Source organism: Lemur catta, chromosome 23 (genome assembly GCF_020740605.2).
Source record: "Lemur catta isolate mLemCat1 chromosome 23, mLemCat1.pri, whole genome shotgun sequence".
Taxonomy (NCBI): domain Eukaryota; kingdom Metazoa; phylum Chordata; class Mammalia; order Primates; family Lemuridae; genus Lemur; species Lemur catta.
Genome location: NC_059150.1, coordinates 30,079,219 through 30,151,307, shown reverse-complemented (window position 1 = coordinate 30,151,307; position 72,089 = coordinate 30,079,219). Strand labels below are relative to the sequence as shown.

Here is a 72,089-nt window from a genome sequence, read left to right as displayed (position 1 = left end):
CTGCATCTAAAAGGGAAGCAGACGGTACCCGAGCAGTTACCCCACGGTGCCACAGTCTGGGCAAACACAGGAACCGTGGGGAGGGCACATAACCTGGTGTCGGAGGCTCAGGTGTGCACAAGGCACAGCGGTGGCTCAAGCAGGGTCAGCCCTACCCGGGGTGTGTGAGGTGGAGGCTGGAGCTGATCCTCGGAGGATGGCGGGGAACGGCGGTGCAGGGCGAGGCGTGGGGAGGCGGCGGAGCCGCGTTTGGGTGGGCGCGGTGGGGGAGGGACCGGAGGGAGAGGAAGGTGTCACACTGTGGCGAGCCCGGCCTGCCGTGCCAGGATTTCACTGGATTCAGGAGACGCGGAGAGGTTTGAAGCCTGAGAGTAACACAATCGAATCGCGCTGCGACTGCGTGGAGGACGGCCTGGCGGGTCGCAGGAGGGGCTGGCGCGGGAGGAGCCATGCGACATTGTCTGCGGCGTGTGCTGGGGGTGTCTGCGGTGACGCTGCGACGTTTACACTGGGGCTGTTGTGTGACAGCGAGGAGGACGGCAGAGGGGACACTCAGGGTCACCGTGCTGAGGTGTAACCCCGTGGAGGAAGCAGCTCACCATTGAGAGCGCCACATGTTTCAGCAGAATTCAATGGAACTTTCTAGAGAACATTTATTTATTCAATAACCCCCCCCCACCCCACCCCCGCTCTATTTTCCTTTTAACTCCAGAGGCCCAGGGTTGAATTACTCAGTCTTCAGACTTTGACGGTTCACAACCCGGGAAGACCCACTTTAATTCCCGGCTCCTGTCCACCCCCCTCCTCCCGTGGGCCGCCACGTCTCACCCTGCATGTGTGTGTCCCATGGGCCGCCACGTCTCACCCTGCATGTGTGTGTCCCGTGGGCCGCCATGCCTCACCCTGCATGTGTGTGTCCCGTGGGCCGCCACGTCTCACCCTGCATGTGTGTGTCCCGTGGGCCGCCACGTCTCACCCTGCATGTGTGTGTCCCGTGGGCCGCCACGTCTCACCCTGCATGTGTGTGTCCCGTGGGCCGCCACGTCTCATCCTGCATGTGTGTGTCCCGTGGGCCGCCATGCCTCACCCTGCATGTGTGTGTCCCGTGGGCTGCCACGTCTCACCCTGCATGTGTGTGTCCCGTGGGCCGCCACGTCTCACCCTGCATGTGTGTGTCCCGTGGGCCGCCACGTCTCATCCTGCATGTGTGTGTCCCATGGGCCGCCACGCCTCATCCTGCATGTGTGTGTCCCATGGGCCGCCACGTCTCACCCTGCATGTGTGTCCTGTGAAATACGCTGGGTTTGCAGGCATTTAAAACTGGCCTGGGCAGTGTCCTGTCGGGGAACTCATCCCCTCCTTGCCTGTGGCGACGCCGGTCCAGGTTGCTTGGTGCCGCCTTGTCTGCTGTTCTGAGTGGCTGTGCGGGTCCCAGGCGGTTGTCCTGGTCACTCCCCTGGGGCTGGCAAAGGAGCGCCTTGCCCCTCCCCCAGGGCCAGGACCGGGCCAGGTGCCGAGGTGCCCCAGGACGGCGCTCGGGCAGACTCCCCGCTGGCGGGGGTCTCATCCTCCCGTGCAGGGGGGGCTTGGCTGCCACCGCCGCCCGCACCTGCCAGCCCAGCCCCTCCCGCCTGCGTGGCAGGTGCGCGGCGGACCCGCGTCGCTGGGAGTCTGTCTGCGCCAGCAACCGGTGATCTCAACACCTGCCACGTGTGGGTTGTATTTCTGAGAATTCTTTTACCTGTTTTGGGGGGGTTCCTGTTTCTTTTTGTTTTTTTGAATTTATAGGAGCTTTTGCATGTTGAAGACATTAGTCTCTCCTCGTTAATTTTAGCCATTAGAAGAAAAATAATGTCCCCATTTGTCATCAGTGTCTTAGCTTTGTCCATAGTGCCCTTTGCTGAACAGAAGTTTTTACTTTTCCCCTAAGTAATTAAATCTCTCTGTCTCTCCCTCTTTTACCTTATGGTTTGTGCTTTTTAACTTTGATTTCAGAAGTCCTTCCTCATTCCTAGGTAACAAGGCTATATATAGTTTTCCTGTTAACTTTATGGTTTTACTGTTTACCTGAAGGCCTTTAATCCACTGGAAATTCAATTGTCATCATTGTTCTCATCATCAATTATACAGCGTTTACCATGTTTCATGCATTGTTTTAAATGCTTTTAACTATTATCTGTTTAAAATTTCACAACCATGATGAGGGACAGACCATTTGTATCATCATGTCTACTGCAGAAGGGGAACGAAACGCAGAGATGCCAAGTGTCCTCACGCCCTCCCCTCCCGGGACCCACGACCGGGAACACACACTCGTAAGCACCGTCAGCCCCCGAGGGCCCCTGCGAACTGGACACCACCAGGGTCCCTGCCACTTGGGGATCACTGGGGCTGAGGCAGGTGTCGACCAGGTGAGCAGTGAAATCCAGGTTAGGGCTACGATGATGTACCACTGTGGAGAACTACAAGGTATCCACCGAGGTCTGGCCTAGCCTGGGGGTTGGAGAAATCTTCCTTAAATGAAGCTGAACTGAAATCTGGAAGATCAGGGAAGTTGACTGTGGGGGAGCAGGGAGGTAAAGAACCTTCCAGAAGGAGGAAGGAGCATATACAAAAGTCCTGATGTGGGAACAATATGAGCCCTGAAAGGCAGCGTTGTTGTGGAGCAAATTCTGCGAGGGCCGCAGGCCTTGCAGGCTCATATTCTAGAAGTAATGAAGGTCTTTCTGGCTACAGTGAAGGGCACAGACTGCACAGTAGCTAGAGGGTGTGGGGAGGCCCATTGGGGCCATTGCAAAGGTTCGGGGAGGAAGATTGTGGCTTGGGCCCAGGGTGAGCCCCCCGGAGCTCACGGCACCCTGGTGGGGCTGATCCACCGGGTGGGCCACAGCAGTAGCTGCGTTCCTAGCAGGGGGAGCTCTTGCCACAGGGGATCACACACGTGCTCCGCAGCTGAGCTCAGGACCGTACACTCAGGTCGGCCTAACGGGGGAGGCTGTCCCTCGGGAAGGCACACGTGGAAGGGTCGTGCCAGAATGTCTTCCAAGCCTGCGGGTGCAGACGGCTGGGCAGCCGTGCTTTTCTGCAAACAAAGGAGGAAAGTGGCTGATAGAACCAGGTCCTGGTAGGGCAGGGACAGGGTTCCTATATCCTGCCCCTCAGGGTGACCTTAAGTTCAGGGAGGTTTCCTTCTCCCCTGTGGCTGTCACTGTCCACTTCAGCACAGCCTCCTGCAGGAGCCCAGTGTGGCCCTGGGTCCGTCCCCCTCAGCCACCCCTCCCGACTCAGCCACCAGCAGGATTGACAGACTCTCATTGGATTGTTTTCTTTTTTCAGATACCAAGTACTGCTGGAACCATGAAAAACTAAAGGTGTTTCACAGAAAGTAGCATTTCTACTTGAAAAAAAAAGACTACAACAGTTGACATGGATATAATTCAGAATAAATATTTTTATTTACCTATTTATTTCTATACAGTACCTTTTCCCATATTTTACCCTATATTTATCATAAAGAGAAAGCATAATATTTTATGTTAAAACATTTTCTTTGGCCTAAAATAAAGTTATTTAAAATAAATTACAATGTGCCTGTGAGCCTACCGTGCCCGTCCCTGTGGCCCCGTCCTAGCTCATTCCGGCTGCTGTGACAAAACCCCATGAACCGGGGGCTCATGACCAACAGAAATTCGTTCTCTCCCAGGTCGGACGCTGACAGGTACAAGGGGGACCAGCAGGCTCGTTCTCTGGCGAGGACCCCTTTCCTGATTAGTCCATGGCCCTTTCTCTCTGTGTCCCCATGTGCTAGAAGGCAGCTCTCTGGGGTCTTCTATGTGGGCCCTCGTCCCATTCAAGAGGGCTCTGCCCTTAGGAACGAATCATTTCCCAAAGGTCCCATCTTCTATTGATATTACCATGACACTGCAGGTTAGGATTTCAACATAAGATTGGGGGGATCTGGGCCTTCAGACCATAGCACCCCCGTGTGGCATCCTGAGATGGAGGGGGAGCCAGAGGGGGATGGGCAGGGAGGGTTTGGGCATAGGAGGGGGAGAGGAGGAGGAGGAAGGGGAATGTGAGCTGAACAACAGGTGATTCTCTTCCCTGGCCCCTGCATGGCGGCCCCTCTCTCTAGGTCACCCCTGGATCCCACTCTCTGCTCACAGCTCACCCTGGCCCCTCCCCCTGCAGCCTCTGTCTTCCCACAAGAGCAGCATCTCACCACTCCTCCTTTCCCTGATTCTGGGGACTCTTCCACTGGGACTCCCCAGGCTTAGGGCACATTCTGCATGATGCACAGAGCTGTCCCCTTTACCACCCACCTCCCCAGACCCGCACTGGCCACACCCTCACCTTGTGGTTCTGGAGAGTCCAAAGCACAAGAATCTCCCCCATGAAAGGGACATGCAGCCTGGACCCCATGAGGTCACGCTGTCCCACTGCTGAGCCTGACTCCAGCCGCCGGGGTCAGGGTGTGCAGCAAGAATGGAGCGGGGGAAACACAGTGCTCAGGACTCTGACCCACAGCCCTGAATCGAAACTTCCAGTGCTTTCTGCACATTCATTTTTGTTTTGTTATCTTCATGTGACTTCTGTCATCTGCGTGGTTGGCTTTTCAATTTTTTTAACCTCCAAAAGGCTTGTATTGGCATAACACAGGACTCTGGAATCCCATTCCTTCCTGTGTCACCAGAGGCAGGTGTGTCGCGCCCGCCTCGCCAGCAAGGAAGACGCGGCAACAGGAGTTCTTCTACAGTGCTTTATTGGGGATCCCTCTAAGCTTCAAGATGCGGAAGACCCTGAGCACAAGCTCTCACACAGTAATATACCCTCAGGGAAACAGGAAGTAACAGAGATAGGTCAAAGTCAATCACAAGCGGTCACCAATAGGCCGAGTCAGAAAACCTCATATGCATACTTATGTAACAGACCTACAGATGTACTACGCATGCGCCACACTTGTTTACCTCAGCCAAGCCACCGGAAATCGGCGCCATCTTGCAATGGCGTCCGCGCTCCCCACATCTCCCCCTGCTTTATTAATTAAGAAGGCCTGCCAGACTTGAAACCACCTCGCCTCGTGCAATGAGCGAACTCGGAGGCGTGCAGAGGCTGGTTATAAAGGCGGCCGTGGGTAAGGCCTCTGTCTTAGGCTATGCGGGCTGCCTCCCGGCCTGGCACCAACTGGTGTGCCTCCAGGCGCGGGACCCACGCATTCCCGTCATGGAGGTACCTTACAGCCGAGAGAGGGGGGAGAGCAGGCAAGTCGCGGAACGCCTATAACCTGGCCATCCACACGTGGGGGTCCTGGCCGAGTTGCAGTGCGGCAAAGGCTTGTTGCAGCAACATTTGGTTGCGCCGATTGCGACGCGCCATACGGGTAAGGGCCACAAATCCTATCAGGGCCACAGCCGCGAGCAAGGCTAACAAACAGCCCATTCCCGCCCACTCTTTCACATGGTTAGCCACTTGCCACACCCAATCCGACAGTCCTTGGGCAAAGTCCACGTCGACTCGCGTAGAGTTGATGTGAACTATACTAGCCTGCAGCTGTTCCAGCAGAGTCTCAAACTCACTGGACCATGTACCCAACAACTGCTGCGACAGGGTTCGTGATAGGTTAGCTGCCCGGGAAGCGTTCTGAAAAGGGATAGAGGTGACACACATGCCGGGCAGGCGCCATTCACATCCGAGCTGCACAACCTGCATCAGCAAGTCCACTTGTTCTTGAACCAAGTCCACTCTTTGATTGAGGATCATGATGCCCCCTTTCAGCTGAGCGTTGACGTTGGATTGGGTCGCCAGGGCGGTCGCCACCCCCGACGATAAGTTGTTCAAGGTGGTGGCCGTATGCACCGAAGTGGTGAGCGCAACTGCAGCCGTCGCCGCGGCAGCCACCGCGGCCGCTATGGCGGCAACTATGGCTGCGGTGACGCCAAAGTCGCGTCACTGCCGATACAGCGTCATGGCCGAGGGCGCCTTCACAGGGATGTCAAACGGGAGGAAAGGTAGGTCTAGGGTCTCGTTGGTGGTAAAGAAGCGGGGAAACACTGTGGCGTCATGCCGGACGGGCATCGGCAGAGGGAAGACATCCATCAGGGCCCAGCGCGCTTCCGGTACCGCCGTCGCCGTCGTTAGGACTCCCGCCAGCATCAGCATCTGCAGTGACGCCATCCTGGCCTGCCGGACGCTCGTCCTCCTCAGCCGTGGTGTGCACCGAGCGGGTCAAGCGCGTCGGAACTCAAATAGGGTCCTCGTGATCCTGCGGGAAAACACAAACAGCTCCCCTGGACCTGGCTATAACCGGATCCGGGCCTCTCCACTGGCTCGTTAAGACGTCCTTCCATTTTACCGCCTCGCGGTGAGCCACCGGGGGGGACGTGTGTCTCTCTGCCGCAGAGCGGCCGGACACATCCAAAGTCAAAAAATTTAAGGTAAAAAGGGCAAGGGAAATGGTGCCTTTAGGGGACCTCTGTATGGCCTCCAGGGCATCTCCCCCTTTCTGTTTTTGTAGATAAGCCTTGAGCGTGCCATGGGCATGCTCCACAATGCCTTGTGCCTGAGGATTGTAGGGGAGGCCAGTGAGGTGTTTGACTCCGAGGCGAGCACAAAATTGTTGGAAAACTCTGGAGGTATAAGCGGGGCCATTGTCTGTTTTAATAGTACTTGGCTTGCCCCAGGCAGCCCAAGCCTCCAAGCAATGGATGATGACATGACTGGCTTTTTCCCCCGTTAGTGGCGTGGCGTGGAGGACACCAGAACAGGTATCTATGGAGACATGAACAAACTGAGTTTTTCCCAGAGAGGGAATATGAGTGACGTCCATTTGCCACAATTGTAATGGTCGCAGACCCCTGGGATTTACTCCCGTATGCGCGACATTGCGAAAAGGAGCACAAGCGTGGCACTGCAAGACAATCTCACGCGCCTCGGCACGCGAGATGTGAAATCGGAGACGCAAGGTCTCAGCTGGCACATGGTAAAGTGTATGAAAATCTTTGGCGGCAGCAAGGTTATCAGCCACCCAAAGAGTGCGGGTGGCCTGGTCTGCCATTGCATTTCCCGCCGCCATGGGTCCAGGCAGGAGGGAGTGTGCTCTGATATGCTGAATAGAGAATGGGTTGGTCCTACTCAGGATGATGCTTCTGAGGTCCGTGAATAAGGAGAAAACTGTACTTTTAGGAAGGATATAAGGGGAAGTTTCCAAAACTTTCACTGCGTTAACCACGTAGCAAGAGTCTGAGATGATATTAATGGGATCGGTGATGGTGCTGAGAACCAGGCCAACTATTGCACACTCCACCAGCTGAGGGGAGGCGTAATGGAATTGCTTAGTAAACACCTGGTCCCGGACAACATAACTCCCAATGCCTGTTTTAGAGCCATCAGTATAGACATCCAGGGCATTAGGCAGTGGGTGTGCCGAAGTCACCTTCGGGAAAATGAGGTCATTTCTCATAGCAAATTGTAATAGGGGATGTTTGGGGTAATGATTGTCAATGCCTCCTGGGAAAGTGCACCGCAGCACTGCCCATGCATCAAGAGTGGCACATAAGGTGTCTATCTGGTTAGAAGTGTATGGACAGATGAGGCTCTCTGGGTAGCGCCCGAAGTGGGAGAGAGCCATGTGAAGGCCCTTTAATGCGAGGTCAGCTACACAGGTCGGGTAGTGACCAATCACCTTTCCCGGAGAGGCTTGAGGATGTACCCAGAGAAGGGGACCATCCTGCCAAAGCACTGCTGTAGGAAGTGTAGGAGAGGGGAGCAGGCAGAGAAGAAAAGGGTCCTGGTGACGAATGCGTACCAGATGCGCACTCTTAATGGCTTCCTCAACCCTATGCAAGACCTTTAGGGCTTCCGGAGTCAAGGTTCTAGGGGATGTGATATGAGGGTCTCCCTCAAGAATCTGAAATAAAGGCTTTAGTTCAGCGGTGGTAAGACCCAGAAAAGGCCGAAGCCAATTGATGTCTCCTAATAATCGCTGGAAATCATTTAAAGTTCTCAAAGCATCTCTTCGAATGGACAGCCTTTGAGGTACAATTTTATCGGGAAGGATGCTACTGCCAAGAAATGAGCCCACCGCCCCTTCCTGCACTTTATCGGGAGCTATGGACAGCCCCCTTTCCTTTAACTGAGCGTGAAGGAAGGCAAAGACCTGAAGCAACAACTGGGCATCCCGATGGCATAGTAGAATGTCATCCATGTAATGGATGATTCTTACCTTAGGGTACCTCTGTCGAACAGGCTGGACAGCCGCGCTCACGTAAATCTGGCATAGAGTGGGACTGTTAGCCATGCCCTGAGGCAGGACCCGCCAGTGGTACCTTTCATCAGGCTGCTCATGGTTCATGGAAGGGAGTGTAAATGCAAATCTAATTTTGTCAGATGAGTGAAGGGGAATAGAGAAAAAACAGTCTTTAATATCCAAAATGATCAGATTCCAATGCTTGGGCAAGGCAGAAAGAAGGGGCAACCCTCGCTGGACAGGCCCCATTAGGCGCATCTGGGCGTTGACTGCCCTTAGGTCCTGCAGTAAGCGCCACTTTCCTGACCTTTTCTTAATCACAAAAATAGGGGTGTTCCAAGGCGAGTGAGAGGGTTCAAGGTGCCCAAGAGTGAGCTGTTCCTGTACCAACTCACGGGCTGCAAGCAGTTTGTCGGAGGGTAATGGCCACTGAGACACCCACACCGGGTCCTCCGAAACCCAGGGAATGGGCAAGGCAGTGTCAGCGGCCCCTAGGAAAAACCCAGCCCCTGTCTACCGGGATTGGGAGTAGGCATAAGTGGTGTTGACCTGCCTTGCAAATTCTTTCCTAAGCCCTTACCCGGGACCCATCCCATGGTACTCATCATGTCTTGGCTCTGAGCAGAATACTCATTTGTTAACTTAAGGTTTAACTGTCTCAGGACGTCTCTGCCCCAGAGATTCACTGGTAAGGGGAGAACAAAAGGCTTAAAACTACCCCTACCGCCTTCAAGATCACTCCAAGACAGAGTTCGGGCACTCACGGCTGGGGCCGAAGCGTAACCCAGGCCTTGTAAAGTAGTCTCTGAGCGGGTGAGCGGCCAGCCTTTAGGCCACCATCGCTCAGATATGATGCTAGTGTCTGCTCCCGTATCCAGCAAACCCTCAAATTTTATTCCCTGAACAGTCAATACAAGGGTCGGACGGGTGTTTAAATCCAAAGACAGAAAGGTACAAGTGCCTCCGGACGACCCGAACGCCTTACTACCACGTGGCTCCTGCTTGCTGGGGAACCAAGCGTGAAGGCTAGGGAGGAGCAGAAGCTGAGCAAATCGGTCTCCGGGGTGGATGGAGATAATTCCCCGAGGTGATGAGCACATGACCTTTATTGGCCCCTGGAAGTCTGAGTCTATAACCCCCGGGTGGACAATCAGCCCTTTTAAGGTAGCCGATGACCTCCCAAGCACTAATCCCACAGTATGATTGGGCAGAGGTCCTTTAAAGTCTGAAGGGATAGGTTGACATCCTAACCCAGGTGTCAAAACTGTGAGGGTGGTGGCACGGAGGTCCAATCCTGCGGAACCGGGGGTGGCCCTCCTAGGTTCCCCCCCGGTAGCGCCGGATTCAAGGAGGGACGAGTCCCCGGGGTCAGCAGAGACGGGCCCGGGGGCCCCTGGGGGCTGTCCTGCGCCAGCATCGCCCCATATGTTTGCGGGCCCTGGGGTCGTGGGCCCCGCCTCCCGTTTTTTGGCAGTGCAACCATGCTGCCGCTAGGCCCTCGGGAGATGGGCCGGCCTTCCTTGTCTTTAACGGATCGGCACTCTGCGGCCCAGTGCCGACCTTTCTGGCACACGGGGCAAACCCCCGGCTGTGAAGATGATTGCTTCACCTTACTTGGCGCTCGGCACTGTCTTTTTAAGTGACCGGGCTTGCCACAGTTGTAGCAATTGCGTTGTTGTTGGGTTTGTGTTGCTATGACCGCGGCCGCCAGGCCTTGGTTAGTCAGAGGACCCCCAATCTCCCTGCAAGCCCTCAGCCATGCATTTAATCCTTTACTTTTCCATGGCGTAATAGCATTCCGACATTCCGAAGTGGCCTGCTCAAAAACCAGTTGCTCAACCAACGGCAAGGCCGTGTCTACGTCCTCAAAAATCTTTCCTGCGGCATCCATCATGCGAGCCACAAAATCCGAAAACGGCTCTGCCGGAGCCTGGACAATTTTTGTCAGATTGCCACGCACCTCCCCCCGTTTGGGCAAACACTTCCAAGCCTTAATGGCTATCTGATTTACCTGGACATACACCTCCTCCGGGTAGGCCGTTTGATTATTGGCCCACTGTCCCTGTCCGGTGAGCATGTCAAAAGTCCACGCTGCTCTGCCGCCTCCCTGGGCTGCATTCGCACGGGCCTGCGCGGCACACCCGTCATGATACATGGATTCTAGTCTAGATATTGGCCCGTGGTTAGCGCCGCGCGCACCACCTGCTGCCAATCCGTGGGCGTTAGGGCACTAGCGGCAAGCCTCTCCAGCAGTACTAAAGTGTAGGCTGCGCTATGCCCCCAGTTGCGGACCGCCTCTGCAAATTCCTTTAATTGCTTATGGTCCACAGGTTGCCAATATCTCTGATTATTGTTGTCCACATACACAGGGAAAGCAAATCCTAGCTCTCTCCGCGCTTCTGGGGGGAGGAGAGACGCTCCACCCCCCGGTGCGGGCCCAACGAGGGGCGCTGTAGGTGGGGGCAGGGAATACGGGGGAGGCCAGGTCTCTATATCGAGCCTGGGCGGGGCCTGCCTTCTCGGCTGGACCACATCCTGTTTTTTAAGTCCCCGTATTTCCTTTCTCAACTGCTGAAAAGAGGGGGTAGCTTCTTCCCCCTCCGAGGCGGACGATTCACCTTCCGCCTCGGACAAATGCAAATCTGCAAATTCTGGCAACAGCGGGTCGTCACCCGTTCGCCGGTTCTCTACCTGACATGACTGATCGTCCTTAACCGTTGCAACTCCTTCCCCTCTCCCTCCTTCTGAGAGCTGAGACTGCACTTCCGCAAGCTGTTCTGCTGCACTCTGCGAACCCTGCGGATCGCACTTTAGGCAATCCATAACTAACCTATGAAGTATCAAGACGCCAGGCCTTAAATCTAACGCCTCGCGTAGATCATGACCCACCTTCCTCCAAGATGGTATGGTGAGTGAGCCGGAGGCTAGGAACCAAGGGGATACCCGGTCCACCTCCCTCAACAATCTCTTTAGGTCATGATCGTCAACATGAATCTTATTTTCAGCAAGCAGGGTTTTCAGAGGCCACAGAAACCTGCGTAGTGGTATGTTGCCCATGTCTCTCTTGGGGGCGGGGAAATTGGCCGTCCCACACTGTAGTTCTGAACTCACCTCACTAGAGGTCGTCTCCGCTGGTGCCCTGATGGTACAGGTTCCCGGGTTTCGGCACCACTTGTCGCGCCCGCCTCGCCAGCAAGGAAGACGCGGCAACAGGAGTTCTTCTACAGTGCTTTATTGGGGATCCCTCTAAGCTTCAAGATGCGGAAGACCCTGAGCACAAGCTCTCACACAGTAATATACCCTCAGGGAAACAGGAAGTAACAGAGATAGGTCAAAGTCAATCACAAGCGGTCACCAATAGGCCAAGTCAGAAAACCTCATATGCATACTTATGTAACAGACCTACAGATGTACTACGCATGCGCCACACTTGTTTACCTCAGCCAAGCCACCGGAAATCAGCGCCATCTTGCAATGGCGTCCGCGCTCCCCACACAGGTGGGCTCGTGTGCCCCAAGACACCTGCACAGGAGTGACCATAGCCACACTGCACCTAAGGACCACACACTGGGCACAGCCCAATGCATGCATGTCATTTTCTCAATCGGCCATGAGAGAGTAGACTGCTTATGACTAGAGCATTGCTCCAGAAGGTTTACAAATTTAACTAGGAAGCTAATGAAAATCTCACACAATAAATGTATATAAGGCAACCCACAAACCTGAAGATGCACCTTGCGGCGCATACAGACTTGTAAAACACTTGTCCAACCCCACCACCCTTCCCCCCACCTCCATCCATCCATCTATAAACACGTGTCTATATAATATTACTCCTTCTTTGTGATAAGAATCTTTTGGTCGCAAGTGGTCTGCACGTGAGACAGAAAGTAACTGAAACAGGGGAGGACATACTACAGGTGTTTGGCAGGAGGTGTCAGTGCAAATCTGTCCAAGTGGGAGGTCTCGTGATTAGCATAGCCAAGGTCAGGTACACATTATCTTCTATCCCCAAAGCACTGGGTGGTTTTTTCCTCTGGGGAACTTTGCTAAAATCCTTTATATCCTAAAAGAGCATCAAGTCAGCATAATGGCAAGCAGTTGTAACAATACTGAGGGAAAGATAAGGTTATCCTTAGAATTACATAGTAGTCTGCTTACTACACACTCTATTATAATCCTTAGTCCCCCACGTAAGACAGTCAGCAAGCCGAGGGCAGAGTGTCCCCTTGGTTCTGACTGTGTCACAGGCCCCAGCCCAGCACCGGGCACAGCAGAGGTGCCAAATACTGCTCAGTGAATGAATGCACCTGGGATGAGAGAGCTGACAGGGTGTTGAACACTATATGAAGTTGGGACTGTCTTGGAACAGCCCAGATATGAGGTCACCATAAGCACGCTCCTTGTTAACCTGTCAGGCTCTTCATTTTTAAAATATTATAATCCTTTTATTTATTATTTTAGAGACAGGGTCTTGTTCTGTAGACCAGGCTGCAGTGCAGTGGCAAGATCATAACTCACTGCAGCCTGGAACTCCTGGGCTCAAGTGATCCTCCTGCCTTAGCCTCCCGAGTAGTTAGGACCATAGGTGTGTACCACCACACCTCGCTAATTTTTCTTATTTTCTTGTAGAGATGAGGTCTCACTCTGTTGCCCAGGCTGGTTGTGAATTCCTGGCCTCAAGCGATTCCCTCACCTCAGCTTCCCGAGGTGCTGGGATCCCAGGTGGGAGCCAACACACCTGTTGCTGGGCTCTTTAAACCTGATTGGCTTCCCATGGTGTCCCCCAGCCCAGGTGTACCTGGTCCCAGGTATCTCCCAGAATCCCTGCACTGCTTTAACTTCTCTTGCTTACTTTGGCTTCTCTGGTCATGCTCTTGTGTGTGTCTTCACGCTAGGGCTCAGGGGACACCTATGAACCCCTTGGGCAGCCCACTGGATCTCCCTGCTCTGGCCCACCTGCCATCACCCACTCCTGGTTCTGCACTCGACCTTGACTGCAGCATCACCCCAACTCCAGTTAGGAGACACCCCCAGTGTGCTGGCCATGGGGGCCCACGCTAGCCAGGGTAACCCCTCTCCACCCACCTCTTCCAGCATCCTCACCTGGGGATAGGGGCTCTGATGTCTATAAACGTGTAAGGAAGAAAAGTAATCTTATGGTGGTTTTGCTAGAAAATAATTTCCAATATCTGAAAAATTACTTCGAAATTGTATGATTTAATTGCCCTGCTTCTTGGAATAAGAAAACTCAATGACAAAAGCAGAGACTGCAATATTCTAATACCAATGGAAATAAAATAATTTAAACATTGTGGCCATATATATGCCTTTCTTTTATGTTTATGACACTATCATTTAAAAACATATGGAACTTAAGGTAAAACCTATTCTGCATTCTAAGGATGCCTAGATTAAGAAAATTCTGTAATTTATTTCCTTGTAAACATCCCTTTTGACACAAATCGAAGTTAAGAATTCAACTGCTCACATCTTTGCTTTTCCCAGGTGGGGCAGTGAGGGCCCAGAGACAGGGTGTGGTTCGCCCAGTGTCACCAACCCCTTCAGCAACCGACCCTGAGAGAATAGACAAGCTCTTTTTCCGCTTAGTGTCTTCAGATTCCAGCCAATGGTTTTTAAATAGTAGGTTCTCTGTGAATCCAATCAGAACTGAACTGAAGTGATCAGAATGGAGCAATTCCATAAGGTTTGAGAGTTCCTTTCAGCTAGTGGCAGGTTCAGCTTTGTTTCTGGTGAACCATGTCAAAATAAAATGTCTTGAGCCCCATAATTTGATACAAACAAGTCTTCTTTTCTGACACTGAGCAGAGAGGAATTACGCTGACAGTTCTGATTAGCCTCCTGCTTCCTCTCTGAGAAGCGGTGCTCTGACACCACCTGGGCTGGGCTCAGAGCAGCCCACGCTGTGATGTTATTTACCAATTACTGAAAGCGGGAGGCCAGCTCTGCTGCCCCGCCCAGACACCAGCAGGGACTTCAGAGGACCTTCATCCCCCGCCAGAATGGCTGCACCCAGACGGTCTCTGAGGCTCACTTCCCTCTTGGTCAATTGCGAGTATGAGACTTATGAGTATTAAAGAGCTTCACCGTTAGAAGGTAGGCCTTTCAGAATATTAGATTCTACGGAACTAAAGCTTAATGACAGGATTTTATTCATAAAGCAATAATGGCACGGACAAATAAAGCTTGATATAGCTCTAAATTAGTAGTGGTGTTTTCATTGAACAATTAATTTTAAGGTGAGAGTGCCTAAAAAATATATGTTTCTAGGAAATGAGCATGCCTGGTGAATTCTACCCTGTCTCTGATGATGCTTGAAAGGTCTGCTCTTCTGGATGAAGAACAGAAATAAATTATGGCAATGTATCATGAAATATACAATTGCATGATAATTCTGTTGTATCTTTCCATTTATTTGTATCTTTAACTTTGTTGTTAATGTTTTATAATATTCAGTGTACAGATATTTCACCTCCTTTGTAAAATTTATTCTTCAGTATTTTATTCTTTATGGTGCCACTGTAAATGAGATAGTTTTATTAGTTCATTTTTCAGATAATTCATTGTTAGTGTATAGAAACTCAACTGATTTTTATATTTTGATTTTGTATCCTGCAAATTTACTAATTTTTTTCATGATTTCTAATCATTCTTTGGTGGATTCTTTAGGGTTTTCTTTTTTTTTTAAGTTGCATTTTTTTTCTTATTTAATCTAAATTCTTTTTTTTCTTTTTTATTTCAGCATATTATGGGGGTACAAATGTTTAGGTTACATATATTGCCCTTGCCCCACCTGAGTCAGAGCTTCAAGCGCGTCCATCCCCCAGATGGTGCTCACTGCACCCATTAGGTGTGTATATACCCCCCCTCCTGCCCCCTCCAATTTGCCCAACACCTGATGAGTGCTATGACTATATGTGTATTTATGTGTTGATCAGTTAAAACTAATTTGATGATTAGTACATGTGGTGCTTGTTTTTCCATTCTTGGGATACTTCACTTAGTAGCATGGGTTCCAGCTCTATCTAGGATAATACAGGAGGTGCTATATCACCATTGTTTTTTGTGGCTGAGTAGAACTCCATGGTATATATATACTACATTTTATTAATCCACTTATGTATTGATGGGCACTTGGGTTGTTTCCACATATTTGCAATTGTGAATTGCGCTGCTGTAAACATTCTAGTGCAGATGTCTTTTTTATAGAATGTCTTTTGTTCTTTTGGGTAGATGCCCAGTACTTGTATCTCTTTGAGGTATCTCCATATTGCTTTCCACAGAGGTTGTACTAGTTTATTTAAATAAGCCACAATTTTTGGATGTTAATGTTATTTCCAACTTGTCTATACCATAATGATCTTTCATGGCTATCACTTCACATACATCTTTGAATAATTTTCTGATTTTCTTGGGATAAACTCCTAGAAATGAATTTGTATAACAAATTACTCCAAAATTTAGGACTTAATACAATAGACATGTGTTATCTCACCGTTTCTGTGGGGCAGTGATCTGAATGCATCTTAGCTGGGCGCCTCTGGCTCAAGATCTCTTAGGAGGTTGCAGTCACGCTCTCAGCCTGGGCTGTGATCTCATCTAAGGCTTGATGGAACAGCTACAGTAAACTGGATAGAGAGATGATATTGAACTGAGCATTATTTCTGAATCACAAATCAAAATTTGGCCTGTTAACTTTGGAAAGCTGTTACATTTACTGGGTCTTTGTTCCTTCATTCAAAATATGACAGATTTCTGTCCCCTCTTTGCTTATGATTCTAATAATCTGTGATTTATTTAAAGAACTTTTATTTCCCAATTCTTGTAATTAGCTGGCCTTCTCCCTAACATCTAATTTTCTTTGTGTTGCCATCTCTTTTTCTTCTTTAGACTACTTTTTTTCATATCTTTTATGTTTCATTTAAATACTGCTTTTTTATGTCTTACACATCTAATTGTTTTCCTTTTATTTTTAATTGGCATATAATAAGTGTACATATTTATAAGACAGAGAGTGATATTTCGATACATGCATACAATCTGTAGTGATCAAATCAGGGAAATTAGGATATCCATCACCTCAAACACTTATCATTACTTTGTGCTATGAACATTCAAAATCCTCTCTTCTAGTTTTTTGAAAATATGCACTAAATTATAATTAGCCGTACTCACCCTACATTGCTGCAGAACACTGGAACTCATTCCTTCTAACTGGCCATAATTTTGTATCTGTTAACCAACCTCTCCCTATCTTCCCCTCTCCCTACCCTTTCCAGTCTCTAATACCCACAATTCTATTCTCTACGTCCATAAGATCAATTTTTTTAGCTCTTACATATAAATAAGAATGTGTGATATTTATCTTTCTGTGCCTGACTTATTTCGCTTAACATAATGTCCTCCAATCTCATCCATGTTGCCATGAATGATAGGATTTCTTTCTTTTTTTTTTAAAGAAGGGGTTTTTGGTGTTTTTATTTATTTATTTATTATAGAGACAAGGTCTCGCTATGTTGTCCAGTCAAGTGTCTAACTCTTGGCCTCAAGCAATTCTCTCCCCTCTGGCTCCTAATACACTAGGATTGCAGGCATGAGCCACCATGCCTGGCCTCATTCATTTTTGTGGCGAATAATGGTTCATCTTACATGTACCAATTTTTTCTTTATTCATTCATCTGTTAATGTATATGTAGGTTCATTCCATACCTAAGCTGTTGTGAATAGTGCTGCAATAAACATGAGGGTGTGGAGGTTTCACTTTGGTATCCTGATTTCCTTTTTTTTTTTTTTTGGATAAATATCCAGTAGTGGGATTCCTGGATCATATGGTAGTTCTAGTTTTAATTTTTTGAGAAACCTGTGTGCTGTTTTCCATAATGGCTATACAAATTTACATTCCCATTAACAGTGTATAAGAATTCCTTTTTCTCTGCATCCTCACCAGCATTTGTTATCTTTTGTCTTTTTAATAATAGTCATTTTAACTAGGGTGAGATGATACCTCATTGTGGTTTTGATTTGCATTTCCCTGATTGCGGGGAGTTAGCTACGCTCCCCGCAAAGGGGGTTTTGTCTCTTTCTTCGGATCAGGTCTCTAAGTTGACCACGCCAGTTTGCGGGGAGTCGGCTGCGCTCCCAGCAAAGAGGTTTTTCCTTCCGATCAGGTCTCTCAGGCGGGGGTCATCGCAAAGGATGAAAAAATAGTAGGAAACAGAAATAGTAGTAATAATACACAGAGCCAAAGATATAGTTTATAAAGCAAAGGTTTATGAAAATAGATAAAGGAGGGTATCCGGATGGGGATATTTCCTCCTGCCAGAAATATCTCCCAAACTGGAAATCCACACAGGTGTTATATAGGGTAGATACAAACTCCCGTTGCCAAGGGCAACAGGATTTACATACTAACAGGCAGTTTGCTTTAGGGTCAAAGTCTTCTAAAAGGCTACTACAGATCCTTCAACTAACTCTAACTAGGGGAACAATGAGTTGTAAAATCTTCTTGGGGCAAACTTCTAAGTTTTCTGATAAGGCTATTACTTTAGAAAAAAACAGAGACATCTTGGCTCCGGTGATTGTGTTCTTGGAGACAGAGATGATCTCAGAAGTCAACATGAGCTGTGCTTTGTGTTAATTACTTTAACCGCATGGCTCCTTCTGGGCCCGGCGTGGGCATTAGCATATCTCTCTGATCAGCTCTCATCTCCGGGGGTCCTTGCCAGCTCCGGCAACCCATGGCTCTAGGAAGAGGCCTGCCTTGTCTTTCAAAACAGGTGAGAACCATAGGCCCAGTTTACAGCTGTCTCTTTGAAGTGCAGCTTTTACTGACCAAGGAGACGCCCTCCTGAGACGAGGCAGCTTTTGAACTAACACATTTCTTTTTTCTTTAAGGCAAAGCCTTATTTGACTTCTGAAATCAAATCTTGTCTCCAGAAATACAGGGGGCATTTCTATGACTCAGTATTCTTAGGCTCAACACCTGATTATTATTGATGTGGAGCATTTTTTCATTTATTTGTTGGCCATTTGAATGTCTTCTTTGGAAAAATGTCTATTCAGGTCCTTTGCCCTTTTTAATGGGATTATTTGGATTTTTTTACTGTTGAGTTGTTTGATTTCCTTGTATATTCTGGCTACTAGTCCCTTATCAGATGAATTGTTTGCAAATATTTTCTTCCATTCTCTTCACTCTGTTGATCATTTCCTTTGCTGTGCAGAAGCATTTTCTTTAATATAATCCCATTTGTCTATTTTTGTTTTTCTTGCTGTGCTTTGAAGTCTTAGTGTAATTTTTTAATTTAAAAATTTGAATTTTTTAGGAAGTTTCTGGGAAAGATAAAATTAAGAAAAATATTCAAGGCTGCTCTTCATAGTCACTCTACACAAAATTCTTAATTTCTGAATGTTGTCAACTAATATAAAACCAAAGTTTTCAAAACTCCAACAGTCTGTCGGCCAAATAACACATTTCTACAGGCTGGATTTGTCTGAGATCTGAAGGCTTCTAGGTTTTTACTTGGCACTAAACAATGCTGCAAAATAAATTGTGTGTGTGTGTGTGTGGTGTGATCCCATTTTTCTGGTATTGTTAGAACCGGTTCCCCGTTCCGCCCCAGGAACAGAATGGCAGAGTCCAAGGCTGCAAAAGGCAAAGGAGTTTATTGGCTGGCTCGAGCCAGGGTCCAAGTCCCAGAGCACCAACGCAGTGGTCTCTTTACGAACTAGGACCCCGCTCAGTGGGACATATGCCCTTTTATACTTTTGCTATAGCTTGTTACAAAAGATTGTCCAATATTGATTGCCCAAACCCACACACACACCCCCTGCACAAGCCGTCTACGTGCGATTAGGAATCGTTGTCCTGGCTGTTAGGCTGTTTACGTGCTGATCATGCCTCGGCCCCTTTATCAGTAAGTTGTTTGTAGTCACCCCCCCCAGGGCCTGGGCCTTGTTTACCAAGCATTTGAGTAAGCAAGCACCGCTTCTAGTCACCCCCCAGGGCCTGGGCCTTGTTTACCAAGCATTTGAGTAAGCAAGCACCGTTCACAGAAGCGGAATTTGGCCGTTAGCTATAAGCAAATTATTTTACTTTTCAACACACTTAGTTCAATGAAATAGCATAACACACTTGAAATAGCACAACACACTTGTAGGGGCTGCACATTATTTCTGCTCTTCATTCCCCCCTTTTTCTTGTTCATACGAGCACTGCTGCTCGTATTTGGCTTATGGGCCTCTTATGTCTCTCATTTCTAAGCTCTGGTACTGCTGTCGCAAAACCATTAATTGTACAGTGTTAACCCGTTCTTTTACAAAGGCAACCAGCCTATTTAGGATACATGGCCCGAGAGTGAGAATGAGCAGGATTACAATTAGGGGTCCTAGTATAGTGGAAAGCAAAGTAGTTAGCCAAGGGGAGCTATTGAACCATGACTCAAACCATCCTTTTCTTTGTTCACGCTCACGCTTTCGCTTTGCTAGTCCCTCTCTGACTTTAGCCATAGTATCTCTAACTACTCCAGTGTGGTCAGCGTAAAAGCAGCACTCTTCTCCAAGGGCCGCACATAGCCCTCCCTGTTGGAGGAATACAAGGTCCAGTCCCCTCCGGTTTTGCAGCACCACCTCAGACAGTGAGCTTAGGGACTTTTCTAAAATAGAGATGGATTTTTCAATTCTGGTTATGTCTTCATCTACGGCAGCCCTTAGATGGTCAAATCCTCTATGTTGCATGGCTAAGGCTGAGATGCCTGTCCCTGCTCCTATTATAAACTTCATGGGTTTCCAAGTTAGTGATTTCCCAGGTGAGGTTATAAGGCACGTGGGGATTTGGATCAGTCACTAGCGTTCCCACAAGAGTCACAATTATAACAGTCACCACAAGCATCTTTGTTCCAGGCAATTCTATCACTGGGCCACACGAGTCAGTCTGGTCTTCAGAGGATTTCTTGGGTCCACCGAGGCCTTCCACTGGTCACGCTGTTGTTCCTGGTCACTCTCGCTGGCAGGTTTCACGTGAGAGTGGTGTATCCAGGTCGCCACACCATCAACCTTTAGGGCAGTGGGGGTGACAAGAATAATCTGAAAAGGTCCCTTCCACCTGGGCTCCAAGGTTTTGTTATTATGCCTTTTTACCCACACCCAATCTCCCAGCTGGTAAAGGTGTCCGGTAACTTCTCTCTCCCCCTGTTGGTAAAAAGCTCGGAGTGCAGGCCAAATCTGGCCCTGAACTCGCTGTAGAGCCTGTACAGCCTGTAGCACCTCTCTTGGGGCTTCAGGCGCAGCCCCAAAAGTTATTTTTGGCACTACTGGTGGAGGAGCACCATACACAATCTCAAAGGGGGTTAGGCCTAAATGATAGGGGGTGTTCCGTGCTCGGAACAGGGCGAAGGGAAGGAGGGTCACCCAGTCTCCGCCAGTCTCTAGGACCAATTTAGTCAAAGTCTCCTTCAGGGTTCTGTTCATTCTTTCTACCTGCCCTGAGCTCTGGGGATTATATGCACAATGTAATTTCCAATCTGTCCCCAGCGCCCGGGCTAATCCCTGACTAACTTGACTTGTGAAGGCTGGTCCATTGTCAGACCCTATGCTCTCTGGCAGCCTATACCTGGGAACTATTTCCTCTAATATTTTCTTTGCCACTATTAAAGCAGTTTCTCCTTTAGTAGGAAAGGCTTCTACCCACCCTGAGAAGGTATCTACCATGACCAGTAAGTATTTGTACCCATATTTCCCTGGTCTTACCTCTGTAAAATCTATTTCCCAAAACAACCCAGGTTGCCTCCCCCGTTCCCTGGTACCTGTATGGGTCCCTCTGACCTTCCCCGGCTGCATAACCTGGCAGACACGGCAGTTTTTGACAATGTCCTCTGCCCTCTTCTCTTGTGATTTGAATCTGAGTCGTGCCGTGGCCAGCAGCTGTAACATCTTCTTTTTGCCAAGATGCGTTGTCTGGTGCAAGTGCCCTAGTAGGTGATTCCCTAAGGCCTCAGGGACTATCAGGCGATGTTCTCCGTCTTGGAACCAGCCGTCCTTGTTCGGCATCGCCTGCAGCTTTTCTGTGGCCCACCTTATGTCCGTGCTGGAATAGTCCGGTTGGGGGGGCATCTTTCCCATCCCGGGGGGGGGGGGGCAAGCTCAGATGCAAAACATCGGTTAGTACCGGCCCTTCCGCAGCCCTTTTTGCCTCAATGTCCGTGGCCCGGTTGCCCCTGGTCTCAAGGGAGTCCCTCCTCTGGTGCCCCGGGGTATGGACTACAGCCACTGCCTTGGGTAGCAGGATGGCTTCCAGTAATTGGAGTATCTCCGATTTGTGCTTAATTTCCTTGCCTTCAGCTGTAATGAAGCCCCTTTCCCTATAGAGGGCTCCGTGTATATGTACTGTCCCGAAGGCATAGCGGCTGTCAGTATACACCGTCAGCCTCTTCCCCTGGGCCCGGCGAAGGGCTTCTGTCAATGCAACCAGTTCAGCCTTCTGGGCCGAGGTCCCCTGTGGAAGGCGTGTGGCCCAGATAAGCCTGCCTTGCTCATCTACTATGGCCGCCCCTGCGTACCTGTGTCCGTCCCGGACGAAGCTGCTCCCATCCGTGAACCAGGTCAGGTCGCTGTTTGCGAGGGGGCGGTCTCGCAGATCACTCCGGGCCATCTGGGTCTCAGCCAGGATCTCAAGGCAGCTGTGTTCAGGCATTGTTGGCACCGGATCTGGCAGAAGCGTGGCTGGGTTCAGGATGGCAGGAGTCCGGAATCCGATGCGAGGGGCGTCTAACAGAAGCCCCTGGTAGTGAGTCAGCCTCGCGTTTGTGATCCATCGTCCTGGCGGCTGCTTCAAGATCCCCTCTATGGCGTGAGGGGTGGTGATGTGCAGACGCTGGCCCAGGGTGAGCTTGTCGGCGTCTTTGACCAGCAAAGCGGTAGCTGCAATGATTCGCAGGCACGCAGGCCACCCTGCTGCCACCGGGTCTAGCTTTTTGGACAGGTACGCTACTGGCCGTTTCCAAGGTCCTAATGTCTGTGTAAGCACCCCCTTGGCTATTCCCTTTCTCTCATCTATAAACAGGTGGAACTCCTTTGTGAGGTCAGGGAGCGCCAAGGCCGGGGCCTCTAACATAGCTTTTTTTAGGGCCCGGAAGGCGTCTTCCATCTGCATAGTCCATTCCCATTTCTGGCTCACTTTACAGCCTTCATATAAGGGCCGAGCTTTTTCTGCAAAACCTGGGATCCAGAGACGGCAGTACCCTACTGACCCCAGGAATTCTCGCACTTCTTGACATGAAGTTGGGGTGGGAATCCCTAACACAGTCTGTTTCATTGCCTCAGTCAGCCATCGCTCACCTCCTTTTATTTTATATCCTAGATAAGTGACTTCTTCTTTGCAGATCTGGGCCTTTTTAGCACTGGCCCGATATCCCCGTTCACTTAGCACCCTAAGCAGGTCCTTAGTGCCTTTCAAGCAGGTCTGTGGGGTTGGGGCAGCTAGTAGCAGATCATCTACATACTGCAGCAAAGTCACTTTTGGGTGGTTGGCACGGTATTCACCCAAGTCGTCATGAAGGGCCTCATTGAACAAGGTGGGTGAGTTCTTAAACCCTTGAGGCAGCCTTGTCCAGGTCAGTTGCCCCTGTGTCCACCAGGAAGCTAACTGGGTTCCCCTCCACTTGCAAAGTTACCCTGGGCTTGGGGAGGGGCACCGAACCCTGTCTTCCCTATTCACTATCTTCTTCTTGCCCCACTAGTAAGACTCTCTTAGGCGATGCTCTCCTCCCTGGGCCCCCCTTTTTCTTGGGACATTCTCTAGCCCAATGTCCATGCTCCTTGCAGTGGGCGCACTGATCCTTGCCTAGTCTTTCCCTCCGGGGTCGTTCTTTGCCATCTGCCCCTGACTGTCCCCTTTCCATGGCTGCAAGTAGGATCTTAGCCATCTCCTTATTTGCCTTACGTGCCTCACCCGCCTGGAACTTCCTATCTTCCTGTCTCATTCTTTCTAACTTCTCTTCCGGCGTCTCCCTATTATTATAGACTTTTTCTGCCACTTCCAGCAGTTCTTTCAAAGTTTTCTCACTCAGCCTTTCTATTTTTTGCACTTTACGCCTAATGTCCGGGGCTGCCTGGTTAACAAAAGCCATCATTACTGCCGCCTTGCTCTCTTCTGCAGTGGGATCTATGGGAGTGTACTGTCTGAAAGCCTCCATAATCCTTTCTAGATAAGCCGCTGGACTCTCCTCGGGCCCCTGCCGAACATCCCCTACCTTAGCCAAATTGGTCGGCTTCCGTGCCGCCGCCCGGAGACCGGCCATCAGAGTCTGGCGGTAGACCCGGAGACGCTCCCTACCTTCAGCCTCATTGTAGTCCCATGGCGGCCGTTCAAGGGGAAAGGTCTGGTCGATGACCCGAGGGTTGACAGTAGGCCTGCCGTCCTCTCCAGGAACTAACTTTCGAGCCTCCCCCTGGATTCGCTCCCTCTCCTCCGTGGTAAAGAGAACCTTAAGTAACTGTTGGCAGTCGTCCCATGTGGGCTGATGAGTGAAAAGGACAGAATCTAAAAGGTTAATTAGATCTCTCGGATTATCAGAGAAATTTGCATTTTGAGATTTCCAATTATAAAGATCACTGGTGGAGAAGGGCCAGTACTGATGTGCCTGCTCCCCATCCACTCCCGGGGGTCCCACGGCCCTCAAGGGAAGCGCCCTCACTGGTTCAAGATTTGGAGTTTGTCCAGTCCGTTGTCTAGTGCCGTACGCCGGCCCCCCCCGTCGGAGGCCCCATCTTCCCCTGGGCCGCAGGAGCCGCAGGAGCCGCCTGGGCCCCCTGGGCCACCCTGGGATCATAAGGTGGGGGTGTATGCCACTCTAGGTCTATTAAATCTGGATATAGATTAGAGTCTGGCAGCACAGGTGACCCTGTGGGCTGAGGATCCTGCACCCCACTCTTCTTTATCTCTTTGGTAACTAGGGCTTGTGTCTTCTTCCTTGATGCTGGCAGGAGGGCCCTTAGCCAAGGTGGCGGATCCTGGACCAAGTCTTGCCAGACTATAATATAGGGGGCTTGGTCCAGATGACCGTGATAACCAAAGACTATCCCTTTTATTTTTTCAATAAGCTCAGCATCAAATGTTCCTTCCTGTGGCCATCCTACCCCGAAGGCTGGCCACTCTGCCTCACACAAAGTGATAAATTTATTTTTCTTTATATCCAAGGAAAGACTGTGTGCCCTTTCCTTAACAATTTTGAAATGATCAATGAGGATAGATAGAGGCGTTGTCTGAGTCTGACCCATGCTCACAAGGGTATCAGGGGAGGGAGTTCTTTCAGGTGTCCGCCTGGCTGCGTCCCTCGCGGGAACTTAGGCGCGTCTTGGCTAAGGTGTACCCGTGTAGAGCCCGGGCCCGGTCACTCCTTTTTAGGGGAGTGAATCACCGTTATGCCGTACGACGTCGCCACAGAAACGCAGGTTAGGACCCACTCAGATTCCGTAGCCGTGGCCGTGGAACCTCATACAGTCACACTTCATTCACTCAGTCAGACAGACAGACTTTACCTCTTAGAAGGGAGGGTCGATCCGGAGCCACGCTGGGACTCCCACTACGACCCAGTAGAAGAATGTAAATGCACACTTCTGTGGAGTACTCCAAGCCTGGGGTGTTACAGTGTATAGACCGACACCAAACACCAGGGCTAGTGAACAGAGGAGGAAGAGCTGCACCCAGAACACTGCACCTTCCAAGACCAGGCGCGTCATAGAAGCGAAAAACACAGAGGAGACGACAAAGTAACAACAACGGGGAACAAAGACAAAATGACAGACAGCGGCCCCAGACTTATCCCCGCTTGGGGAGCCTCCCGCTAGTGACAGACAAAAGACAAACAAGGAAACAACAGACAACTTAGCCGGCTACCGTTTGGATTCCTCGTCAAACGGATCCACCTGGTTTCGCCTTTCCAAACACTGTTTCCACCTAGTGGCCCCGGACTTATCTCCCCTCTCGGGAGTGCCTCCCACTGACTGCCGAGTGGCCCCGGACTCATCTCCCCTCTCGGGAGTGCCTCCCACTGACTGCCGAGTGGCCCCGGACTTATCTCCCTCTCGGGAGTGCCTCCCACTGACTGCCGAGTGGCCCCGGACTTATCTCCCCTCTCGGGAGTGCCTCCCACTGACTGCCGAGTGGCCCCGGACTTATCCCCCTCTCGGGAGTGCCTCCCACTGACTGCCGAGTGGCCCCGGACTTATCTCCTCTCTCGGGAGTGCCTCCCACTAACTGCCGAGTGGCCCCGGACTCATCTCCCCTCTCGGGAGTGCCTCCCACTGACTGCCGAGTGGCCCCGGACTTATCCCCCTCTCGGGAGTGCCTCCCACTGACTGCCGAGTGGCCCCGGACTTATCTCCTCTCTCGGGAGTGCCTCCCACTGACTGCCGAGTGGCCCCGGACTCATCTCCCCTCTCGGGAGTGCCTCCCACTGACTGCCGAGTGGCCCCGGACTCATCTCCCCTCTCGGGAGTGCCTCCCACTGACTGCCGAGTGGCCCCGGACTCATCTCCCCTCTCGGGAGTGCCTCCCACTGACTGCCGAGTGGCCCCGGACTCATCTCCCCTCTCGGGAGTGCCTCCCACTGACTGCCGAGTGGCCCCGGACTCATCTCCCCTCTCGGGAGTGCCTCCCACTGACTGCCGAGTGGCCCCGGACTCATCTCCCCTCTCGGGAGTGCCTCCCACTGACTGCCGAGTGGCCCCGGACTTATCTCCCTCTCGGGAGTGCCTCCCACTGACTGCCGAGTGGCCCCGGACTTATCTCCCCTCTCGGGAGTGCCTCCCACTGACTGCCGAGTGGCCCCGGACTTATCCCCCTCTCGGGAGTGCCTCCCACTGACTGCCGAGTGGCCCCGGACTTATCTCCTCTCTCGGGAGTGCCTCCCACTAACTGCCGAGTGGCCCCGGACTCATCTCCCCTCTCGGGAGTGCCTCCCACTGACTGCCGAGTGGCCCCGGACTTATCCCCCTCTCGGGAGTGCCTCCCACTGACTGCCGAGTGGCCCCGGACTCATCTCCCCTCTCGGGAGTGCCTTCCACTGACTGCCGAGTGGCCCCGGACTCATCTCCCTCTCGGGAGTGCCTCCCACTGACTGCCGAGTGGCCCCGGACTTATCCCCCTCTCGGGAGTGCCTTCCACTGACTGCCGAGTGGCCCCGGACTCATCTCCCCTCTCGGGAGTGCCTCCCACTGACTGCCGAGTGGCCCCGGACTCATCTCCCCTCTCGGGAGTGCCTTCCACTGACTGCCGAGTGGCCCCGGACTCATCTCCCTCTCGGGAGTGCCTCCCACTGACTGCCGAGTGGCCCCGGACTTATCCCCCTCTCGGGAGTGCCTCCCACTGACTGCCGAGTGGCCCCGGACTCATCTCCCCTCTCGGGAGTGCCTCCCACTGACTGCCAAGTGGCCCCGGACTTATCCCCCTCTCGGGAGTGCCTCCCACTGACTGCCGAGTGGCCCCGGACTCATCTCCCCTCTCGGGAGTGCCTTCCACTGACTGCCGAGTGGCCCCGGACTCATCTCCCTCTCGGGAGTGCCTCCCACTGACTGCCGAGTGGCCCCGGACTTATCCCCCTCTCGGGAGTGCCTCCCACTGACTGCCGAGTGGCCCCGGACTCATCTCCCCTCTCGGGAGTGCCTCCCACTGACTGCCGAGTGGCCCCGGACTTATCCCCCTCTCGGGAGTGCCTCCCACTGACTGCCGAGTGGCCCCGGACTCATCTCCCTCTCGGGAGTGCCTCCCACTGACTGCCGAGTGGCCCCGGACTTATCCCCCTCTCGGGAGTGCCTCCCACTGACTGCCGAGTGGCCCCGGACTCATCTCCCCTCTCGGGAGTGCCTCCCACTGACTGCCAAGTGGCCCCGGACTTATCCCCCTCTCGGGAGTGCCTCCCACTGACTGCCGAGTGGCCCCGGACTCATCTCCCTCTCGGGAGTGCCTCCCACTGACTGCCGAGTGGCCCCGGACTTATCCCCCTCTCGGGAGTGCCTCCCACTGACTGCCGAGTGGCCCCGGACTCATCTCCCCTCTCGGGAGTGCCTCCCACTGACTGCCAAGTGGCCCCGGACTTATCCCCCTCTCGGGAGTGCCTCCCACTGACTGCCGAGTGGCCCCGGACTCATCTCCCCTCTCGGGAGTGCCTCCCACTGACTGCCGAGTGGCCCCGGACTTATCCCCCTCTCGGGAGTGCCTCCCACTGACTGCCGAGTGGCCCCGGACTTATCCCCCTCTCGGGAGTGCCTTCCACTGACTGCCGAGTGGCCCCGGACTTATCCCCCTCTCGGGAGTGCCTCCCACTGACTGCCGAGTGGCCCCGGACTTATCCCCCTCTCGGGAGTGCCTCCCACTGACTGCCGAGTGGCCCCGGACTCATCTCCCCTCTCGGGAGTGCCTCCCACTGACTGCCGAGTGGCCCCGGACTCATCTCCCTCTCGGGAGTGCCTCCCACTGACTGCCGAGTGGCCCCGGACTCATCTCCCCTCTCGGGAGTGCCTCCCACTGACTGCCGAGTGGCCCCGGACTCATCTCCCCTCTCGGGAGTGCCTCCCACTGACTGCCGAGTGGCCCCGGACTCATCTCCCTCTCGGGAGTGCCTCCCACTGACTGCCGAGTGGCCCCGGACTTACCTCCCCTCTCGGGAGTGCCTCCCACTGACTGCCGAGTGGCCCCGGACTCATCTCCCCTCTCGGGAGTGCCTCCCACTGACTGCCGAGTGGCCCCGGACTCATCTCCCCTCTCGGGAGTGCCTCCCACTGACTGCCGAGTGGCCCCGGACTCATCTCCCCTCTCGGGAGTGCCTCCCACTGACTGCCGAGTGGCCCCGGACTCATCTCCCCTCTCGGGAGTGCCTCCCACTGACTGCCGAGTGGCCCCGGACTCATCTCCCCTCTCGGGAGTGCCTCCCACTGACTGCCGAGTGGCCCCGGACTCATCTCCCCTCTCGGGAGTGCCTCCCACTGACTGCCGAGTGGCCCCGGACTCATCTCCCCTCTCGGGAGTGCCTCCCACTGACTACCGAGTGGCCCCGGACTCATCTCCCTCTCGGGAGTGCCTCCCACTGACTGCCGAGTGGCCCCGGACTCATCTCCCCTCTCGGGAGTGCCTCCCACTGACTGCCGAGTGGCCCCGGACTCATCTCCCCTCTCGGGAGTGCCTCCCACTGACTGCCGAGTGGCCCCGGACTCATCTCCCCTCTCGGGAGTGCCTCCCACTGACTGCCGAGTGGCCCCGGACTCATCTCCCCTCTCGGGAGTGCCTCCCACTGACTGCCGAGTGGCCCCGGACTCATCTCCCCTCACGGGAGTGCCTTCCACTGACTGGAAACAAAAAGAAGCGAAACCAACCGTGGGGGTGACGGACGTCTCCTGTCACTCCCGACCGGCGACCCACCAGCGCGTCCGCCTAAGTCTTCTGCCGGTCTCTTCCCAGGGCCCAATCACCTACACCGTACGGATTTTAAGAGTTCCAACTCCTCCTTGGCTCCGGATTCTGTTCCGGGGGTTTGGGGATCCCGGACGAGCCCCCAAAATGTTAGAACCGGTTCCCCGTTCCGCCCCAGGAACAGAATGGCAGAGTCCAAGGCTGCAAAAGGCAAAGGAGTTTATTGGCTGGCTCGAGTCAGGGTCCAAATCCCAGAGCACCAACGCAGTGGTCTCTTTACGAACTAGGACCCCGCTCAATGGGACATATGCCCTTTTATACTTTTGCTATAGCTTGTTACAAAAGATTGTCCAATATTGATTGCCCAAACCCACACACACACCCCCTGCACAAGCCATCTACGTGCGATTAGGAACGTTGTCCTGGCTGTTAGGCTGTTTACGTGCTGATCATGCCTCGGCCCCTTTATCAGTAAGTTGTTTGTAGTCACCCCCCCAGGGCCTGGGCCTTGTTTACCAAGCATTTGAGTAAGCAAGCACCGCTTCTAGTCACCCCCCAGGGCCTGGGCCTTGTTTACCAAGCATTTAAGTAAGCAAGCACCGTTCACAGAAGCGGAATTTGGCCGTTAGCTATAAGCAAATTATTTTACTTTTCAACACACTTAGTTCAATGAAATAGCATAACACACTTGAAATAGCACAACACACTTGTAGGGGCTGCACATTATTTCTGCTCTTCAGTATCATCACATTAAATTTTTAAACCAGATTTGAAAACTGAAAGTATTTAAAGTGTCAATTAATGGCAACATGGCCCAGGAGACAGGCTGCATATAATGACTCTGTGGTTAGAAGTCTAGCCCTAGGACTGATTTATTCAGTGACCTTGAATAAGGTCATTAACCATGAGTTTTGCTTCAGCATTTGCATCTGTAACACAAAGATAGCAACTGCTAAGCTCCTGTGAGGAGAGCTAGCTGAAGGGACTTCAAACACTTAGCTCACTCTCAAAAAATGCATGCAAGAATTCACGTAATCTGTCTGTTATTTTAAAGTTTGTTTCATTTGAACAATTTTCACAAAATTTGCCAAAATTATGAGTACACTAGAATGCCAGAAAATGACACCTATACTCTTATCAACCGAGTGTAAGCTTTCACATCCGTTGTAAAACAAACAAACAACTTCAGATGCTTGTTTATAAATTACAACATACATTTTCCAACAAAGAATACCTCTGCGGCCAGTCAATATTTGTTTTTCAATCCCTAGGATCTTAAACTAACTTCCTTATAAAGCATGGTAGAAAAATGCAAACATATTCAATATTTTCAGTCTCATTCTGCATAGGCAAATAAATTGAGGGAAGAAACTAATATTTACTTCTCTGCTTATCCACTCAGGTAGCTGGATTTGAAATTTTGAATATGAGTTATCTGCATATGATCCTTCAGTGAAGGCTATGAAGGATGCTTGTTTATGCTGCTATGATTTATAGGAGGACACATTCAGTTACCTCTAACAGGCTCTTTTTTGTTTTGATGCCAAAATATATTTAATATTCCTCTACTATATTTGTTAAACCTAAATGTGTGCTGCACAGATATGCAAAATAATTATAATTGTAATAGTTTTGGTTTCATACATTTTATATACTCTACATTTTATATACTCTACTTTTATATACTTACTACATAGCATGTGGTACCTTGTTTCTTCTATTCATCTGTACAAAACTCTTTTTCTTTCTTGATATTCGTTATTTTCAATTGTTAGTAACTCCCTCCATCTCATCCAACCTATCAATGACATTAAAAGATAATCCTTGTGATTATCTTTTGCAAACTTTGTGATTTTTCTTCTGCATTATAAATCAGTTGACTGCTCCTCTTGCACCCCTATAGCTACTTTCTCTAAAGAATATACAGGGTTTATCTTACAAAAGCAGTGTGCACACTTCATTTGTCATGCATTGCAAGTACTGTGACATATTCCCCACTTCACTCTCACTGTTCACCTCTACCTCTTCCTCTTTAGCCAGAGATCACCTGCTCCAAAAATTTCACCCGTTTTGGGGCTACATTTTTATTTGCATTCTTTTCTTGGCATCCTGCTGCTTTATATAGATCTGATTCAGTTGGCATCTGGGTACATTCCTGACCCTCCACCCTCCCACCCGCAGCTCGCTGGCTACTCTGCCCAAGCCCATCTTCTGACTGCACCCTTTGTCTCCCTCGCCCACTCCCAAACTCCGTCCCTTGTTTTTCATTGGCCTTTAGGCTCGGAACTGCCTCCCACGAACATTCATAAACCTCCTTACTGCGCTGCCTCGAATCGTGTCCCCAGAAGAGCTTTCCAGGCTGTGAGTGTCCCTGTTTTCTGTCTGCGTGTTACACTCGGGGCTGTTCCAGCCCGTGTATGGCAATTCGCTTTCCTTCCCTGAAAGGTTTTGTTTAGTGCTTTAATTTTTTTCTGGGTACTTTTTTTTAAAAAATAGGAATAATCAGGAAATCTGCATCGATATATGTTAAATAAACATGCATAACTTTTTAGTAAATAAAGCAAACATATGAGCAGAAATGATACTATTGCCTGATAGTCATATGGAACAGTGATGATAGAATTAAAATTATTCTTCACACACGGGAAACTTACATCTTTGATGTAGTATTTTAGTAACCACTGCTGTCAGGAATTTTGAAATTTTTAATAAAAGTGCCAGGTTGACACACTAAAAGGTTTTCGAAAACTGTCTTTATGCTAGGCATAAGAATATCTCATTGTTAGAATCCTTGAGCACTTTCACTCCGTACAGTATATGACTTGAATGAAAGTGTAAGCCTTTAAACCATTTTGAAAGCAGATACTGTTATTAATATATGTTTTTCAACTAGAGCAATTACCAAACCAGCTTTTGGAGGCACTTTGTCATGTACTTGATGCAATAAGCCTTCTGTGCGGTTTTGAATATCTTGAATTCTGTATCTGTCTATATCAATTGTGATCAGATATAAACTAAGCACAAAAATAATAGTAATCAATAGAAATTATAAGCCATGGACTCATTGCAAATGAAGGTCATGGGGCAGGCGACAACTCCCTCTTTTCTTGATGGCTCCACTCTTCGGAAAGACTGACACTAAATAAATCATTCATCACCTTGCCCAAGGGCTCAAAAGTAAAGATGGTCTTTGTCCTGAACTGTAAAAATAGCAAAGAGGAAATGTGAAGGTTCAAGGTCCTCATCATTTGGTGTCCTCCAATCATTCCATCAAGTACCATGGCCCCTCTCTCTAAACTTCTGTTGCACTTTTTTTCAGGGACAGAGTCTTGCTCTATCACCCAAGCTATCATAGTCACTGCAGCCTTAAACTCCTGGGTTCAAGCGATCCTCCTACCTCAGCCTCCCGAGTAGCTAGACCTACAGGAACATGCCACCATACCCAGCTATTTTTTTTTATTTTTATAGAGATGGAGTTGCACTATGTTGCTCAGGCTGGTCTCAAGCTCTTGGGCTCAAGTGATCCTCTCACCTCGGCCTCCCAAAGTGCTGGAATTACAGGCATGAGCCACTGTGCCCAACCTAAATTTCTGTTGCATGTACACTCTGTGCCACTTATTGTCACAGTTAACCATTCCGTCTTTTCTTTCTCTCGTGTTTTTGTCTTCCTGCCACATTCTTATGTGGAATTGCTAAAGCCAGGAACCATAGAGTATATTAACCACTCTTGGCAACTTGGCATTAGTACAATGCAAATGGGAGGTACGTTAATCCATTGAAGACACACCTACTACGTGCCAGGCACTGAGTGGGGTCCTAGAGATACAATGGTAAATGAGACACTGTCTTGTTTTCAGAGGACTGAAATCTAGTGGGATAGAGACACACAAGCAAATGGACAAGTACCATAAAATATGTGTGGGGGCTAATGGGAAACTTCCCCTTTATCCTCTGAAGGTTTGCTAAAAATCAACTGATGAAAGGCAGATGAATAGGAGAAATGGCAGACACATTTATTAGCATGCACGGGGGAAATTAGAGTGATTACTCCACCATGCAATGGGGTACAGATAGCTTTATCTTAGGGAAAAAGGAGATGGGAAGTGTGGATGATTTTAGGGGAGTAATAAATTATCTTTAGGAGGATTCAATGGGCTTGAAGAACATACAATGGCCTGAGACCCACAGGGAAACAAAACTGTCCTGGAGGGTGTTGACAGACTTCAGTCTTTCTTCCTGCAATATGAGTTTGGTTCATGAAAACTCAGGAAAGGGACTAGAGCTAATTATTTTCTTCTTTGGTGGGTCTGGACTTTCAGCAGAGAAGGGAACTTCAGAGAACAACTTCATCCTGTGCTTTGGGAGAGAAGGAGGATGGAGAGACTCAGAGACAGGGGATGCAGGTGGGTGGGTAGGGGGATGTGGGGCGCAGGTGTCAGAGAGACCTTGAGGTTTATTCTTCAGTTGAGCATGTCAAAGCACCATATTTTGGAGTATTGGTTTCTGGGCCCAACATGTGGTAGGTGCAATTGAAGCCAAAATTAGGGGTCCTGAGAACACACTTGGAGGAACTTGAGCTGTTCATTAAAAGTCCAGGATGAGCTCCTGGATGAAGTGACTTCTAATCTGCAATCTGAAGAGGGATGGGACTTAGCACAGTACATAAGGGTGGAGGGGGAACAGAAAAGTTTTCCAGACCATGTTAATGGCATCCCCAGAGGTGAGAAAGACTAGAGAGCACACTAAAAGGACAATAAATATTAATAAGTCCCTCAGTATATTTGGAGTTTCTAACAGTGGTGGTGTGATTTATGTATCTGTGGATACATATTATATATTAATAAAATTAAACAAGTTTCAGCATCAACTCTATTCAAATTTTTCTTTTTATTAAAGTACTTTTTAAAAAAAAACCAAACATCTTGTTCATATAATAAGTGGAGGGAATACAGGGAGTTTTACTGAGGCAATTGTATTTAATGCTCTTAACTCCTTCTAGGATATATTCCAAAATAGCATAGAATGACCTATCTTCAAAAATGTTTAGTGATCTAGATTCCTTCCTGCAATTCTGTTGAAAGCAAAGAAGTCAAAATAACCTGACTTGCAATGGGATTTGCTACTCAGTCTTTGAAGTTATCAGAAATTTTTATGAGAGATGTAATGTACAAGCAGGCAATGGCCAGACCATATATGACAGTAGAACTCTGACCCACAACTTCTACAGCAACTAGTCCAGGATGCCAACCAAACCACCACCTCTGCAGCAATTGCTCAATGGTAAGTGACTACCAGCTTCCCTATCCCCTCTCCACGCCCCTCTACTGAGTGCTACCATCTACCTTCTCATAGCAGGCTCCTCCTTGTGTTCACATCCTACCATAAATGTCATTTCTTCAGAGGAGCTTCTTTGACCACCCTCTCTTAAGTAGCTACCTAGTCCATTATAGATTCTCAGCATGGCATGCTCTACTGTCTGACATTTCCCCTTCCTCTGCTTCCTTCCCTCTTTTCCTCATTATTTCTCTTTTGATCTCTTCCCAAATGAATGTCAACTTCATGACCACTGGAACCATTTTATCTGAAAACTTAGAACAGTGCTCAGTCCATAGTTTGACACTGAATGTATATTTGCTGAATAAATAAATAGGAGGAAAAAAGAGAATGTCAAGAAGTTGAGGACATTCTTACCTGGTGGCTTGTGAATTTCTCTGTGAAGTAGGAGGCTAAGTTACCTATTGAGACTAAAAGTAGAGTTTTGTAAGGGGTGTGAATGGAAGACAGTGATGAAAAAAAGAGCATAGATTAATTATGGAGAGCAATTAGACCCCAGCATACTAAAGATACAGTGAATGGATGAATGAGAGCATGTCATTCAGCTGTCATTATTTTGAAATGGGTTTCTGAGAAATCGAGCTATGTTTAGTCACATGGTATCTTTGGTAGATGGAATGATAGCCCTGAAAGATGTCCATAATCTAACCCCCAGAACCTGTGAGCATGTTACTTTATATGATGGACCCTTTTGTAGAAATGAGTAAAGTTTAAGGATCTTGAGATGGGAAGATTATCTTGGTTTATCTAGGCAGACTGAATGCAATCAAAAGGGTATTTATTAGTGAAAATGGAGACAGGAAAGTCAGAGTGAAAAAAGGAGATCTGAAGACAAAAGCAGTGGTCAGAATGAAGGAAGGGAGGAACCACAAGCCAAGGACTACAGGTGGCTTTTAGAATCCAGAAAAGGTAAGGACACGAATTCTTCCCTAGAGCCCCAAGAAAGAACACAGCCCTGTGACACCTTGATTTTACGACTTCTGATCTCTAGAACTGTAAGATAATACCTTTGTGCATTTTAAGGCACTAAGTTTGTGTTGACTTATTTCAGTGGCAATAAGAAATTAATACACCTTCAGTTCTATGTAGACTGTACTTCTTTCTCAAACTGTAATGTGCAATGCTGTGGGACCTTGTTAAAATGCAGCCCCTGATTCAGTAGTTTTGTGGTGGTGAGGACTGAGATTCTGCATATTTAACAATTTCCCAGGTGAGACCAGTCCTGTTGGTCCACAAACCACACTTGAAATAGGAAAGATCTAGATGGTACTGTCAAGACAAATGAGAGAAATAGTCATCATGGGGATACAGCATGTATGTCTTTTGTCTGTGTAGTTCTTGCAAGTTTATAAATTATTTTTGCATTTTATAAACATGGAAATGCAGTAAGGAAGATATTGATATTTCCTTTCCCTGCCAAGGATAAGGATATTCAGAAAGGGTAAGTGATCAGCCTAGGCTGCACAGATGGTCATTATATTAGGCTTATGACAAAATCAGGCCTTAAGCTCAAGTTTTTGTTTCCAAATTCTTTTAATTTTACAAAGTTAATGTTTGAAATCAAGATCTGGTGTCAATGAATTCGGAAGCATCAACGTTACTCAAGGATGGGAAGTACAAAGTACCTGCCATTAAAGGACCAACAGAGACAACTTCCTGTTTCCTGAGTGGACTTTGGCTCAGGGTTTGATGAAACCAAGATCTTTCTCCCCTTAGGGTGGCTGTTTCTCCTTGTTTCCTTGATGGGGAATCTTTCAAAAAGCCAGAAAGGAATCACAAAGTGGCTTACAGGTGCTGGAACATCTCATTCTCTTCTCCCTCCCCCATCCGTAGAGTTCACGTACAACGTGACCCCTCTTGGATCCAGGTCAGGATGAAAGCAATTATATTTGACAAACCGTACGCATACCCTGGTGAAGGATGCCCTGTCACCAAGGGGCTAGAGGATTCCTATGAATTTTTCTACAGCATTTATCAACATGGCATTGAAACAATTCTCCCAGGGAATATTCTGCCACGTAAAACTAACATCAAGTAGTTTTATGAACCACCTCAAACAACCAAATCAACACACCTGTGATCTGTCTTTCCCCATCCAGGTGAGTAAGGCAGGAAAAATCCAAAGAAAAGAGGATTCTATAAGATTTGATTTGGCACACAAAACGAAGAAAACTTCAACAGGCCTAAACAAAAAAGAGGGTGAAGAGATTAATTCTGAAAGATGACTGAGGAAGCTGAAATAGGTCATTGGATCATTCACTTGTGCATCAGATGTTGTGACCTCTCTTCCACGAGGGAAGAAATCTGGTCCTCCTTGTATACTCTGGAATTTGACATCAATTTCTGTAGCTGCTTAAGGACTGTGCATCAGATGTGCTACTTAGTAGCTTTCAGGAACCAGGGACTAATTATACCGTATTCTATTTTCTATTTTAGAAGATAACTAACTTTTAAATGAAATGGCCAAGAACCTTCTCATAATCCCTTCGTAGCGGGCACTCTCTTTGTTTTTAACTTTATATGAAGTAATGTTTATGAATAAAGCTTATTTTGTCTTAAAAAAGAAGAAAGGACCAATAGGAACTCCTGTGGAATTTAACTGACATAAGAATGGATGGAAACAGAGATAAAGTGTTACATGAGTTTTGCATTTTGAGACTTGACCAAAATGGGAATCATGTTTCAGATCATCTTGGACATGCACGTGAGACAATTTGCTTTGATCCAGCTAACTTGATAGTGAATAAGTATAAATTTGAGACTTTTTGTCACTCTGCTATCTCTCTTTTCCCTGATACTTTGTATTGTGTTCAGTCAGCATGTATTGAGCACCTACTGTGTGCCAAGGCACCATGCCAGATATGACAAAAGCGAATACAAATAAGATGTTGTCCCTGCGGTCTGGGATTTCACTGGATGGTAGAAAGGAGAAATAAATACAAAAAAAGCAAAAGTAAATTTTTATATATACTATTCTAGAAAAACTTTGAAAGATTGGAGGAAGGGTTTATTAATTCTAGAAAAAGAGGATTTAAATATGAGGGGTTATGTTTTATATTGTATCAGGGGCAATGTTGTATATACCAAAAAGTCTATTGAGATTTGTGAAAAATTAATGTTCAATTTATTAAAGTCACGAATTCAAAGATCCTAATTCTTCCTGAAGTGTTAAAGTCCTTAATATGATACAGCATTCTTATTCTATTTTGAGAAATTGTTCACTGTCACTTCTAGGGAGCCTGTTATTAATGCTAAATCTGGCCTCATTTATAATCTTTATGCCTTTAAACCTTAAACCATTTTCAAATTTAATATATTCCATTTCCTTCAAAAGCATTTTGATCTAGTAAACAAAACCTCCCTGAATACTCAGTAATTCTTATAAATGTAATAAATTGAATTTACAAATACAGTGAAATTTAAGTTCACATAAATGTTCCAAGTCAGGAAGATTTCATCTTAAAATCACAAGTCTAAATCAATTGCTCCATCTCTGATTTTAGAGTTACAAAGCTGAAGTTCTAGTAGACAACTTATTTTACACATAAGAAAGAAATTTATGAATATTTTTTAACATAAAAGTATTAATCGTATGGTCTTGATTTTCCTAAACATTTAGCATCTTCCTGAAGCTGAGAAGATGCTTACTCACTAAGAAAGACAGTTACATATGTCAAGGTAGAGTAGACCAAACTTATAATAAAACATTGGGCATTAACTTTAACAAAGCCTATATGTTATTTATTCTCTCAGTTAATTGTTAAATAAACTACATGTGGTTCTGATTCCTTAGTCTCCGTCTATTCTGTTGTCATTCGAATGCCTCAAATTGATGAACTACTCTGTATATGATGTTATATAGATGTCTGGTTAGCTATACTGCAAATTCACAACTGCAATCAAGATTCTCATGCCCAACACAAAAAACAAGATACCAGCACCTTTTCCCAATAGTCCCTTTTTTTTTTTTTTTTTTTTTTGAGACAGAGTCTCACTCTGTCACCCTGGCTAGAGTACAGTGGTGTCATCATAGCTCACTGCAACCCCAAACTCCTGGGTTTAAGTGATCCTCCTGCCTCAGCTTCCTAAGTAGCTGGAACTACAGGCACAGGCCATGATACCCGGCTGATTTTTCCATTTTTAATAGAGACAAGGTCTTGCTCTTGCTCAGGCTGGTCTTGAACTTTTGAGCTCAAGAGATCCTGCCACCTTGGCCTCCCAGAGTGCTAGGATCACAGGCATGAGCCACCACGCCCAGCCCCCAGTAGTCTCTTAATGGGACATTTTCCTAGGTTTGCTAATGAGCAAGGCCGGAAGCCTAAATTTGAAGTCCTTCTGAGGATAATCCATTCAACATAGACATTCATTCTTTTTGTTTTCTAATGCTGCTGTAATAAATTACCACAAATTTAGTGGTTTAAAACAACATGCCTTACAGATCTGGAGGTCAGACGTGTTAAAACCAGAGTGTCAGGAGGGCTCTGTCCTTTCTGGAGGCTCCATGGGAGCCTTTGTTTCCCTGCCTTTCCCAGCCTTGGCAGGCTACCCACAGTCCTTGGCTCGTGGCCCCTTTCTCATAGTGCCCTGCCTTCTGCTTCTGTCTTTGCATCTTTTACTCAGACTCTTCTGCCTCCCTTTCAATTATAAGGACCCTTGTGATTACACTGAGCTCACCTGGGTTGTCCAAGCCACTCTCCCCATCTCAAGGTCAGCTGATTAGCAACCTAAATTCCCCACTGCCGTGTAACATAGTTATTAATATTCACAGGTGCTGGGGATTAGGACACTGACATCTTTGGGGGCTGTCATTCTGCCTTCCAGTGTGGGCCCATGTAACCATGACAGACCCTGTGACCCTCCTATGCTGGCCACAGCTGGTTGGGTCAGGGCGGAACTAGAAATTGGTGGCACAGTCTGTAGTTGGAATGAGTCAGACATTGCTGAGTGCTCGGAGTGTAAAGTCATGTAAACCTGGCCTTGCTCAGCCATTTCGGGCCATAGACACACTGTTCAGTAAACAGAGAAAGCAGGACATGGCAGATACAAAGAGAGGTAGAGGCAAGAGACAGAGCAGAGACGGAGGAAGCAGCTGCCTGCTGATGTCCGGGTCACGGGATAGAGCCCAGGGTCCTTTGTTTCCTGTCCACAGAGCTCCATGCACATATGTACCATATCCTTGGATGAAAACCCTTTTGCCTGGACCCTGAGTGGATTTTGGCTCCTCCTAAGTACATGTTCCCTGTCTCAGACTATTTATACATATGCAAAGGAATTAATCATTGATTACGGAATTGGGAAATAGAAAACAGTTAAAACTTGGGTTCGAATTGAGTTTCCCGCTCTGCAATTTTCTTTCCAATGTATCTTTCAGACCAGTGATAAGGGGGTAAAAGACTCATGAAGAAGAGCTTCCTTGCTGAAGACTGAGGTGTCTGATGGTCCCTGTCCCTCCCACTGGCAGTTAATACATTTTTGGTTCATTTTTGCAGCTTAGCAATTTAAAACAAAAAACAAAACATTTTATTCTCTTTAGCTCATCTCTTTTGAAAAAGAAAAATTAAGGTTTTTGGGGCCAAGGGATATTTTAAATTTCTGATGTGTACAGTAGCTGGCCAGTTCCTGTGAATAAAACATGACAATTAAATCCCGACTAGAGGCCCTTTCCTTCCTCATCTTGCCCAGCGAGACAAGCTCATTCCTGAGCTGCCGCGCCCTGTGTGACCTCGGAACATTCATCCCTGGAACCACTTTGGTTTTGCTTTTGGACCCGAGAGGTGAGTTGGATTTGGACACACAGACTGATGCTGCAGAGTGACAGGATTTAGGCCATTTCCCATCAGGAAATCACTGCCTCTGAGCTGAGGCTTAAAGTGAGAACTACTGATTTTTTAAATGATATTTTTTAATAAAGGGTTTTGTGGAGATATAATGTACAAATCGTACATTCACCTGTTTTAATTTAGTAATTTTTAGTATATTTATAGAGTTGCATAACCATCACCACCATCTCATTTTAGACTATTTCCAACCCAACCCCCCAAACTAAACTCATGTCCATTTACACTCACTTTTCCATTCCTACCCCCCGCCCTGGGCCACCCCTTGTCCACTCTCTGTCTCTATTCATTTGCCTTTTCTGGGCATTTCATATAAACGGAATCATAAAAGATAGGGAGATAGGGTCTTTTTTTTGTCTTTTTCCTTTTTTACTTCACATAATGTCTTTGAGGTTTATCCATGTGGCAGCATGTATCAGTATTCCCTTTTTATTGAGAAATAGTACCCCATTGCACAGATATACCACATTTGGTTTATCCATTCACTAAAATTATGGATTTTTATTATTAGATCATGCCCAGAAAATGAATTTTGAGGAACGTGCCAGAGATAGTCAGATTTGGGGTATCCAGTATGGATGTATGTTTCCCTTTGTTATATTTGGGGATTCTCAGATAAGCATTCCTCCCCTGCAGTGGACTCAAGGCGGAGCTCAGCTTGAATCTTGTAGTTAGGGGTCCTGGGTACACTGACTCAGGACGATCTTTCGTAGCTCACCTCTCTGAGGCTGTGGTAGTGAAATCATCATTTAAAGGCAGGAAAATCCCGGAGCAATCGGAACAATGCTTACCCCTTGGCATTCATCTGAGGATGGCATCAGTAGAGGGTCTCTGCTGACAAGGCGACAGTTCCTTACACTCAGCAACAAAGCTTGAGAATGTCTAGCTCCTCACGCCCGGCAGGCTTCCTTTGGGTTTGGTGAATTAACAATTCTGCCTTTCTGCATTTCCAGGGTGCCTTGGTTATAAGAGGCCTGGAAATATTTGGGTTATGTAACTGGCTCTTATTTCCTCTGCTTCACATTCATTGAGCAGCTAATATGCGCCAGGCCATTTGCACACATTGTCTATGGCCTTGCAATGATCTTGTAGTGTAGCTGCTATTATATTTATTTTTCAAATGGGGAAATGGAACCTCACAGAGATTACGGGAAGAGGAGCCCACCTGTTCAGTCTGAAGGTGCTCCCAGGGTGATTCCGTGCACCTCTGTTACTATACTCCATACCATTGCTTGCCTCACACCCTAGCTACATAAATAGTTGCTAGGATCAGATAGTCCTTAAAAGGTATTAAATAATTAATATTCCATTCTGTTATATTGAAAATAGGTGATAAATGGAAATATAAAATATTAAGAGACTACCCAGGATCTTCGATGCTGTGAAAATAGGGGAATAGATTCCGAGGCATAGAACTACCTTACCATTTGCTCTTATCGATAAACTACTTGGCTTCCTAACTTTGATTCCCACTTTTTTCTCTGCCCAAATATTTGTCACACGTTTTGCTTGCATGAATCCTTCTCACCTCCGTTTCTTAACATGAATATCAGGGTCTCCAAGAGGCTTCCTCTGACCACCCTCATTAAAGTAGGTTATTCCCTTTCTTAGAGCATCCATTCTTACCCTCCAAAGCCTTGATCACAATTTGTAATGATGTGTTTATTTATTGTCTTGTTCATTGTCTGTCTTGGCCTTGGCCAGTTGTATTCCAAGTTCCCTGAGGACAGGGAGCAAGTGTGTTTTGATCACCCATATAACCACTTGCTAGCGTAGTATTTAGTACTTAAATAATCTCAATGGATCATGAACCAAATCAGCAGTAAAACAAAGAGGTCGGGCTTTAAGCAGTGCCTTCTAAGCCCCCTCTCAAGTTCTTCAAATACCGACAGGAATCGCCACTTTGTGGAAGTTAAGATAACACATCTTACAGACCAGCAGGTTGTTGGGTACAAAGGGATTGAGGTGTACCCTGCCCACTTCATCCCTGCAGCTGAGACTAACTGAGTTGGAAGCTCTCTAACCTATCACTGCATGAGGCCCGTAAAGCTATGGCCTGTATGGAGAGAAGTTAGCATATCCTGGGCCTTTCTTCTGAGGACCCCAGAGTCAACAACTCTGAAGGTCCAAAGAAGGAACATTTTAAACTGTAAAAGAAACAACCCACTGTTCAACCACTCTTTTTGTTTTCTTTTTCCTTTTTATTTCAGAGTATTATGGAGGTACTAACGCTTTAGTGACATAAATTGCCCAAGCGTGCCCATCCCCCAAACAACATGCACCGCACCCGTTAGGTGTGAGTTTACCCATCCCCTGCGCCCCCTCCCACCTGCCTGACACACTATGAATGTTACTTCCATATGTGCACAAAAGTTTTGATCGAAGAGTACTGATTTGATGGTGAGTACATGTTCAACCACTCTTTTTATTTTATTGTCATTTTTAAATCTTGTATTTATATCTTCCTCGGATGAAGTTCAGGAGCTTTTGTGGGGCAGAGGAAGAAATGGCTAGAATATATTTCCTTGGCTAGGAAGCATCTAGAAGACTAGATGAGCATTAAAGCACTAAAGCGCTGTAGCAATCTTAAATGCATTACCCTGAGTGAAGAAAGGCAGACTTCCAAATCAGTTTTCTTATCCTGCCGTCCTAATCTCTGAGAGAGGAAATGTTTTAAAGTGTTGTCATAGGTACTGATAAATTAATTCCAGTAAGTGAATAATGCAATCACTTTTCCCTGAAACTCTGGAGACGGATGTTTCTATACTATTAAGAGAAATACTAGTTAGGTTACGTACAGTAAAATTGTCCAACAAATTTTTTTCTAAAATACACACCACATCTGAATTTCCTACTTAAAACATTTTACTGACCATATACACCAAGGTACACAGCTTCAAGATACTATCCAAAATCTCCAGTGTGGCTGGCAGAGTCCTGAGTGATCTGATGTCTGTTTACATCTTGAGTGTCATCTCTTGACTCAATCTGTCTTGAATTCCAGGCTTCCAGCCTGTCTGGAGTACTTTTTGGGCTTATTTTCTCTCAACTATGCACCTTTCCTCACGTTTTCCCTCAGCTCGATGCATTCCCAACCTTTTTATCTGGTTAACTAATACTTGCATCTGAGTTTAGAAGTCACTTGCATCCAAGACATCTCTTGACACTGGTCTCCCCAGCTCCTTGCACAAAACAGACACTCATACATGTTTATGGGTTAAGGCAAAATGGGAGTGTTGACTATGCCAAATGCTTCAGGACAAAAGCAAGTTGAGGACTGAAAAATGTCCCTTCACTGATAAAGAGTAGTGGTAAAGACTAAGGGAAATGTTAAGGAAGGAAGTGGAAAGGAGAGACTCCATTGAGATTAATTATAATTAATGAAGACATTTTAGTAGCTCCAAGCTAGGAAGACGTTTCTGTCATTTGAGAAACCTTATGCTTTGAGTTTAAAATTGGAATTTTCCCTTTGGTTCCAAATGGAAAAATAAAATATATTTTCAAAAGTATAGATACAGCATGGGGCAGGGGGTGGGGAAGGGAGTGAGAGTGCACAAGCAACAGAGATCTCTCTGCAAGGTAGGGAGAACTAATCATGCCCCATCTGCAGAGGGAAGCCAAGCCAGGCTCCCTACCAGAGATGTGGGGCTTCTCACCTACCAGGGAGAGTCAACTGGAAACAGCTGCAGTGGATACCAGATGATGTGGCCAACACAGACCAGCACGTGTATGGTGGCAGGAGAAAGCAGACCAACCTGGGCCAGCCGACTTCTTGGCCCAAGTCTCTATCTGCAATATCTCCAATGTCACTGCCACGCAGGAGCTCAGTGCCACCAGAAAAGGCTGGTTCTGGACTAGGAATGGGTGGACATGATAGAAAAATTACTAGATAGAGAGGGAAGACGAAAAAGAGTGTGAGCACCCTCTCAAGACAACTCTGCAAAACACAGCTCCAAAGCACAGGAGAAAAACATCAAGAAGAAAGAAGAAATCAACCCAATAAATGGCAAAATGAATTCACCTTCAAAAAATGCAAACAATGGCACAAACTTCAAATAATTTAATAATTCTATTTAGTATCTACAAAGAAACTTGAAATATATAATTCACTGAGATAGAAAAAATTATAAGCTAAATGAATTCTAGGTGGATACAAATTAAGAGAAAACAATTTGGAAGATGGGACTAAAGGAATTTAAGAAGAGTGTGCAGCAGAGAGAAACAATATTTTTAAATGTGTTAGAGAAGTTAAAAGAGATACAGGAAAGATGGAGAGACTCCAATTTAAGAAGCATCCCATAAGGTGAAACTAAAGGAAATTGTAGAGAAGCCAGATAACAATAGCTTGAAGAAACAATGTTGAGAATTTTCTAGGATTGAAAAAAGACATACTCTCTGTTTAAACATGTGTGACAAGTGCCAGGCCAGATGAGTATCAATAAATTTGCACCTACAAAGGTCAAAGTGAATCTCTAGTTAGGAAAACACAAAATATCAAAACGTCCTGAAAGAAAGGACACATCACCTACAATAAAATTAGTTACCCCAAAGCAGGCTTTATTTCAGCAGCAATATATGTTAGAAAATAGTAGTGTCTTCAAATTGTGGAAGGGAAAAAGTGAATCGACCATTCTACCAAGTTGAAGTATCATTCATATGGGAGGGGAGAGAGAGAATTTCAGACGTATGAAAACTACACCAGTTTACTACCCCAAAACCTTACTGAACAGTCTGCTAAGGGCACATGTCAGCAAGGAAAATAGATGCCAAGTGAAGGATTGTGATATAAGACATCACAGACAGCAAAGAAGTTCATGAAATAAATCAACTCTAGATTGTAAACAATGGCAACTACAATTTTTGTGTTTACATAGGGAACTAAAATTTTAGATAACAACATGGGTGAGAGAAATTCAGGGAATAATTCAAACATGCTAAGAGGCTTGCCCTATTCCCTTCATTCATTCAATTCAACAAATGTTTGTAGAGTGGTTCATGCACTCCAGGAACTATTGTAGGCTTTGGGAGTGATGGACAAACAGAAAATACCCCATCCTTGTGGAATTTACATTCTAATGGGAGAGATGAAAAGTGAACAAACAATGATGTAAAATAATGCCAGGAAATACGATATTTAAGTAGAGTCAAACCAGAATGCTATTGAGAGTGGAAGTGGGTGCTACCATGCCTGGAAAACCTCCATAAATTGATACAGTACCCAGATGAACTCTGGTTGCCCTCCATATACATAGTAGGTGAGCTTTTAAGTGTTAAGAAGAAAAGAAGACAAAAGATAGTGATAAAGAATATGTTTAGCACAATGAGATACCACTTAACTCTGGTGAGAATGGCCTTTATCAAAAAATCCCAAAACAACACATGTTGGCGTGGCTGCGGAGAGACAGGAACACTCATACACTGCTGGTGGGAATGCAAACTAGTGCAACCCCTGTGGAAAGCATTATGGAGATACCTTAAACAGATTTAAGTAGACCTACCATTCGATCCAGCATTCCCATTATTGGGCATATACCCAGAAGAACAAAAGTCATTCTATAACAAAGACACCTGTACCCGAATGTTTATAGCAGCACAATTCACAATCACAAAGATGTGGAAACAACCCAAGTGCCCATCAATCCACGAATGGATTAGTAAACTGTGGTATATGTATACAATGGAGTATTACTCAGCTATAAGAAATAACGGTGATATGACATCTCTTTGGTTCTCCTGGAGAGAGTTGGAACCCACTATATTAAGTGATGTATCCAAAGAATGGAAAAACAAGCATCACATGTACTCACCAGAAAATTGGTTTCCCTGATCATCACCTAAATGCACATCGGGGAAGGGTACCAATTGCATATCAGACTGAGACGGGGGGTGGGGGGAGGGGATGGGTGTATGCCTACATGATGAGTGCGTTGTGCACCGTCTGGGGAATGGTCATGCTTGAAGGTGCTGACTCGGGGAGGTGGGGGGTGGGGGGAGGGGATGGAGGTATGACTACATGGTGAGTGCCAGGCACAGTCTGGAGAATGGACATGCTTGAGGCTCTGACTCAGGGGGATGGGCGGGACACGGACAGTGTATATAACCTGAGCTTTTGTACCCCCATGAAGAGCTGAAATTAAAAAAATAAAAGAATATGTTTAGGCTTTGTTACAAGAATATGAAAGTAAATATAAATTAAAATTTTAGGGCTATTCATTAAAAGAACAAAAATAAAACAGAAGGAATTAAAAAAAAATAACCTTATCAATCCAATTAAAGGCCAGAAAGTTAAGGAAAAGCAAAGCAAAACAAAGTATGGTAAAAAGAGAAGTGATTGTGGGTGGTGGACGGAAGAATTTAGGGGGAAGAAAGGAATTGTTACTCACAAGCTCTGAAAATCCTGTGCAATCATTCCTCGAGTTATGCCAGCTTGTCATTATCATCGCCACTTCCCAGACAATTAGCGAACTCAGACTTTTCGAGGTTGCATTTTTTTTTAAATTTTTGGTTCCCATAAAACACATCTTAGTTATATAATCAAAAGCAATAGAAAGAGGTTTAATGTTTTAAAATAGTGTGAGAAAGGGGGCATTTACCCCTTCTCCTCTCAGAAATCATTCCCAAGCAACAAGGAACAAAAATGCATCATCTTTGATTCATCTTTGATTAAAATGAGAGGTATCGAAAACCCAAACCACAAAATATATAGAAGATCTTCCAAATGTGGGGGTTGGGGGAAAGCAGAGAAAGGATACTCGGATTCTCATGGAGACACGTCTCAGAAAAAGCCGGCAGAGTCTCCTTCTCTGAGGTGAAGCCATACCCTTAGGTGACATCTCAAACTTCTATGTTTGCAATAATGGACTTGGTACACCAATTGGTATTAGAAACTTCCCTGAATGTGGTTTATTATATTTTTAAGGCCAAAAGGATTGCCCACATGAGAAATCAGACAGACAAGTCATATTTGCAGGAAGATGTCTATCCGTAAGACTAGGGTAAGGGAAGAGAGGCTGAATCAGAGTAGTCAAGGCCAGATGTGCTCACCACCCTGCTTCATAATGAAACATTTAATAGCTGCAAACACAGCCCTACTCTCTCCCCAACACACACAACTTCATATAGCTGGTGAACATAATGCTGCTACCAAACCAACAAAGATTATTCAAGAAAGAATACTATCGGCCAACTTACTGAAAAATAGCAATGTGAAAATACTAAACATGATGTTAGCAAACATCAGAAAGATCATGAAGCAGAGGGCATTATCCTGGAAGACTAGGATGATCATTTGTGTTTGGCCTTGAATATGATAACATACATGCATTTGAAAATATACATGTGTTGGGAAAAATTATATGACTTCCTGTGAATGCTAAAAAATCATTTAAGTATCTTTTGAAGAAAAGGTCTGTATAATATGGATATGTCCTTAAATGATCAAATACCTCAAGATAAAGTTGACCTGGGGCATAATGGGGAAGCATTAGAAGTGATCCCATTAAAAATCAGGACCAAGACCAGGATGTCTACTTTCACCATTGGTATTTATCACTGTTCTGGTGATGAGAAAACAAAAAAAGGTACACAATTGAAAGGGAAAGGGTAAAGTAATTTTTATTTGCTATTTATTAGACTATCTACTCAGAAAATTGAAAATAATCAACCAAACAACTGTTGGAGACAATAATAGAAGTTGTAAGTTGACTAGGCCAAAAATTAATATACAGAAATCAAGAACTTTCATGTATACAAACAATATCCAGTGGAAAGATTAGAAAAGTACCCCCATTGAACACAGCAACCAAAAAAGATAAATAACACAGAATAAATTTCATAAGAAATATAAAGATCTATATGAAAATAATTGAAATAGAAAGGCACTGACAATGTCAGTACTCCCTAAACAAATGTATACATTTAATGCAATCCAAATAAAAATACCAACGGAACGTTTTTTCTTCTTTTCTGCTTTTTTTTTTTTTTTTTTTTGAGGAGAGTGAGAACTAAAGAAGCTGACTTCAAAGTTCTTACATAAAAATAAATAAGAACAGTCAGAAAAATTGGAGGGAAAAAGACTAGTTGAAAAAGGAACTGGCCCAACCATGTATTAAACATATTAGGAAGTGACAACAAGTAGCAAAATATTGGAAATGTCTAAATAATGAAATAATATTTGGACTTTACAAGAGAAAGAGTAAGGGGCACTTTACTGATATAGAAGATGTACAACATTTTGTTAAGGGGAATAGAATCCATGGAAAAGCTTGTATCTTTGTCATTTTTGTATGGAAAAAAAAAATCAAGAAGCAAAACAGTAGGTATAGTGAGCTCCCATATAGATAAAAATGGGGGCAATGTGAGTGTTGAATTTCCAGAAATTAACAAAACTAGACCATCTCTGGAGGCATTCACCAGTCACTGGTGTCAGTTGCTTCTGCAGAAGAGAAACTGGGAAAATTTGACATGGGAAGAGAGAATTTTTCACTATTACTTCCTTTGATTCTTTTGGATTTTGTACAATGTGAAACATAAGTCAATATAGAAATATGTTACAGTTGACTTTTGGGAATTTATCTCATTTTAAATATCAAATATGACATCTGTCTGGTCAATTCTGTTGAACCAAGGAGACAATATGCTTAAGCACATTACCGTAGCAACCCTATCAGATGTCCTCCCCAAGGAAGACCAGGACATTCTCACCCTAGACCACTGTGCAGAGCTATTTAGGAAGGGTGGCAAGCCAACCATGTTTATCTAAGAATGAAAAAAAAAATCAGGGTGGTCTGTAGGCCGCTGGTCATATTTGTTCCTATGGTGGTCTGATTATTTTAGTAACATTTGGCTTTGTATTTCACAATAGGCCCATATGGTACTACTTATGCAAAACTTCCTTTCACCTCAATTTTGGAGTCGCTCCACATCACCCTCATTGACTACATAAATCTTTCTGATTTACAGCTATACTCCTATCACACATTCTAAGGTTTTCTAGAGATTAACATCACTTTCTAATCCATGCAATGGACCATAGGACCAATTTACACTTTACAGGTTAATCAACAGGAAGAATTATTATTTGTTTGTTTTAGGCTTGTGGAGTCAGAACCCATCAATATACTTACACCATGTCCCAGCAAGCGATATGGTTATGGGCTCAATCTAACTATGGCCCCACAGCAATTATTTTATGTCCACATATTTTGCTTTATAAGTGATGTCTGTAATTTGTCAGCATATTCATAAATTAGCAAGCTCATATTTTCCAAGTAAGGAGTGAGAATCAAAAATTTGAATATTTAGCTTACAGAATTCCAGGATAGAGCTAGAAATAGACTCCATCCACAGAGTGCCTTCCAGCACATGGAAAATCAGACGTGTGGTGCCTATGGTAACACAAATTGTATATTCTTTGGTTCTTCAAATAAAACAAAAATTAAAATATATATATATATATACACACACACACACAAACATGCACACATCATGGCAAAAACAAAAACAGAAAGCAAGAAACTCCAGATGTAAATATTTGGATAACTCTCAAACCATTTTTGCTAAAGTTTCAAACATAAAATGTAAAGTTTCCAGCTTTGATTAGACACCCCATTCATAATTTGGTATCCAGGACCTCCTTCCCATAAATGAGCAATTCCATCTTGTTAAATAGCTATGGTCTTGTTAGAGGAAGAAGGTCCTGGCAGCAGAATGTGACAGATGAAGGTGGTAGCTCGGGACTTTATGTGTGCCTAGTTGATTAAACATGCTCTTTCCCTTCAGGAATGAGTCAGGGGTGGGATTCAGGCCACCAGTACTTCATCAGAAAGAAGTAGCATTGCCCAAAGAGCAGAGCAAGGCGGGTCACCACTAGGGAGGTGAGGAGGAGCTGAAATTCTCTGTGGCAGCAGAGACGCCCGGGGGGGAGGAGGGGAGGCTCAGAAGCACTGTGTACAGCAAGAGAAAGACCGTGACATGAAGCATTGGAAGGTCCCACTTTTATGTCATGCAGTGGGCAGACATGGCCTGAGGACTGCTATTCATGTCTTCTGATGTTCCCTCTTCTTTCCATTATTTAATTTTGTTTTAAATTTGACACATAATAATTGTATATATTCATGGAGTACACAGATGTCACAGCACATCTGATGTATAGTGATCAGGATTAGGATAGGATAATTAACATATCCATCATCTCAAACATTTAGCATTTCCTTGTGTTGGGAATTCAGTGGCCTCCTTCTAGCTATTTGAAACTATATAATATATTATTGTTAATTTCCTATTCTTTTAAAGGAGTGTTTTCTAAGGTTACTTTGCCCTCTATTCCTCTATTCTCCCTCTCTGTTAGAATTGTCATATATGTTCATGGATTTAGTTGCTATCTTTTTGCTCCTATACCAGTTTCTCTAGAACTAGCTTCTCACTCAAATTCCAGTTCCATGTCTTCAAATGAGGGAAAAGATTTTCATATTGTTTCACTATCACTGCAGACCCAACATCTATGAAGACCCACATTAGTACAATATCTTCTGATACCAGATCCTCACTCACATTGGGTTCCCCATGTCTTGCACTAACATGTCTTTTTCGTCACCATATTCTGCAAATATTTCACATATTTGTCTCCTCCTTTCAGATCCAATGCTATTACCTAGTCTGGCCCTAATGTTCAGCTTACATCCTTGCAAGAGAGCCCCTGGGCTGGCCTATCTGGATCTGATTCTGCTCCGTCCAATCACCTTCCATTTTGGGGCTAGGGTAACCCTTGATCGGATCTGTCAATGGTTTTCTATTTCCTACACAATCAAGTGGAACTTCTCAGCTTCTCTTTCAAGGCCCTCCATATTTGTTACTCTCTCTGTCTCCTCCTTCCTCCCATTTCCACCCCGGCCCCTGACCCCTAACACACACAGAAAGGTGGCTATTATGGTGCTGTGCCCAGACATCTTCTTTAGGCCTGATGCACCCATTGCATTGCACCCTGAGCCCCGCTGAACATAAGGGCTGGATCCCTCACCAGGAGTTGTCCTTAGTGAAGGGAAATCCATGCCCCCTCCTGAGATGGCCTGTGGGCGGTGACTGACTGATGTGGGTTACAAAGGCTGACCCCATTGCTTCAATGTGGGACAACTCTAAAATGCCATCCAGGTCCAGAACTCCCCATAAGATCAGACAAGACCTCAGTTGTGACCAGATTGTTTTTCCTGCTGCACAATTCTGTTTTCCTCACACCCTTACAGGTCTCTGTTCTGCAATATTCCCCCATAAACCTGCTGACAACCCTTTCTCAGAGTTTGGGAAACCAGTCTAAGACAGGCAGGTCCAGGAGCAGCCCGAGGAAGGACACTCCAACCAGATGTGGAGATGGCTCCCTTGCTGGCCAGCCCCTGGCAGGCTGTCGCAGTATATGTTAAAACTTCACCCGGGGCTAAACTAGGATGGGATGATGGTGGGGAGGACTCACTGACTGGTGCAATATCTTTGGTGTTTTAAAATTATGAGGGACAGAGTGACCATAAGGACTTTGGGATTGGATACCTATTTCCAAGTGGCACTGGTTTGTTGAAGAGATAATAAAAGACTCAGGGTAATTAATCAATCATCAATTCAGGTGGAGCGTGAAAGCCACAGATAGGGTCTCTTTGGCAGCATTTAGTCAGGCCCTAGTCTCCTGCAGTCAGAGAAGGACTCAGTTATAAAAGGGGTGCTGTTTCAGAGAAAGTTGGATTCTCATCTCCAGCAAGTCTCCTGTGCCAAGGTTAGAACCCTAATAGGGAAGGAGTAGAAGCCCTGAAATTGGGAGGGAAGTACCCAAGTAGTTGCACTTGAGACTCCAAAATCCCAAATTTCCTTGAACCCACTTAGGCCTGTTGTTAAGCTCTCCCTCTACTGCGGCTGTGTGGGGTGGGCTAAGGAAGGAGAGGGGGTGTACAGTGAAGTTGCAGCAGGAGCCAGGAGAAGCAGCAGGAGAATGTGTCCTGGGTCTGCAGGATCAAGGAAGGGGAGCAGGACATTCAGTTGGATAAGGGATACTTATCACCGTGGGAGCACTCTCCTGTGATTATCACTGTGGCACATCCCCCAGGGATGGTGGTAATAAGCTGCTAGGATGATTCTTGGAGGGCCACAAATGCTATGATCTACACTCAATGAAACAGAAATGCAAAACTTTCGTGACGCATGGTAGATAAAAGGATCCAAAGGCTCAGAGAAGTGGGCATGCTAAAGTGCATTTGCTATGTAAAGCTAAACAAAACAAAAACAAAAAAACCCCACTAGCCAACTATGTTCTAGTAAAGTCTCTGTTTCCCAAAGCAGTGACGCCTGTGCTCCTGAGAAGGGCAGCAGCATTAGTGAGCAGCTCAGCAGTGCTGCCATCTGTTGGCCAGGGACAACTGTAGGAAGAGATGCTGTTATAAAACTGGCTCCCTGATGGACACGAGAGTAGCAAGATCTCAAAATAATATAAGCCAGGTAGCGATGCTCAGCTTCCAGAAGTAATGTGAGCACAGGTGTTGCAAAACGTGATAGGACTGTAATGGCTTCCAGTGAAAGGACTGTTGGAGATGTGAACAGAACATGGTGTTCCTGGAGACAAGATAGACACGGGGTCAACAAGGGTATTGCTTAATTTACACAGTCAAAAGAAACCAATAACGGATAATCAGAAGCAGAGGGCAGCAGGTCAATAAAAAGCACAATCTCTTGCCTAGTTTCCAGATCAGACTTGGATTCCACTGGCTGAAGGAGTGGGTGATTCCTACAACCTTGCAATAACAGGGCAAATCTATTAATTTATTATTGTCCCACTCCTTAATCAGGGAACTTAGGACCACTTATTCAGATCAATATGCTTTGGAGAAAAGAATACTCAAGACTTTTGAGAATTACTGATCACCAGGTCTGAACTGACACTAATAACCTGGTGCCCCAGTGAACCACCATGGCTCCCTGCTAATTTGGGGACGCACAGGGCTGCTAGAGTCCTAGCTAAGGTCTGGCTCTCAGTGGGCTCACCAGTCCATGGACCATCCTGGTGATTCTTCCCCCGATTTCTGATTTCCAAATACATGATTGGAAGGGACAGTCTTGGCAGTTTGAAGAACCCTCATATTGCCTCTTGGAGTTGTTAAGTAAGAAATACTGCAGTAGTGAGGAACATGTGGAAGCTTCCAAAGCTGCTCCTCACCACAGCAAAATGAGTAAATCAGAAAAACAATGCTGAACTACAGAAGGAATGGAGGAAATTAACAAAACTCTCAAAGACTTTAATATTGTTGTAGCCCCTGTCATATTTTGCTGGCTCTGACAAAAATCAAATGGAACATGGCAGGAGATACTGTAGCTACAGTATTCAATGTGTTCTTTTTGTTAGAGCAGATTAAAACAACCTCCAGAACTTGATCTGGAAAATGTGAGGGTTTTTGCCGTACCTATAGGAAGGAGAACTAGATGCACTCTGCATTCCCGTGGGATGAACAAGTTTATGTTTACGGTCTTGCCCCAGCCTAGGTAAGTTCTTACACCTGAGGGACCTGGATTTTATGGACATTCTGTAAAACACTACCCTGATTCACCATATGATTATCAGATGAGACCAGATGAGAGATATGGGGTATGTTGGAGGTCTTGGCAATTGCACACTCTATACACCTTAGCAAGTGGCTGATAAAACTTATAAAGATTCAGGGGTATTCTGATTCTGGGCAAGATGGGGTAGACACATTTTCTCTATTCCTCCCACTAAAATCTCTAGGCATTGTATATATACATATATAAAACAAACATAAGAAGATCCTAAAAGGTGGAGAAAAGGATGCAGACCAGGTAGGAGACTCAGGATTCAAGGAACAATACGGCAGTAAGTTCCCTGGTTTTGTTTGTTTTGCCTCATATTCTAGACTGAATACTGGAGAAGCCAGAAACACAAATGAATACAAAGGACAACAATAAAAACTGCATGGTTTCCTGTATTTGGCTTTTGGTCAAGTGGATAGGCTGCCTGCTGTGCATGAGGCCTAGTGGCTGTGGAACTGGGCAGAGAGGGAAGCAAGGTTGGAGATTAAGTAGGATTCAGAAGATAACATGATAATCAATAAGTTTTAATTGCATTATTTATGATTTGGTCTTACTGCTGTCTCCTATGCAGACATTAATAATCAGTGGTGCTAGATTAATCATTAGGTAAGCTTTCTAGGAATACATACATTCTATGTTGTTTGAGCAATAGCAAAAATTCACTTTCCTCAACTTTATAAATTAAAAGTTAGTCAGCCAACTTCAAAAATAAGCGAATTAGAATCCCAAAGTGGACTATTCTGTCCCATTTACTAATTGAGATGAATTATTTATTAGTAAGTTGAATTTAATTCGTTTGAAGTCCACACAGTGAATCAACCATATGCAATGTTCTTAAGGTTTTTATTTTTTATTGATAATTGAGTTACTTGAATGGCAGATAAGTCAATTAGTAGAAAAATGGAGACATTGTGAAACTAACAAGTACTTAAATTAAGAAATGTTGAAACCCGTGAGAAGTCAATGAGGAAAGGAACAAAACTAAGGACACATTCTGGCTTGTTGAAGAGACGGGTGCGGTGTGCACCGGCTGCTAAACGGAAGAGGAGCGTAACAGTGCAGACGTCTATTTGCAGGAATTTCCCAAGGCTTCCTTGTTCAGTGTTCCTTATTCAGAGAGCACAGCGAGAATATTCTGTCTTCAGGCGGCGGGAGATCTGGAAGAGCCCTGGAGGCTCCCAAGGACCAGGCTTGAGAGCCCCACCCACCACCTCTGCTCCTTGGATGCCTGATTCTGACTCTCGTTGCAGATGCCGGCACCCAAAGGAGACGGGGTGACAGCTGGCTAGGGCTTGAACTCACTGTGTCAGACAAAAGCGCTCTGAACGCACGGGGCTCCTTCACGGTTCATTGCAACAAGTTCAGAATTCCACTTTCATGGCACGTAACACCGGGATCACATATAACCCTAAAGTACCTTTATTTGTTCTATAATTTAATAGTATACCTATAAAATAATTACATTATACTTACAGCTTTTCTTCATTTATAAAGAGAACAAAAAAACCAATTAAATACAATTTGAGCCATCAGAAGGTAAACTTTGTCCACACAACAGCCTCCAGAGGGAGCCTCACACTGCAGCATACCATATTGCTCTCATTGCTACACCCACGGCTGGGTTTAACAGAGAGTGTGTTCATGTTTGCATTCTGCAAATTCTCAGCTTCGTCTTCCCCCTATCTGGGTGGGTTCTGTGTTAGTAACATGATAGGGGCTGGCTTTGCAGCTGGGGCAGACACTCCCCTCCACTCCCCTCCTACTGCACCCCCTTAGCCTCCAGTCTGATCACGTGTCACGTGATCACACTGCCTCCCTCGCAGTGCTCCTGCTGCGCATTCTGCCACGGAGTCTGACTTGGGGTTTTCCGCTAAATGCAAAAATCAATTCTGCCCTTGGACACCCTCTCTACTTTTTCTCTCCATTCCCAGGTTCCAGCCCTTCAAGATTTCTTATTTCTGCCTCCTTGTTTCAGGCTGTGTTTACCCATTTACGAGGCCAAGCGCTTTCCAACAGCACAGGCTGCTCGGGTCTCATGGTGTTACAGAAGGGACAGGAAAGAGCCTTGCAGTGCAGAGCCTGAAATAGATCCACCAACACACCCAAGCCCAATCGTGCTCTCTGGGTGAGTGTCTCTAGATCTACTGCCACTGCCTAGTGTCAGGAAGCTTCAGTCCCCAGAGACGCTGGGAGAGGGTCTCTCTCACATACTAGGGAACCGCTCCCTTGGCAGGAGCCCCCTTGGCTAGGGAGACACCAGGGAAAAGTTTGCAAAGCATGCTGACTCCCAGCAGGGGCATCTCGGTCACATTAGTCAGATTCCATACACACTACTCACAGGGAAGCCTTCCTAGGACATTTTAGCAAAGGGACCCAAAGAAAGTATCATTTTGCTGGAAAATAAACTATCTCTACTTTTTTATATCAAGAGTCCACAACACGGAAACTTCAACAATCCCTTATTAAAGTGAAAGGGACCTTGGTACAGTCTATACTTTGAAAAGGAAGAGAGTTGTTTTCTGCAGGACAGTTCAACTAGATTGCTATTCTACATATTATAGTCCACCCTTCCTCCTATACCACAAAGTGACCTGACTCCTTATATTGTTAAATATCTCTTTCTTTTAACAGGACTTTTTTTTTTTTTTTTTTTGCTTAGTGTCATGGCAGTGAAAATAGCAGGCCTTCTCACCCCGCATGGGCAGGCTTTTGAGTTTTGGGTTAAAACGACTCCCCTCCCGACACCCATCTGTCCCAACCCGATTTCTACATTGTGCTGCAATGCTTTAGTAGCTTCCGTGACGTAATATTCAAAGTCAAATCCGATTCCTCCCATCTCCCTGTCCAATCTAAACTAGGTGCATGGCAGTGAACTGCTGACCAGGCATTATTTCTGAGTTAAAAACATCTCTGGGTAGATCATCACCTGCTGTTCTCCTTACTCAGAATTGTGCTGCAAAGCCAGAGGCAAAACATGTGAAACAATATATGGATAGGTCTATAATACTTTTTTTTTAAACAGCTCTTTACAATATAGGTCAATTATAAAACCAGCGTTAATACATAGACTTTTGTGCGTGATAATATTCTAACTGCAGCGGTAATAGCATGCACACCAGAGTTCGTCTTCAGTCCACAAAGGGGTTGGGGGGGACAGTGAGGAAGAAGGGGTGATGGTGGCTCAGGGTGGGGGAGGGTGTGGCCTGCTGTGAGCAAGGTCCCCAGGGAAGGCCACTTCGGGATCCAAGTGGAACAAGTTGTCTTCTTGGTATCAGGTTTGCGAAGAGACCCCCTGTCCATGGACATCTTCATGTGACTTGTCCACAGCCGCGTGACAGTGGAGGCCCAGGGCAGCCTCCGGATCACAGAGGGAGTGCGCCCAGCCCAGCCAGAGGTCCAGGGACCCGCAGGAGAGGTCTGGGGACAGCTCAGCAGAGTGACGCATCCTTCGCCCTCCGCTGCCCGCGGGAGGGGGCGGGCCGGAGTGTCGGGGGAGGCCAGGGAACTACTCGCTTTTCCACACGGTGGAAACATCACTGCCGGACTGGCAGCGCATCACCTGCAAGGTCACTCCGACGGCTGGGTGGCGGGTGGCGGTGGTTTTCCAGCCTTTTCCTTCGGGCCTGATCCACAACCCGGTTCCGGAGGCTCTGGTGGGGCCGAGGTCGGTCAGGGACACATCGGCAAAGCTCCACTTGCGGTGGGTCCACGTGCTGGACAAGGACACCGTCAGCCCCAAGAGACGTGCTTGCCGCTGCGGGGGTGGGGACACCAGGCAGCGCGTGAGTGGGCTCGGAGGACAGGGACGGGGACGGGGACGGGGGCGGCGCGACCCGCGGCGGGGGCGCGTGCAGAGCGGCCTGCGCCCTCGGGGACGCTCACTGCTTGGCCGAGTCGCTCGGGTTCACGGGCACGCACCTGCGCTGCTTCACCTTCTGGAGTTTTCTGAGTCGGAAGGGCGGGTCCAGGCCGGGGCACTCAGCTCCGCGAGGACGGAGGTGACGCGCTGGGCCTGGCAGAAGGCGCAGGACGGGAAGGACTCCTCCTCCTCCTCCTCCTCCTCCTCCACGTGCCGCCGGATGTTAGGAGTCGCCCTGGCCCGGCAGAGCGGGGGAGGACGGCGGCTGCCCCAGCCCTGCTCGCCACCGCCTGCCGCAGCGGCTGCATCCTGCACCAGTCACTCTTGAGGTACTTGCTCTCGGTGACCACCAGGGCCTCCTGGCTGGAGGCCAGCACCTCCTGATCCGGTGCTGCCATCGCTCCGAGTTGTCGCTGCTGCCGTCCTTGGAAGGCGAGGGGATGGCGCCCGCAGGCCGGTTCTCCCGGGCTCCCGCCACCCTCGCCAGCACGGCCACCAGGAACAAGGACAGGAGAAGCCTCCGAACATCCTGCAACGAGAAGAATAGTCAGAGGGGTTGGTTGGAATGGACGATGGAGTGCGCGATCCGCGGTTTTCCTTTTAGTGCTGTAGAGTTGTTTTATTTCGAGAAGAGACAGGCGGGGCGGGGCTGACTACTGGTTGCCCAGCGGCAGGTGGAGGCGAGAAGTGACTAAATAGTACATTTGTGTACTGCTGTTGATGGCACCCAGATAATGCCCCAAGACAAGGAGAGGGACAAAATGGTCAGCAAGTAATTTATAATACAGTTAGGAAACACACACATGTTGAACAATCACAGAATTGCAAAGCAAATGCTGTCAAGAGATAGCTCGAGCCAGTTTGCAGAAGTACCAATAATAGTTAATAACCAACATTTACTGTGTTTTAGTATGTTCTAGGTGATAGATATTTCATTTGATCCTAAAAACAGCCTGAAGTGGGAGGTGGTATTATTATCCTTACTCTATAATGAAGGAAACTGAGGCCCACAGAGGTTGAGTTATTTGCCCAAGGTCACACGACCACTGAGCAATGGCCCAGGATTTAAAGCCAGGCATCTACCTCCGGAGCCATCAAAATTAACCACTAGACATGGATATGATTAGAAAAATTAATAAGTAAAAAGTAGAAGGAAGGTGGGTGTGGTTCGCAAGTTTCTTAAAGACGAGTATTCAGGCTAGAAATGGACACAGACTAGGAAAATTGTTGCGTCTCTGCTTAGCATGACTTATAAGTAATATATAACATTTAGCACGGGACATCTGCACACAGATATTCAAATCATTCAATGAGTCATAAATTAGATTCTCATAGTGAAAACCAATTCCTGGTAGTGAACAGAGACATTTTCCAGGTTGCATTAAAACTGTCTGATGCCAATGCAAAGCTTGCTTACAGGAATGTATTATATTTTCAGTCTTTGTGTTAGGACACTATCACACGAGTTCAACGGGGATGGGAATCGCAGAGCAATGAGTCTTACTCTGTCTCAAATGTGTCTTGTAGGAGGCAAACCAAAGTCTGACTAAAGGGAAAGATGGACTTCAAAGTTTAATTCCCACTTTCAATGTTTGTAGTTTCTTGAGTGGCCTCAAGGCACACTAGCAGTTACCCAGCAACAGAGATGACAACCGTCTCGTCTCACAGCTGTAGCTCCCGACACAGCTGTTGTCATCAGCATCGTCTTCATGTTTATTCACTCCCTCTCTGTGTATTTACCACTTACAGAACTGAATAAACTCCCATTCCTTTTACATACACCCCCTAAAGTGGACATGCAACAATAATCTCCCTATATGTCACTATATAGTTATAATAGCGAATATTAGTTATAATATTATATTAATCAGCCCAAAGTATAGAGAATGACTAAAATTTAATATTAAGCATGTTGAATTCCTCAAATTGTTAATAAATGTCATAAATTTATCCATGCTAATGTTAGTAGCACCTATTTATTAGTTCTCAAAGCACATCAGACACTGATAGCTTCCCTTCTTGTATGAACCTATTTAATTATCAGAGTTCTATGAAGTAGGTTCTACTGTTTTCTGCATTTTATGGATGAGGACTGGTTATACGATCTTGGCAATGAGAGATTGCCAAGATCATATAACCAGTAGCATGTAAAATACTTAAATCCAGGCATCCTGGCTGTGAATCTGAGCTGCGGGTGAGCACCGCTGCCTCTTGGCTAAAAACAGCAGCAATGGCCTAGGTTCGCACAGTCGTGGTCCTGCCAGCAACAACGTCTGAATCGCCTGCGGTGCTTTAGAATGCAGACTCCAGGGTCCACCCCAAAGCACTCTGAATCAGGAGGTTGGGTGAGATCTGAGATCTGCATTTTTAAGAATTGTCTCAGGTAACTTTGATGAACACCAGTGACCCCAAATGACAGTGAGGGTGCAAAGCAAAAGCATCGGGTCTGCCCGGAGAGGGAACAGGAAGAGCATAGAAAGTGACAACTAAGCGGGTCCCTTAAAATCCTAATGGGATTCCTTAGGATGATGACACTGGCAAAAGCACGGGAGTTAGGTCACAGAGATGACAACGGGCAGTTGAGAGCAGAGAGCGGGGACAAAAAGAAAGTTTTTTTTCTCTCTCTCTTTTTTTTTTTTAAAACAGTTTGTCCAACACAATTATTGCACTTTTAAGGCCTAGTTTTTAGAAGGCTCTTCTCATTCCTCCTTAGTTCCACACACGAGGTGTCATATGAAAATGGCCACGCTTCCAGCTGGCTCGTGGCAAGTGTCGAGTATTGGACACGCTCAGCTTACACAGCTTATTATATTTGCGGAATGACTTGTGATCTCAGTAGCCTCTTAAAAAGAAAGTATTTTGGTTCCATTTTAATGATTTCCAAAATTATTAACATCCTGGGTAAACACAACCAAGAGTTTGCGAGTCCCAGCCAGGAAAGATTGACAGAGTCAGCCGGGTCCTCAAATCCTGGTTCCAGGAACAGCTTCCCACGCGGGGTGGACGGGCTCAGAAATGCGTGCGGCCACTCAGCAGGTCCGCCTCGTCGTCGGAGAGAACGTGCTCAGACTCATTTGGGACCAAAGCTCCTATAGTCAACAGTAGTAGATGCGGCGGTTTAACAACATGCGTCCTTTGAACGCTTTCAAACTTTTCAAAGCATCACCTTTAAAAGTTGTGTCTCCCAGGAACCTAAGAAGAAAAGTAAACCTCCAATTTTCAGGAAAGGGAAGAGAGGCTGCTGAAATCTAGATGACTGGGACCACCTCAGGCTCTTCTATCCTTTCCTGTGTCTCCTTTCTTTCCTCCTTCACACCCAGCAGCAGTAACGTGGCATCTCAGTGTCCAAACAGGCAAACAGGCCAGAGGCATTCTGCCCTGGTGTCTATGAGGCTGCAGCCTCTTTTCTTCAGGGCGTTAAAGCAATGAAGCCAAGCTCCTCCTCTGCCGGCCCTTGGTGGCGTAGGGTTCCTGGGGGAGAGAACAAACGTGCATGCCTCTGTCTCCAGTTCACCAACTGTCCCTGTGTGCATACGTCACCGGGCCCCTCCAGGACCTGAATTTAGTACTTTAGCATCCTGCTCTGTCCTGAATCACTTTGCTACTCAGAAAAATGGTTGGCGTACAATTAACTTTTCAAGAATGTTGTGACAACTGCCAGGAACGACAGCATGAGGATACTTCATTTTACTCTCACATCTTGTAGTTGGCTTCTAGCAGAAGAAACTCATAAATAAATGCTGTTGGTTTTATGAACCATCCTTCTGGCCTGGCGATGTTGTCACTTGGCAAGGGGTGTCAGGACTGTGAATGCTGATGGCCTGAGCAGACTGGGTTGGCCAAAGCTGGTGGTGCAGAGAGAGAGGCGGTGGAAGTGTTTTTCTCTTAAGTGAACGCCCTTGGGCCTGGCCATGGTAGATACCAGAACAGGGGCTGCAGAGGCCAAAGCAGTCGAGTATCTAGGCAGCTAAAGCATCCCAGGGCCCTTCTATCAGCCCTTCTTAGAAGTGTCAAGACCTGAAGAGGGTTCTGCCAACAGGAGCTTGAGCAATACAGTTTCCTGATTTCTAGGAAAGGCTACAGCAGTGCTGAGTCATCCTTCCTGACAGGTGAACGCAAGTGACCAAAGGCCAAGGGTACAGCTAAGCTGATGAGCTCCCTCCCAGGGTGACCTTACTGAGTTGTAGAAGTCAGGTCAAGGCAGTACGGGGCTATGCAGGAATGGGGATCGGGATGGGGCTGAGACATTTTCTGTGACCTAAGAATTCCCGGGCATCCTTGGAAGGTTGAAGGGAGGCTCCCAGGGCTGAATATTGATAGGCACACCTGGCATAAACTTGCTGTCACCACCAAAGTGAAGAAAGACTCAAACAGAAACCTCCAAAGCAAAATCCCCAACAATGTTAAACTTCAGAGATTATTTTTACGAGTTCTAATACTGCCACAGCCTCCGCTACTAAAGATACTGCATTGATGATTTGGGTTCTTAGACTGGGACAGTAATGGTCTATCTGCCCAAATAACTCTCTAGAAAAAGATCCGGATGTTCCCTGGCCCCAGCATCACCCTTGTAGCCTAAGATGGCTTGTCTGCTGAAACCACTTACCTCTAGAAACCGTAAACTGAGGCAAACCATGGCCCACGGATCAAACCCAACCTGAGGTCTGTTTTTGTAAATAAAGCTGTATTGGAACATAGCCACACCCCTTCATTTATGTTTTGTCCAAGGCTGCCTTGTCTCAAAAGCAGAGTGGGTGAGTAGTGGAGACAGTGACCTAACACCTGCAGTCTAAAATATGGACTTTCTGTCCATTTACAGAAAACCAGTGCCAAGTCCTGCTCCAGACTTTTTCTATCTGATTTAGTCATCACCTTCCCTTTACTGCTGGGCTCTTTTGCCAGAACAGGAGCTTTCAATTTTAACATGTATAACTATGAAATATTTCAAATGTAGAGCAAGACAGAGAATATAACACACCCTATGTACTCAACAGCAAGATGAAAACAGTGTTGATAGTTCTCATTTTTATTTTGCAATCTTTCAATTTTGCAAAAAAATAATATAGAGACTGTTAAAATATCATTCTGTTCTCATCGCTTCTCATACCCTCCGTGACATGACCAGCATCCTAAAGTCAGTCTATATCATCCCTGTTGATGTTTTCAGTGTGTATGTTTTGTGTATGAGAGTCTGTTTGTATGTGTGTAATTCATTTTTTCCTAAACAGTACCACACTCTTCTTTTGCAACTTTTCTATCCAAAAAGAATGTGTTTGAGATCATCTGCACATGGATATTTGTAGGAGTCTCTACTCTCCACTGCTGAATATGAAACACAGTCAATCCATTCATCTTCCTGAGGAACAGTTGGGTTCCTTCTACTTTTTCACTATTGCTAATAGGCCTGCACTGAATATTTCTGTATGTGTTTATTTATGTCCATCTGTTAAGAGTTATTCTAGAGGAAACACCAAGAAGTGGAAATGCCGGGTCATAGGATCTGTATCACTTGAGCTTGACTAAGTTTTGCCAAGTTGCTTTCCGAGTGCTTGTACCAGCCTCCTCTGCCCTGGGTAACACGTGAGTCCCTGCTACAGCACATACCTCTAACACTCGGTGTTACCAGATTTATTACTCTTTGCCTACCTGAAACATTTGAAGTGGCATCTTATGATTATTTTAATTCGTGTCTCTCTGATTACATGGGGTTGTATACTAAGCTCAAATGCAGCCATCTTGTGACTGAAAAAGAATGATTGCAACTTATTCTGAATGAGAGAAATTAAAATATTAGGAAAGGAAAAATAAGAAGTTCTAACAGTAAATCTTCTGAACTGTCATAAAAAGAATAGGAAGTGGCTCACAATTTCAAAGCAGAGAGATCAGGGGATCCCAAATGACTCAGAAGTTTGAAATCCAAATGGATTCATTGACTTTTCCAAGTGACATTTTCTGAATGGAACATTGACTATCATTTTGTTCCAGGAGAAGCTTCATTTCATCTGGAAAAATTATATTATTATTATTTTTTTAAAGAACGTTTTCTATTTCCAAAGAAGAAATGATATTATCATTACTTACTTTGACTCTGGATAGCCAGTGTATCATTAGGGAATTTATAATCGAAGTTCTAAGTCTTTGAAGGAATGGTTGGGATAAGTTCAAAATAGGAAATATAACACTGTGGCAAGATTGTGGCAAAGCCTTAAATTAAATAAGGAAATGGATGGGAAAGATCTTTGAAAGCTGTGGGTTTACCCACATATAGGTTGTTTCTCTCTAGGTCACATCCACTGGGGAATTGGAGGGAGAACATGGTTTCTGGGCCCTGAGCTGGCCATGCTGTGACCCTATGTGACTCACTCCCAGGCTTCTCCGGGTTCCCCATTTGTAAAATGGTGTTAATGGCACTTGCCACCCGCTGTCTTGTGTTGCTGTCATGAGGAATGTGGCACTGAAATCAAGTCATAATCCAAGAACTCTCTGAGCAAAAAGAACCATGAGTTTTATTTGAAGGGAAGGAAGAAATTATGAGCCACCCATTAAAGATTTTATAGCCACTGACATTGTTCTCTGCAGCCATTAGGCAGCACCTAACTTTTTTTCAAATAAAGATTTTAGACTGTTGCCCAAGTCACCAATGATACTGCAGGGATTCTGCACTCTCCAGTCCCCTTCCTCCACCTTTCTAGAACAGCACTGTGTGTTCAAGGAAAGCTATGATAGCAGGCTTCCCCTTTCCTGGGAGCAGAGAATAGATTTTCTGTCTATGTATATATAATAGACAAAATAAGTTAGTGAGGCCTGTCTAAATGATTTGAGCAAAATCAAAAACATTCTGCCCATGTACTCCATCAATTTTTCCTGTTCACTCTTACTTCCAGCTACTTCATTATTCTCATTGTGTGACAGTTCATAGGCATGGTGGCAAAGCCCATAATAAAGTCTGACAAAACTATGCACTGTCATCCCTTTGTTCTTCCTCTAGAATTCAAGAGAAAATATCTTTTTCCTCTTTCAATCTCAGTCTTTCAATCTCTTTTCTTGATTTTTCTTTCTCTGTTCTCCTCTTAAAGATGGATCTTCCTCAAGGATTTCTCATAACCCTGTCTTCTCATTGCTGGTATTTCTACCAAGAATTATATTCATGCCTATGACTTCACCTACCAGCACTCTGCTCATGACTCCCAGACCCTATACTCAACTGCCTAGCAAACATTCCCCAAATGTCCCGCAGGCACCCCAAATTCTGTATGTTCCAAATCTCGCCATAATTTCCCACACATCTGCTCTCCTCTGATGGATCCTGTCTCAATGAAGAGTACAACATTTATCCTTTCACCTAAGCCAGAGAGCTGAGAGTTCAGGCAGACTCTGTTAATTTACTACCTGAGAGTCAATATCCCATTTTTCCTTTCTAACAGAACCACAATTTTGTCCAGGTATTGAGTTTCAAGTTCTTCATAGACTTTTCTACACACAATGCAGTTGAAAGTTGGTTGGTCCAACCCAATTGATCATCCTACTCTTCTTGTAAGTGATTGATTCAGGCATGGGCAATAATGCAACTGTGGTGTAAGATCCAGTCTCCTGGGAAAGGGTTTTATTCCCCGACAAGAAGAGACACACCAGGAGAAATGGCTGTTCTGGTTTTGATTGTGTTTATGCAAGGATTGTGTTTATGCAAGGATTGGATGACTGAGGCTATGGCAGCCTCCATAAGGGTGGGCACATGGGATGAAAGTCAAATCTTTGCAGGGTAGACCCCAAATGGAAAGCAACTGGGTTCTTGAGTATGTTTTTAAGCCATTGAACTAAGCATTCCTGGAACTGCTTACCCTTGGACTTCATGTTTGTGAGTTAAACTCATTAGTATTTAAAGCACTTTTGTTGAGTTACTGGAGAGTATCCTAGCTTATCTTCTAACATATTAAATCCATCAACAAGACCTCATTGTCTTCCCTGCCTCATTTTTTTTTTTTTTTTGGAGACAGAGTCTCCCTCTGTCACCTGGGCTAGAGTGGTGGTGTCGTCATAGCTCACAGCAACCTCAAAATACTGGGCTGAGGTGATCCTCCTGCCTCAGCCTCCAGAGTAGCTGGGACTACAGGCACACACCACCATACCTGGCTAATTTTTTTCTATTTTTTTTTTTTGTAGTATAGACAGGGTCTCAATCTTGCTCAGGCTGGTCTCAAACTCCTGACCTCAAGTGATCCTCTTGCCTCAGCCTCTCAGAGTGCTAGGATTACAGGCATGAGCCACCACATCTGACCCCTGCCTGAAATGTTTCTCTGACCACTGTTAGTCATTTAGATTTCATTCCAATGCTGTTTCCTTTGTGAAACCTGCAGGTTTCCTCTGCCTCTCACTTTTGCCATTGACATACCTGACTGCCTTGCTGTAGCCAGTGGACGCCGTGTAGCCACTGGGAGCCATGTAGCTCCATGTAGCTCCACATAGGGAGCCATGTCTGCTCCCTACTGTGGTGTCAGAAATTGGAGGAAGACACCTGTATTCAATCTTTGTTTAAAGTGATTTATGGTGGGTCTAGAGAATAGTTTTGAACGTTTATTTTTTTATTTTTATTTTTTTGAGACACAGTCTTGCTCTATTGCCGGGGCTAGAGTGCTGTGGCATCAGCCTAGCTCACGGCAACCTCAAACTCCTGGGCTCAAGCCATCCTCCTGCCTCAGCCTCCCAAGTAGCTGGGACTACAGGCATGTGCCACCATGCCCGGCTAATTTTTTCTATATATTTTTTAGTTGTCTGGTTAATTTCTTTCTATTTTTAGTAGAGACGGGGTCTCGCTCTTGCTCAGACTGGTCTCGAACTCCTGACCTCGAGTGATCCTCCTGCCTCGGCCTCCCAGAGTGCTAGGATTACAGGCATGAGTCACCGTGCCCGGCCTAGTTTTGAATGTTTATTAAGGTATGAATGAATGAAAGACTGGATGATTGAATATGTTTTACCTACACTGGCAGAGATGTGATTTTTTTTTTTATTTTTAAAAACTATCAATAAGAGCTTAAAACTGGGTTAACTTTTCAGTAGGTGTGATACTTTCAGTAGGTGTGAGCCTTTCATCATAATGATTTAATACACATCTAGGCTCAAAATTCGAAGTAAACATAAGGATTAAAAATGGAATATTTGAAAAAATCAAACGAACCATTGCGTATGATTCAGCAACAATAATTTTTGCAGGTCCTTATCTTCCTTCTCTTCCCCAGGTTGTCTGCTCCTCTTTATTTCTTCAACCACCAACTCAATACTCTTTCCTATCTCTCATCTTAACTAGGCCAGCAATTCTCTGTGGTAAATGGTCTTCAAACTAGCATACGTCTAACCCTGGGGGTTACAGACAGGCTTTCCAAGGAGTGTGTGTTCAAGTGTAGTATTAGAGGAATCAGTGTATAAACCCTCAACCTCTGTGTGTTCCTTCGCTTCCAAGAGATCTGCTTGGGAAGGTGCCCACCATGGGACAAACAGGTTCTCCTTTCCTGCCTCGTTCGTGTTCTCTTCTTTCGCTTTACAAAAGAGAGGGGCAGCTGCCATCCCACCCACTCTTATGGGGGTGTACAACCTGAGATACGACAAAGGCTTTAGGGTGCAAAGCAAAGGGACAATTCTAAGCATTGTTACCCTCACTAAAAAGTAAATGACAAATAAATCTTTTTGCTAGTCAAGTCGTTTCTAATAATTTGCTTGAAATCAAAATTGAAAAAGAATCTAATTACATTCACAGGTGATATCTCATCAATGATCTATATGTGATTTTTCACATGTAAGTTTGAAGGATTTTAAGAAATCAAGACATTGCTCTTAGGAAAACACATTTCTATGCCTATAATCCCAGTGCTTTGGAAAGCCAAGGTGGGAGGATCGCTTGAGGCCAGGAGTTCAAGACCAGCCTGGCAACATAGTGAGACCCCTGTCTCTACAAAAAACTGAAAAAAAAAAAAAAAAAAGGTCAGGTGTGATGACACACACCTGTAGTCCTAAGTATTGGGGAGGCTGAGGCAGAAGGCTTGTTTCAGCCCAGGTGTTTGAGGTTGCACTGAGCATTATCGCACCAGTGCATCCAGTGTGGAAGACAGAGTGAGACCCTGTCCTAAAAAATCAAAGAAAGAAAGAAAGAAAAAAGACAGCACATTTCATTACAATTTACTTATGTGAATACATCTCCTTAGTATATATCACATATGTAATTATATATTAATGTATATAAAATATAATATATTAATAAAATACACTATGTATATTATATAATCATATACACACAGAGAGTAAAGAATTTCTGCTGAACCCTGCCTCTTTCTAGGAATAAGTAGTATTCCTCTATGAAAGCATAAATAACAATAAAATATCTCCATTCATGAGGCATCTTTTTTTTTTTTTTTTTTTTTTGAGACAGAGTCTCGCTCTGTTGCCCGGGCTAGAGTGAGTGCCGTGGCGTCAGCCTCGCTCACAGCAATCTCAAACTCCTGGGCTTAAGCGATCCTACTGCCTCAGCCTCCGGGTAGCTGGGACTACAGGCATGCGCCATCATGCCCGGCTAATTTTTTTTTTCTATATATGTTTTAGTTGGCCAGATAATTTCTTTCTATTTTTAGTAGAGACAGGGTCTCACTCTTGCTCAGGCTGGTCTCGAACTCCTGACCTTGAGTGATCCACCCGCCTTGGCCTCCCAGAGTGCTAGGATTACAGGCATGAGCCACCGCGCCCAGCCGAGGCATCTTTTTAAGAGAGGAAAATAATTGAAATTTACCTTTTTTGTGTTTAATAATTATTTATCAACTTTGTGACATAGACTTATGCTATTTTGATGAAATACTGTTGTTCACTCTAATGAGTAATCAATCCCAGGAAACACATAAAGCTGGCCACAGAATTCAAATTAAAATTTACATGCACATTTTTTGTCATAGTAAAGAATGAGGAGAAATAAAAGACTTTCCAGTACAAAACCTACTAGGAAAAACTTCTGTGGTTGGAACTAGTGTGAAATATGAATTTAAGGAGAAAAAGATACAATGTAAAATTTCCTTTAAAGGAGTATTTCTACATTTTTTTAAAATGTACAGCAGTGGGCATAAAATAGCCATGGTATTTAGATTCCTCTGGAAACATTAAAAAATGTTGTCACCATTTTATTTTAAAACATCCAGTTTGCAATATTTTTTAAATAATATATCCACTGCAAATTTTAGATGTCAATTGAAAAGTTTGTGAGAGGTCATAGATTTAGAATTAAAAATGTTTGCAGAACAATCCACTGAAGTATATTAGAGTACATTATTATATTATATTATTATTTGCAAGCATGAGGATTGCATTAATGATGCTGTACAAGAAGAATAAGTCACTCTTGAGTTCTCTGATACATAAAAATTTTATGTCCACATGTAAATGTTATGAAGAAAGACCTCAGGCTTCATTCCTCTCCTAATCACCACTCACTTCTTGAATTCTGCAACCTCTCTTTCCTGACAGTTTTTCAAAACACTCTGTTGGCTAATGGGTCCATAGAGGACTGGAAAGACCCATATTAAGTAATTTAATTGAAACAAGAAGTCTGCTTTGGTCGCTGTTAAGTCTTACGCACCCTACTTTTTTCAAGTTAACGCCTATTGACAACTGATGTAGAATTCAGACAAATTAGAGGGCAAATTCAAGGCTCTCGACCAAGGAAAACAAACATAATCAGAGAAAACTAGGAGACTTAAAACATGCCAGTGGATATGGAGTTATGGAAAAAGTGAAGAAAAAGTGTTGAAAACATATTAAAAATGAAAACCAATACCAAAACCATTCTCCATTTATGGGCCTGTAACAGGCAGCAGTTTTATTAAAGTTGTGTGCATGAATCGACCCATTCATTCATTCATTCTACATGTTCCATGCATTTTCCTGGGGGTTGAGATACAAAGAGGAATAAGACGTTGATTTCATTCATAAATAAACAGAAAGGGACAATAACCCTGATTATAGGAAAATAGTTAATTGCTCTTTGAGTAACCCATGAAAGAAATGGTGTGGGTCTGAGCTAAGGGGTGGTGGGAATAGAAATGGATGCAACATTTTAGATATTTGGGCTTTAATGTGTTGAAATAATTGAATGGACACAGGTTGTGGAATGGGGAGAAATCTAGGTACCTGCTTCAGGCAACTGGGTGACGGGTCTGGGGCTGGTTTTCACCAGCTTAGGGAAGATCAGAGGAAGAGCTGGTTGTTGGGGACAGGCAGTTTCTATGGCACAAGGAAAGAAAGACATCTCGGAGACAGCTGTGTGGGGTAATAAGATCACTCAGCGTTTGGGTAAGAAAAGTGTGTGAGTGAAACTCTGAGCACCACCAGCTCCTCAAGGGAGAAAGGAAAGGAAACTGACAAAGGCAGACAAGGAAAAGCAGGAACAGCAACGGCTGGAAGAAGGCAGGTGGGGTAAAGACAGAAAAGTCTTTACTGCATGGATAGGAGTCACCTTGGGGGAAGAATCTCCCCTGGGTGGGGGTGAGTGGGAACAAGAAGACAGTGAGGGAGAAGTGAAGATACTGTGTACTAAATCCTGTTTGTTATGCTTGAAACCATTGCTGATAAACTGTAATTCATCTAGCCTTCCAAATATTTAAGGATCTGCTGAGTGAAGTAAATGGAATCATGAGGAGAGGATAAAATGTATTTTCTGAACTTCAACATCAGGAGCCCAAAATACCCTGAAAAGCTAAACGTAATGAGGCACGTACCAAGCTGGTGCCTGGGTTTGAGGCTCCCTCTACTTTTTCCAAGATTTCCCTTGTTTGTCAGATAATTAATCTTTTCCCAAAATACCTAACTTACTACTCCTCTGTGATGGAAAATTCCATCAGGGTAGAGACCAAGTCTGTTTTGTTCATCACCATTTCCCTGGAACTCAGCACAGACCCCAGCACATAGTAGATGACCAATAAATAGTTATTGAATAAATGAAAGAATATCTAATGTTTCAGAGAAATGACAGAAGCTATATTTGAGAAGGGGAAAGCCTGAGAGATTAGAGGAATCATTTCTTTGCCTTTTATTTGGGAAATAAAGCAAATTTAAGTGTACCATTCATCCAGCAAATATTTACTGAGTGCACATGTGCTCATAATGTTGGGTGTCCATTCTGCCTTTTATAACTCCGTTTAGGTCTTTCCTTGGATCAGCCTAACTGCACAAGGATTGGCACATTTTCCCATAGAGCGAGTTCTAGTAATAATATCTATTATTTGTATGCAACACAAATTCAATAAAGGCTTTCTTTTTCTTTTATTAATATAAGCAGACCTCAACCTTCCTTATAGACAAGACACACCTGGGAACTTGTTAAAAATGCAGAACCCAGGTCCACACACCGTGGAAATTCATATACTCAAGATCTGAGCTGGAACATGAGAAATGACATGTTTAGCAAGCACCCCATACTCTAAAAAACAAAGCCTAAATTATTTGTCTAGAATATAATTATCTAGGCTCTGGTCCATTGCCCAGGGCACACTTCATTAATTATATCCTCATTAATAAGGACCAGAGACTAATGCAGTCATATGTAGCAATCAGCGTTAACGTTAATTGAAATTTAGATCTGATGTCTCTCCTTTCTTTGAGCAGTTTTCCCATGTTTAGCGTAGAGGACTTCATTAATGATTTGTGACAGGAAGATGTGAGGGAGATGATTTGCAAGTAATTGTGACGTGTGTTTCCACTTAGGATGCCTTTCTTCCCAAGCCTGCACGCTGTGGCTTCCGAGCTCTGTGGACGGCATTGCAGGGAGAGGGCCCCAGCTCACTGCGACTCAGCCATAGCGAAGGTTGACATTCACTTCTGTGCAGTGATAAGTCTGCCCAGGAACCTGCTCATTTGATTCTCATGACCTCTTTGCACCCTCTCCTTTCCAATTTTCCACGAAGTTTGGATCTCTTTCAGTCAATGTGCATTGAGCAGGAGGTTGAAAAGTTGAAGAGAATCCACAGGCAGTATCTATTATGGCAGAAGGGGTCATAGAAGGAATTCTGCGTGTTTGACATAAAGAAAATTATATGTATTTGGTGGAAGTCCCGGGGATGGGAAGGATGCTGTGTCAAGGGACCACGATTCCTCAGAGTTGCAGCCAAATATTTGAAGGGCTGTCATGTGGAAGCCACAGTTAAGCCCCCCTGGGCTACTCCAGAGCCAAGCTAGGGCCAACGAACAGACAGGCAGGGAGAAGTATTCTTACTCAATATGTGAATTTTTAAAAATAACAACTATAGCCCTTTAAAAGGCGAATGGTTAATTTTCCTGACTTTTATACAGATTCTAGTTATCAGCCCTTTATTGGATGTGTAGCATGGAAATATTTTCTCCCATTATGTAGGTTGTCTATTTGCTTTAATGATTGTTTCTTTCCTTGGCTGTGCAGAAGCTTTTTAATTTGATCAGGTCGCACTTAGTTATTTTTGTTGTTGCTGTGATTGTCTTTGGGGTCTTGTTCATACATTCTTTGTGTAGGCCGATATATAAAAGAGTGTTTCCAATATTTTCTTCTAAAATTCTTTGTGGTTTCATGTCTTAGGTTTAAGCTTGCTACCGATCATGAGTTGATTTTTGTGAGAGGTAAGATCCTGTTTCAGTCTTCTACATGTGGCTATCCAGTTTTCCCAGCACCATTTATCGAATAGGGATTCTTTTCCCCAATGTATGTTTTTGTCTGCTTTGTCAAAGATCAGACTGCTATATGAGGATGATTTCATATCTTGGGATTAAAAAGTGGGCAAAGGACATAAACAGAAACTATTCAAAAGAAGACAGACT

General features: G+C 45.9%; 1 pseudogene; it reads right to left on the bottom strand.

The window, feature by feature from the left end:
* Window positions 1–57,294: 57,294 nt before the first annotated feature.
* LOC123626878 lies at window positions 57,295–65,736 on the bottom strand (annotated as a pseudogene).
* Between the last annotated feature and the right edge of the window lie 6,353 nt (window positions 65,737–72,089).